This window comes from Amia ocellicauda, unplaced genomic scaffold, assembly GCF_036373705.1.
Source record: "Amia ocellicauda isolate fAmiCal2 unplaced genomic scaffold, fAmiCal2.hap1 HAP1_SCAFFOLD_30, whole genome shotgun sequence".
NCBI classification, from domain to species: Eukaryota; Metazoa; Chordata; class Actinopteri; order Amiiformes; family Amiidae; genus Amia; species Amia ocellicauda.
Genome location: NW_027102865.1, coordinates 335,302 through 404,092, shown reverse-complemented (window position 1 = coordinate 404,092; position 68,791 = coordinate 335,302). Strand labels below are relative to the sequence as shown.

General features: G+C 44.2%; 6 non-coding genes and 45 pseudogenes across 6 annotated transcripts; all 51 read left to right on the top strand.

Annotated features, from left to right (window-relative positions):
- Positions 1–27,554: 27,554 nt before the first annotated feature.
- Positions 27,555–27,673, top strand: LOC136729123 (uncharacterized; annotated as a pseudogene).
- A 214-nt stretch (positions 27,674–27,887) lies between these two features.
- Positions 27,888–28,006, top strand: LOC136729634 (uncharacterized; annotated as a pseudogene).
- Positions 28,007–28,222: 216 nt separating this feature from the next.
- On the top strand, positions 28,223–28,341 carry LOC136729684 (uncharacterized; annotated as a pseudogene).
- A 219-nt stretch (positions 28,342–28,560) lies between these two features.
- LOC136728863 (uncharacterized) lies at positions 28,561–28,678 on the top strand (annotated as a pseudogene).
- Positions 28,679–28,894: 216 nt separating this feature from the next.
- LOC136729367 (5S ribosomal RNA) lies at positions 28,895–29,013 on the top strand. Its single transcript, XR_010808971.1, has one exon. It is a non-coding gene; the product is annotated as a 5S ribosomal RNA (ribosomal RNA).
- Positions 29,014–29,223: 210 nt separating this feature from the next.
- LOC136729665 (uncharacterized) lies at positions 29,224–29,342 on the top strand (annotated as a pseudogene).
- A 545-nt stretch (positions 29,343–29,887) lies between these two features.
- Positions 29,888–30,006, top strand: LOC136729676 (uncharacterized; annotated as a pseudogene).
- A 221-nt stretch (positions 30,007–30,227) lies between these two features.
- Positions 30,228–30,346, top strand: LOC136729389 (5S ribosomal RNA). Its single transcript, XR_010808990.1, has one exon. It is a non-coding gene; the product is annotated as a 5S ribosomal RNA (ribosomal RNA).
- Positions 30,347–30,555: 209 nt separating this feature from the next.
- LOC136729549 (uncharacterized) lies at positions 30,556–30,674 on the top strand (annotated as a pseudogene).
- A 212-nt stretch (positions 30,675–30,886) lies between these two features.
- LOC136729694 (uncharacterized) lies at positions 30,887–31,006 on the top strand (annotated as a pseudogene).
- A 209-nt stretch (positions 31,007–31,215) lies between these two features.
- On the top strand, positions 31,216–31,334 carry LOC136729447 (uncharacterized; annotated as a pseudogene).
- Positions 31,335–31,547: 213 nt separating this feature from the next.
- Positions 31,548–31,666, top strand: LOC136729003 (5S ribosomal RNA). The gene has a single exon (XR_010808836.1). It is a non-coding gene; the product is annotated as a 5S ribosomal RNA (ribosomal RNA).
- Positions 31,667–31,882: 216 nt separating this feature from the next.
- Positions 31,883–32,001, top strand: LOC136728802 (uncharacterized; annotated as a pseudogene).
- Positions 32,002–32,219: 218 nt separating this feature from the next.
- On the top strand, positions 32,220–32,338 carry LOC136728855 (uncharacterized; annotated as a pseudogene).
- Positions 32,339–32,546: 208 nt separating this feature from the next.
- LOC136729698 (uncharacterized) lies at positions 32,547–32,665 on the top strand (annotated as a pseudogene).
- A 216-nt stretch (positions 32,666–32,881) lies between these two features.
- LOC136729220 (uncharacterized) lies at positions 32,882–33,000 on the top strand (annotated as a pseudogene).
- Positions 33,001–33,210: 210 nt separating this feature from the next.
- Positions 33,211–33,329, top strand: LOC136728841 (uncharacterized; annotated as a pseudogene).
- Positions 33,330–33,884: 555 nt separating this feature from the next.
- Positions 33,885–34,003, top strand: LOC136729724 (uncharacterized; annotated as a pseudogene).
- A 216-nt stretch (positions 34,004–34,219) lies between these two features.
- Positions 34,220–34,338, top strand: LOC136728801 (uncharacterized; annotated as a pseudogene).
- Positions 34,339–34,557: 219 nt separating this feature from the next.
- On the top strand, positions 34,558–34,676 carry LOC136729538 (uncharacterized; annotated as a pseudogene).
- Positions 34,677–34,886: 210 nt separating this feature from the next.
- LOC136729479 (uncharacterized) lies at positions 34,887–35,005 on the top strand (annotated as a pseudogene).
- Positions 35,006–35,213: 208 nt separating this feature from the next.
- On the top strand, positions 35,214–35,332 carry LOC136729716 (uncharacterized; annotated as a pseudogene).
- A 220-nt stretch (positions 35,333–35,552) lies between these two features.
- Positions 35,553–35,671, top strand: LOC136729640 (uncharacterized; annotated as a pseudogene).
- A 224-nt stretch (positions 35,672–35,895) lies between these two features.
- On the top strand, positions 35,896–36,014 carry LOC136728791 (uncharacterized; annotated as a pseudogene).
- A 218-nt stretch (positions 36,015–36,232) lies between these two features.
- Positions 36,233–36,351, top strand: LOC136729156 (uncharacterized; annotated as a pseudogene).
- Positions 36,352–36,567: 216 nt separating this feature from the next.
- Positions 36,568–36,686, top strand: LOC136729155 (uncharacterized; annotated as a pseudogene).
- Positions 36,687–36,902: 216 nt separating this feature from the next.
- LOC136729369 (5S ribosomal RNA) lies at positions 36,903–37,021 on the top strand. The gene has a single exon (XR_010808973.1). It is a non-coding gene; the product is annotated as a 5S ribosomal RNA (ribosomal RNA).
- A 216-nt stretch (positions 37,022–37,237) lies between these two features.
- Positions 37,238–37,356, top strand: LOC136729196 (uncharacterized; annotated as a pseudogene).
- A 218-nt stretch (positions 37,357–37,574) lies between these two features.
- Positions 37,575–37,693, top strand: LOC136729560 (uncharacterized; annotated as a pseudogene).
- A 216-nt stretch (positions 37,694–37,909) lies between these two features.
- Positions 37,910–38,028, top strand: LOC136728800 (uncharacterized; annotated as a pseudogene).
- A 219-nt stretch (positions 38,029–38,247) lies between these two features.
- On the top strand, positions 38,248–38,366 carry LOC136729537 (uncharacterized; annotated as a pseudogene).
- A 210-nt stretch (positions 38,367–38,576) lies between these two features.
- LOC136729478 (uncharacterized) lies at positions 38,577–38,695 on the top strand (annotated as a pseudogene).
- Positions 38,696–38,903: 208 nt separating this feature from the next.
- On the top strand, positions 38,904–39,022 carry LOC136729715 (uncharacterized; annotated as a pseudogene).
- A 220-nt stretch (positions 39,023–39,242) lies between these two features.
- Positions 39,243–39,361, top strand: LOC136729619 (uncharacterized; annotated as a pseudogene).
- A 224-nt stretch (positions 39,362–39,585) lies between these two features.
- On the top strand, positions 39,586–39,704 carry LOC136728790 (uncharacterized; annotated as a pseudogene).
- Positions 39,705–39,922: 218 nt separating this feature from the next.
- Positions 39,923–40,041, top strand: LOC136729154 (uncharacterized; annotated as a pseudogene).
- Positions 40,042–40,257: 216 nt separating this feature from the next.
- On the top strand, positions 40,258–40,376 carry LOC136729153 (uncharacterized; annotated as a pseudogene).
- A 216-nt stretch (positions 40,377–40,592) lies between these two features.
- LOC136729739 (uncharacterized) lies at positions 40,593–40,711 on the top strand (annotated as a pseudogene).
- A 210-nt stretch (positions 40,712–40,921) lies between these two features.
- LOC136729477 (uncharacterized) lies at positions 40,922–41,040 on the top strand (annotated as a pseudogene).
- A 208-nt stretch (positions 41,041–41,248) lies between these two features.
- LOC136729713 (uncharacterized) lies at positions 41,249–41,367 on the top strand (annotated as a pseudogene).
- A 220-nt stretch (positions 41,368–41,587) lies between these two features.
- LOC136729618 (uncharacterized) lies at positions 41,588–41,706 on the top strand (annotated as a pseudogene).
- A 224-nt stretch (positions 41,707–41,930) lies between these two features.
- LOC136728789 (uncharacterized) lies at positions 41,931–42,049 on the top strand (annotated as a pseudogene).
- Positions 42,050–42,267: 218 nt separating this feature from the next.
- Positions 42,268–42,386, top strand: LOC136729152 (uncharacterized; annotated as a pseudogene).
- A 216-nt stretch (positions 42,387–42,602) lies between these two features.
- LOC136729149 (uncharacterized) lies at positions 42,603–42,721 on the top strand (annotated as a pseudogene).
- Positions 42,722–42,937: 216 nt separating this feature from the next.
- On the top strand, positions 42,938–43,056 carry LOC136729368 (5S ribosomal RNA). The gene has a single exon (XR_010808972.1). It is a non-coding gene; the product is annotated as a 5S ribosomal RNA (ribosomal RNA).
- A 216-nt stretch (positions 43,057–43,272) lies between these two features.
- Positions 43,273–43,391, top strand: LOC136729195 (uncharacterized; annotated as a pseudogene).
- Positions 43,392–43,938: 547 nt separating this feature from the next.
- Positions 43,939–44,057, top strand: LOC136728869 (uncharacterized; annotated as a pseudogene).
- Positions 44,058–44,273: 216 nt separating this feature from the next.
- Positions 44,274–44,392, top strand: LOC136729466 (uncharacterized; annotated as a pseudogene).
- A 209-nt stretch (positions 44,393–44,601) lies between these two features.
- LOC136729004 (uncharacterized) lies at positions 44,602–44,720 on the top strand (annotated as a pseudogene).
- Positions 44,721–44,941: 221 nt separating this feature from the next.
- LOC136729580 (uncharacterized) lies at positions 44,942–45,060 on the top strand (annotated as a pseudogene).
- A 6,187-nt stretch (positions 45,061–51,247) lies between these two features.
- On the top strand, positions 51,248–51,362 carry LOC136729272 (U5 spliceosomal RNA). Its single transcript, XR_010808884.1, has one exon. It is a non-coding gene; the product is annotated as a U5 spliceosomal RNA (small nuclear RNA).
- Positions 51,363–68,791: the final 17,429 nt, after the last annotated feature.

Genomic DNA, 68,791 nt, shown 5'->3' with positions numbered 1-68,791 from the left:
CCATTATGTTGTTACAGAATTTGTCCCTTATTTTGGGCTAAAGCTTTCCGTGGAGGGGAACGTGGATCAGTTTGTACCATTTTTGGGAGAATCTGCCTTGTTGGGGCGGAGCTGTGATCCAGGTGAACAGCAGATCGGGCATAGGTGGGCATGTGGGCAGAGGAGTTGGATGGCCGGTCAAGCAAATAAGCTTGCTAAGGTACGCAGCAGCAGCAAGCATCCCCCACATCCAGCCAGCCAGCCAGTCTGGCTGGCGGTGACTGAGTGGTTGTCAGACGGCAAGCAACGGAATGTACGTGCTCTGTGATGTCATAGCAGTCAGCTGAGAGAGGCTCGTGATGTCATCGCTGAGCTGGCTGGCTGGCTGGCTCTGTGTGTGTGTGTGTATGTCTGTGTGTGTGTGTGTGTCTGTTTGTCTGTTTTTCAGTCTGTCTGTCTCTCTCTCTCTCTCTCTCTCTCTCTCTCTCCCTCTCAATTCAATTCATTTGTATTGTCAAAGCAATTGGACATACATACATGCATAAATGCTAGAAAGTCATTACTATGTTATCTTAAAGGCTAACTAAGCAGAACATATATCATTATAGAACAGAGTCCATAGGTCTACACATGGTTTTAGGGAACAGGCACGTAGGTCATACCGTTTGACATTGTTTCCAAGGTTCTCATCGTAAATAACAAACAGAAATCAAACTAGCTTCTGGCCTGACCTTCTAGCTTGACTCTATCTTTCCGCCTTATATACTTGGTGAATAATTGAGGAAGTAGCACCAAGTGACCACATTAGGCTGCCTGAGGGTTTCTGGGGAGTGTAGTTGTCTAGGGTCGGTTTTCTTCCCTAGAGTGCAGACCTTGCAGCAGACCTGGCCTGACATGTCTGCCATGTATGACCCTGCCCCTTGGTTTGTCCCACATCCTCCCCCCCAGCTGCGACCCCATAGGTCGAGCGACAGCCGCAAAAAAGCATGCACCCGGGACAGCCCATCAACATTCCCCATGGCCTTCCCTGGCCTGTGCTGCAGGGTGAAATGAAAATGTTGGAGACTCAAAAACCACCTCATCACACGGGCATTCCTGTCTTTCGAACGATGCATCCAAGTGAGGGGGGCATGGTCAGTGATCAGGGTGAAGTGCCTGCCCAACAAATAGTATCGAAGACTGTCCAAAGCCCACTTCACTGCCAAACATTCTTCTTCAACTACCAAATAATTTATTTCATTGGATTCCAACTTTCTGCTAAGGAACAACACCGGGTGTTCGTGATCACCCATTCTTTGGGACAAAACCACTCCGATCCCCACCTCAGAGGCGTCCGTCTGGACTATAAATTCTTTCTGAAAGTCAGGTACCATTAAAACGGGGTTGCGGCAGAGCGCCTCCTGTAGGCTCCGGAAAGCCCGGTTTGCTGTATCACCCCATCTAACCATATTGGGTTCTGTAGCCTTAGTCATATCAGTCAGAGGGGCCGCTAAGGTAGCATAGTTGGGAATAAACCTCCGGTAATACCCAGTTAACCCTAAAAATGCCCTAACCTGCTTTTTATTGACAGGCCTAGGCCAAGAGTTTATGGCTTCAACCTTGGATATTTGGGGTTTCACCATACCCCTCCCTACTGTATAGCCCAAGTATTTGGCCTCTTCCAACCCCAAATTGCATTTGGTTGGATTAGCCATCAGGCCTGCTGCATGTATTGAATCCAATACCGCTTGGAGCTGAGACAAATGTGATTCCCAATCTGGACTGTGAATGACCACATCATCTAAATATGCTGCCGCATACGTCCTGTGTGGTCTAAGTATGTGGTCCATCAACCTTTGAAAGGTGGCAGGAGCACCATGCAGGCCAAAGGGCATCACTGTGTAGTGAAACAGACCATCTGGGGTTGCAAAGGCTGTTTTTTCTTTGGCACCCGGGGTCAAGGGAATCTGCCAGTAGCCCTTGGCTAAGTCAATAGTTGAAATATAGCGAGCATTCCCAATATTCTCTAACAATTCATCTACTCGGGGCATTGGGTATGCATCAAACTTTGAAATTTCATTAACCTTTCTAAAATCATTACAGAATCTCCAGGAGCCATCAGGTTTGGAAACCATGACTATAGGGCTGGACCACTCACTGTGGGATTCTTCAATAACCCCTGCCTCCAGCATTTCCTTAACCTCATTTCTAATAGTGTTCCTGCGAGCTTCTGGTACCCTGTAAGGCCTCATATTTACCTTCTTTCCTGGGAGAGACACAATGTTGTGAGAGACTAAATGGGTACGCCCCGGTATGCCTGAGAAAACTTCCCTATTACGTATTATCAAGTCGTTCACCTCCTTCAACTGGTCAGGTGACAAGGCAGCTGCAATATTCACCTTCGGTGTCCCTAGTGGCTGAGGGGGGTAAGTCAACATCAACACTTCCCTGTCCTTCCAGGCTTTTATTAAGTTGACATGATATATTTGTTCTGGGGGTCGGCGGCCGGGTTGCTGAACCTTATAGTTCACTTCCCGTATTCGCTCTATAATCTCATAAGGTCCCATCCACGTAGCCAGAAATTTACATTCTACAGTGGGAACCAACACCAACACCCTATCACCAGGCTGGAACACCCTCAGTGTAGCCTGACGATTATAGGCGAATTGTTGGTGTTCCTGTGCCTGCCTTAGGTGCTCTCTCACAATGGGAGTGACTGTGGCTATTCTCTCTTGCATAGCATTGATGTGCTCGACTACACTCCGGAAAGGAGTGGACTCGTGTTCCCACGTTTCACGGGCTATGTCTAATATCCCCCTGGGGTGCCTCCCATATAACAGTTCAAAAGGCGAAAAGCCCAGGGAAGCCTGTGGGACTTCCCTAATGGCAGACATCAAGTAGGGCAGCATGAATTCCCAATTTTTCCCATCCTTATCGATTACCTTTCTTAGCATGGACTTCAGGGTCCTATTAAATCTCTCAACCAACCCATCTGTTTGTGGGTGGTAGACTGATGTTCTCAACTGCTTAACCTGCAACAATTTACACAGATCGGTCATAACCTTAGACATAAAGGGTGTGCCCTGATCTGTTAATATCTCCCTCGGTATCCCCACCCTACTACACATCAACATTAGCTCTTTTGCAATACCTTTTGAAGCCATGGTCCGCAGTGGAATGGCTTCTGGGTACCTGGTGGCATAATCCAAAATAACCAGTATATACTGATGCCCTCTGGCTGATTTCGGGAGAGGTCCCACCACATCCATAGCTATCCTAGCAAAGGGGGTCTCTATGATGGGCAAAGGGACCAGTGGGCTTCTGAAGGCTGGTTTAGGAGCATGTAGTTGACATTCAGGACATGAGCTACAATGTTCTGTCACGTCTGCATGTACGCCTGGCCAGTAAAACCTCCTCAGGAGTCTATCCTTGGTTTTGTCCATCCCCAGATGTCCCCCCAGGATATGCCCATGTGCCAGATTGAGAACTGTTCGTCTGAATGGGGTGGGAACTAGCAATTGCTCCACAATGTCCACCCCTATCTTATTTACACGGTACAATAGGTCATTTTTTACCATAAAATAAGGATAAGCTGTTGGCGGGTCTGCAGTAGTCATAGGGGTCCCATTTACTACCTTCACATTTTCTTTAGCATAGTGTAGAGTGAGATCTCGCACCTGTGCGCTGCCAAAATCAGTGGGGAGTCCCTCTAACACTGACACTTCTACATTGTCAGCTTCAGGGGTCTCTATGAATGGATTCTCACCCACCCTGCTAGTGCTGGGTTCCTCACCCTCCATAGGGTCATCTACGTCACTACATTCCACCCCTATGTTTTCAGTTTAATTTTCCCCAACCAAAACCTTCACTGTCGACTCAACTGGAACCAGGTCTACTTTTAGCTCTAGTTGTGGGATCGAGGCAACTTCTGGCTTACAGTTTTCAGTGTGCATTTCCAATTTACTATGTTTTCTATCTAGTTTTCCAAAATTAGGAAAATATCGTCCCAGTATCACATCATATGGCATGTTGGGTACCACACCGACTTCGTAATCTAGTTTCCCGGCCTCTGTCTGTATGTTTACAAGGGCTGTGGGATAGGGGCGTGTGTCACCATGTGTGCATGTGATACTGAGCTCCTGATGTCTATCCAGCTTGTTGGTCGCTACTAATTTTTCTGTGACCAGTGTAACCATACTGCCAGAGTCGAGTAGAGCAGCCACTTCTTTCTCATCGACTATCACTGTACACATGTGTTTTGGATTAGGTACTCCGCCTATGAAAACATCCGTCCCAACAGGGCAGGCATAAAATACCGGTTTCTCTTTCCCCATATCACACACATTACATTGCATTGGTTCCTCTCTACCTGGGCAGTGGGCCGCAATATGTCCTACTTTGTCACAATTGTAGCAGACAATTGGTTGTGATGGTGACCCCCTATAACCCTTAGTCTCGGCTTTAGGCCCCACCTTTGCCCCCCCCAGTCTTGCTCTTTTCTTCCAACCCAGCGCGTCATGTTTCCCAGAGTACTTTGGAACCATCTTACCCGGTCCGCTGGTTCGTCATGGCCTGGGGAACGAGTTTTTAACCTCCGGTACATGCTCTGCTGCTCCGGCTGTATAGAACCGCTCTACACTGGCCACCAAGGTGTCAGCGGACAGCACCTCATTCTGGCCAACCCAGCGTCGAACGTCCTTGGGCAAACAGCGTTGGTAGTTGTCAAGGACTATGGCCTCCACCACCTCGGCTGATGAATGGACCTCTGGCTGTAGCCATTTCCTGGCCAGATGGATCAGATCAAACATCTGCGTTCAGATTGGTTGTCCTGGTTGGTAGGCCCACTGCTGAAACCGATGTGCCCTCACTGCGGTGGTCACGCCCAATCGGGTCATTATCTCCGCTTTCAATTTATCATAGTCCTGGGCGTCCTTCAGCTCCAGATCAAAGTACGCTTTCTGTGCATCCCCTGCCAGATAAGGTGCCACAAGCCCTGCCCAGGAATCTTTTGGCCATCCCTCTCTCTGCTGTCCTCTCAAAGGTCATAAGGAAGGCCTCAACATCGTCCTGTTTTGTCATTTTCTGCAGAAAGTGATTGGTGCGGGGAGTGGAATGGGTTGCAGCCCCCTGTGGCCCAATCCTGGTTGCAAGTGCTTCAACACTCTCTTTCAGCTCTTTAGTCACCTTTTCCTGCTCTTCTCTAAACATTTTATTTGTATCATGCTGGACCTGCAGTGCTTCCTGATGCATCCGCATAGCATCCTGGTGAGCCACCTGCTGCACCCTGGTCGCTTCCTGTTGGGCTATTACAGCCTGTAGTTTTTTTTTTTTTGGATAAAAAAATTCACTCAGCCAGTCTGGGTTTCATGAGGTGCTGCCCGCATTCTACACCAAATGTGACAAAACGCCTTGGCTGTACACATGTGCGGGTCTTCTCTGTGATCTTCTTAGGAGTAAAAACCAGTCATGACCCAGGGAGGAGGTTGCAAATACAGGGCTGTGCCTGTATGTTTACTTCAAACAAAACAAATCTGAAAACAAAACCTAACTCACACTGGAGTTGTAACTAATCTTACATAATCATTCTATTTTAAACAAAGTCTGGAATAAATAAGTCTTGGCTTTCTCCTTATGAGCTACCTCTGTTTTCCAGATAACTCACCCTATTGTCTCTCACTTCTCTCTCTCTCAGGCCCGCCTTATATACCTGGTGAATAATTGAGGAAGTAACACCAAGTGACCACATTAGGTGCTAGAATGGCTGCCTGAGGGTTTCTGGGGAGTGTAGTTGCCTAGGGTCGGTATTCTACCCTAGAGTACACACCTTGCAGCAGACCTGGCCTGACATATCTGCCATGTATGACCCTGCCCCTTGGTTTGTCACAATACATACATACATACATATACACGGAAAATAAATAATAGAATTATGAATCACAATAAGATGTAATGACGTACAGAAAAAGAAAATGTAATAAAATGTGATCTTTAATACATACAAATAAAGAAAATAGGTATACCATTTCCAGATTCCTTTTTTGAAATACAATGACATGCATTACAAACGAGTATTTACATTATATTTACAGCCGGTGCTCGTGTGTCACTGTGTCCCTCAGGCTGTGGTTGGCGCTGACATATTGGGCAGAATGTGTCCCTTATTTTGGGCTAAAGCTTTCCGTGGAGGGGAACGTGGATCAGTTTGTACCATTTTTGGGAGGATCTGCCTTGTTGGGGCGGAGCTGTGATCCAGGTGAACAGCAGATCGGGCTTAGGTGGACATTTGGGCATAGGAGTAGGAAGGCCGGTCAGGCAAATTAGCTTGCTAAGATACGCAGCAGCAGCAAGCAGCCCCCCCATCCAGCCAGCCAGCCAGTCTGGCTGGCAGTGACTGAGTGGTTGACAGACGGCAAGCAACGGAATGTACGTGCTCTGTGATGTCATAGCAGTCAGCTGAGAGAGGCTCGTGATGTCATGGCTGAGCTGGCTGGCTGTCTGGCTGGCTGGCTCTGTGTGTGTGTGTGTGTGTGTGTGTGTGTGTGTGTGTGTGCGTGTGTCTGTCTGTCTGTCAATTCATTTCAATTCAATTCAAAGGTGCTTTATTGGCATGATCTATCACAATATTGCCAAAGCAGATACAAATGTTCTATCAATCAAGACAAAACATTGCAATACAAGATTCAGTGGAACAAATATAGTACACATTGAAATAAAATTAAGTAGGATATAAACCATATTTGTTGTTTGTATCAAAATTTGTGTCATGATATCAGAAAAATCACTGTTTTTATTTTGTTTTGCAAATGGAGTGCCACAGGCTGGTGTCTACACACTGTCTCGCAGGCTGTGGCAGGTGGATACATATTGCGCTGCTAAGAAGGCAGTGCGCTCCTCCTCTCCCAGCAGGACGGGGAGTTTGCAGCAATCGGGGATCATGCTGAACTCAGGGATATGCATTTTTAATATTTTAAAGTATGTCTCCCTGATTTTTGTGTATTTAGGGCAGGACAGCAGGAAATGCGCCTGTGTTTCGACCTCCCCTAGGTCACACTGGCTGCACAGCCGCTCTTCTCTGGCAACCCAGAATTTTCTGTAGCGGCCTTTTTCAATGGCGAGGCTGTGGTCACTGAGCCTGTATTTAGTTAGATTTTGTCTCTCTTTTATATTTTGGATTTTTAAGTATTCAGCCAATGTAATGTTTCTATTCAGGGCCCGGTAGCATTCCAATTTGTTTTGTAATTCTAATTCGTGTCTCTAATCTTTTGTGTATTTGCTTTTCAGGTACATGTCAATTTTCCCAATTGTTGTTGTTTTGGTCATTGTGTGTTCGGGCTCTGTGAGCCTCAGAGCCGTGGGGGCGTTTCTGTGTACGTGTAAGATGTTTTTATTAAATTCTAGGTGGAATATTTCCATGGGGCTTTTGTCCCAATTGTTGTTATTGAGGTTCATGAGGGGACCCCACACTTCGCTCCCATATAGCAGGATTGGTTGGATGATGGAGTTTAATATTTTAATCCAAATAGTTATTGGTATTGTTGTTTTCCCAAATTGTGTCTTTATGGCATAAAATGCCCGGCGTGCCTTGTCTTTTAATGCGTTTATAGCCAGGCTGAAGCTCCCTGACGCACTGATGGTCAGGCCAAGGTAGTTGTATCTGGTGCAGTGCTCTAATCCAGTGCTGCCCAGAGTGAAGCGGTACCTGTTTCCCTGAGATGGGGCTTTTTTCTGGAAAACCATAACTCTGGTCTTGTCCAGATTGACTGCCAGGGCCCATTTCTGACAGTACTGCTCTAGCAGCGCCAGGTTCTGCTGAAGCCCCTGCTCTGTGGGCGACAGCAGCACCAGGTCGTCTGCGTAGAGCAGGAACTTGATCTCTGTGTCATGGAGAGTTAGGCTGCGGGCGTCAGACTGCTCCAACACTGTGGCCAACTCGATGATGTAGATGTTGAACAGTGTTGGACTCAGACTGCAGCCCTGTCTCACTCCCCGCCCCTGAGTGAAGAACTCTGTTCTTGAGTTGCCAATTTGAACTCCGCATTTGTTTTCAGAATACATTGATTTAATGATGTCATAAACTTTACCCCCTACACCACTCTGTAGAAGTTTATAAAATAATCCCTTGTGCCAGATTGAGTCAAATGCCTTTCTAAAGTCTACAAAACAGGCAAATATTTTTCCTTTATTGTTTTGGGTATATTTATTTATGAGGGTGTGTAGAGTGTAAATATGATCGGTTGTGCTGTGTTTTGGTAGGAAGCCAATCTGACTCTTATTCAGGACACTGTGCTTGGTAAGGAAGGCCAGTATCTGGGCGTTGATGATACTGCAGAACACCTTCCCCAGGTTACTGCTCACACAGCTGCCCCAGTAGTTATTGGGGTCTAATTTGTCTCCACTTTTAAAAATCGGGGTGATCAATCCTTGATTCCCGACCTCAGGGAAACACCCGGCTCTCAGCACCAGGTTAAAGAGTTTGAGCAGAGCCTCCTGCAGCTGCGGGCTGCTGTGCTTCAGCATCTCAGGGCTGATGCTGTCGGGGCCGCTGGCTTTCCTGGGTTTGAGGATTTTGAGTTGATGTTTTAGTTCCTGTATTGTAAATGGGTTATCTAAGGGATTTTGGTTATTCTTAATGATTTCTTCCAATTTATTTAGGTTTTTTAATATTTTAACCTGTTCTGGCTTTGGATTGTTTTCAACATTTTGGTAAAGTTTTTCCAAGTGTGTTTTCCAGATTTCTCCATTTTGAATTGGTATTTCATTTTTTGTTTTTGGGGTATTTATTCTGCCCATATAGTGGTCTTTTTTCTTACTGAGGAGTTGCTTGTAGTGCCGCAGGGCCTGGCAGTAGCTGAGGCGAGCCTCCTGGTTGTCGGGCTCTCTGTGTTTAGTGTTGGAGAGATGTCTCAGGTGTTTCCTAGAAGTTTCACACTCCTGGTCACACCACTGTTCTTTTTTTCTTTTAGACGATTTCATATTTTGGTTTTTAATTGTTTTAATGTTTGATTTTAAAGCCAGTCTCTCAAATATTTCATTCAGTGTTTTGGTGGCTGAGTTTATTCCGTTTTGGTTTATTTGATAGTGTGAGGATTGATATCTGTCTAACATGTTTTCAATCTCATCACTATTCAGGGATCTTGTGTAGTTCTCTGTGCTGGGCTCTGACCATCTCTAACTGGGTGGCAGGGAGACCAGTTTTGTGGGAAGTTTGGCTCTGACTTGTGGCTGCGCTGATCTTTTTAGGTAAAGTGTTATTTGGCTGTGGTCTGATAGTGGAGATTGTTGTCTGACTATAAACGCATTGTTGGCTTGTGGGTCCAGGTCAGTTATGGCGTAGTCCACCACACTGCTGCCCAGAGCCGAGCAGTATGTGAATCTCCCCAGAGAGTACCCCCTGGTCCTGCCATTGATGATATATAGACCCAGGCTTTTACATAGGCGCACTACCTGCTTCCTGCTCTTGTTTACCACGCTGTCGTGGCTGTGTCAGTGTGGAGGTGTGTGTGTGGCACAGCGGGGAGTCTCCGAACAGGTGTGTGTTCCCCTCTGTATTGATGTAGTCCATCTCTCTGCCAGTCCTGGCATTGAGATCGCCACACAGCAGTACAGAGCCCAGGGTCTGGAAGTGGCAGATTTCGTTTTGAAGCTCATGAAAGCCTTCCTCATTATAGTAGGGGGAGTCTGCGGGTGGCATATAAATTGCACATAGGTATATATCTGTGTTATTTTGTAGGGTGTCTTTTCTGATTTTCATCCACAGGTGTGTGTCTCCTCTCTGTACTGGGCATAGGGCTGCTCGGAGCTCCTCCCTGTACCACACGATAATCCCCCACGAGGCCCTGCCACACCTGACTTTGGGTTTTTTATAGGAGGGCACAATCAGCTCCCTGTATCCATTGTATCCATCCAGTGTATAGACATATCTGCACAGCACCAAGTCTCTACAAGAATGAAAACATCTGAACTATTTACAGTGTTGATCAGTTCAGGGCCTGTGCTCTTCATTCCAAAAGTTGAGGAGCGTAAACCCTGCATATTCCAACTGCTTATTTTAAAGGACATGTTAATATATTTTATTATACTTGTCTCTTCTACATAAGAAAGTTTAATTTGTGGTCTACAACTGAAATTATATTACTATTAATAATTATATATGGATATACATAATAATCACTCAAAGATTTTATCTTTGCATCAAAATATCAGAATAATTAAATCACATTTTTTCTTACTCTCCATCTCCACAACCATATATATGTGTGTTGAGGCTCAGTTAACTCAGCAGTGTGGAACAGATGACACTGAGGAGTTGCCTTATCTGGGCCAGCTGGGCAGCATCGGGCCTCCAGGCTCTGGAAGCCGCTGCTGCGTGGCTGTGTGGCTGTGCTGGTCCCCGGCTGTCCGCTCTGCTGTGCTGGACGGGCCCTCTGGGGATGGGGGGGTGGGGAATGGGGCCGCGGGGTCTCAGGGGCTGGGGCTGGGGTGGAGCCGGTGGCTGGGGATGTGGCCGGGGGCTGGGGGGTTTGCTCCTGGTCTCGAGGTGGGGGTGTGTGGGGTTTCGGCCCAGGGTTGTGTCCTTGAGGACCTTTGAGATGATCCTCACACCCGTCTTGTTGAGGTGGACGTGGTCATACAGGTGATGTGGCTGGATGTCTCAGTGGTGTGCCAGGTGGACGTTGGGGAGGAGGGCACATCTTCGGGACACTTCTGCGTTGATGGCCTGGATGATGTGCAGGGGCACGTCTGTGCGGGGCAGCAGTGTGGAGATGGAAATTTTGGCAGTTGGGAATTCCTCTGTGGCTTTCGTTGCTACCTGTCTCAGGGCTGAGGCCACATCGCCCCTGCGGGCACTCAGGTCGTTAGTGCCGGTGTGGATGAGGATGTGTTTGACTTGGCAAAGCCTCCTCTTGGAGAGCAGCTCCAGGGTTCTCTGTGCTGTGGAGCACCAAAGCTTTTTCACTTTTCGCCCAGGGAAGAGGCGCCTCTCAACCAGGAACTTCCCATTGGATTCGCTCAGAATGACCACCTCTGCGTTGACCTGCCACTCCGGGTTTGCGTCGGGAGTGGTGGGGGCAGCGGGTGTGTTTTGGGGGAGTGGCGTTTCAGGGGGTTGTGTATTAGTGGCAGGTCTGGTGATAGTGGGTGTGTCAGGAGTGGTGGGGAGTGTGGGTGGATCAGTGGGTGCGTCAGGGGTTGGAGGTGTTGTGGGGTCAGTGCAGTGCAGTCTCTGTGCTCCAGTGATGTGTAGCTCCTCTCTTAGCTCCTCCAGCTGGCTCTGCAGGCTCCTCAGCTAGCTGTGCTGGGGTGTCCAGGTCAGCTCCTCCCTCGCTCTGCGCAGCTCCGTCCTCAGGGTTTGGCTCTGCTCCTCCAGGTCTCTCACTGCTGCTCTCAGCTCATGCATCTCATCCCGGAGCTGATCACACAAGGAGGTCTGGGCCAGGGTGCTCAAGGTCTGCTCCCTGAACTCCGCAAACTCCAGCTCCAGCACTGATAGGCATTCCTTTAGTGTTTTAATGTTGCTGGAGAGTTTTGGGGAGACAGGGGGGCAGTCTGTGGGAGATGGGGCACTGTCTGGCTCCGTGTGGCTGGGGGCAGACTGCAGGGTGGCCGGCTCTGGCTCTTGTTTCTCTACCTCAGTCTGCTGCTTTGAGGTGTGGAAGCCGAGAGCTAATTGGTCCAAGCTGCTCTCGCTGCCCTGCACCATGATGGTCCCGTTGTGGTATACATTAAAAGTGAGCATCACACTGTCTGTGTCTTTCTCTACCAGCACTGAGATCTGCCTGCCTCTGCTAATGCCCCTCTTGTTGTTATTGGGGTATGTCTGGCACAGGGTTTTGTGAAAGGCGGTGTAGAACAGTAGATTGTTCTTGACCCTGTTTTCTCCTTTACCGGTGTAGTCTAGGATGAGGGTCTCAGGAGATGCTCTCATCACAGCTTGTTTGTAGTCCTTCTTAGCCTGTGCAGAGCGAATGTCTTCAGGGTATCGGATTTCAAAAGGCAGCTCTGCAGTCAGACTGCTGTTCGATAGATTTCTATCAGTCTCAGTGGCAGTTGGGCTCTCTCCTACTGTCACTCTATTCAAATCGGAGCTCTGCATTTTCATTGGCTGAGTCAACTACTGAGAATGCTTATTTATTTTATTAATACATATTTTTATGTTTAATTATTTGTCTCTTACCTCCAATTCTTGTCTTCAGCTTTTCTTTTCTGACTTTTCTTCCTGAACTGTCTCTCTGCTTTCTTCTTTTTGTGTTTCTCTTAAAATTATTATTTTTTGAATACTTTTTCTTCTGAATTTCTATTCCATGTCTTCTGTGTATGTTTATAGTGCTATATATTCATTTGTAAATGACAAATTAAATCCGCTTATGTATAAAAACAAATGTTTTTTAGGAGCTCATATTCCTCTCTCTCTCTCTCTCTCTCTCTCTCTCTCTCTTTCTCTCTCTCCCTCTCAATTCAATTCATTTGTATTGTCAAAGCAATTGGACATACATACATATACATACATACATACATACATACATACATCTACACGGAAAATAAATAATAGAATTATGAATCACAATAAGATGTAATGAAGTACAGAAAATGAAAATGTAAAAAAATGTGATCTTTAATACATACAAATAAAGAAAATAGGATTACTATTTCCAGATTCCTTTTTTGAAATACAATGACATGCATAACAAACAAGTATTTACATTATATTTACAGCCGGTGCTCGTGTGTCACTGTGTCCCTCAGGCTGTGGTAGGCGCTGACATATTGGGCAGCCAGGGTGGCTGTGTGTCCCTCCCCCAGGAGGACTGGCGTTTTTCTTTTTTCTCAGTTTTGTCACAGGTTGGGTGGGCATCCATTATGTTGTTACAGAATTTGTCCCTTATTTTGGGCTAAAGCTTTCCGTGGAGGGGAACGTGGATCAGTTTGTACCATTTTTGCGAGAATCTGCCTTGTTGGGGCGGAGCTGTGACCAGGTGAACAGTAGATCGGGCATAGGTGGGCATGTGGGCAGAGGAGTTGGAAGGCCGGTCAAGCAAATAAGCTTGCTAAGCTACGCAGCAGCAGCAAGCATCCCCCACATCCAGCCAGCCAGCCAGTCTGGCTGGCAGTGACTGAGTGGTTGTAAGACGGCAAGCAACGGAATGTACGTGCTCTGTGATGTCATAGCAGTCAGCTGAGAGAGGCTCGTGATGTCATCGCTGAGCTGGCTGGCTGGCTGGCTCTGTGTGTGTGTGTGTATGTCTGTGTGTGTGTGTGTGTGTGTCTGTTTGTCTGTTTTTCAGTCTGTCTGTCTCTCTCTCTCTCTCTCTCTCTCTCTCTCTCTCTCTCTCTCTCCCTCTCAATTCAATTCATTTGTATTGTCAAAGCAATTGGACATACATACATTCATACATATATATATATATATATATATATATATATATATACATACATACATACATGCATACATGCTAGAAAGTCATTACTATGTTATCTTAAAGGCTAACTAAGCAGAACATATATCATTATAGAACAGAGTCCATAGGTCTACACATGGTTTTAGGGAACAGGCACGTAGGTCATACCGTTTGACATTGTTTCCAAGGTTCTCATCGTAAATAACAAACAGAAATCAAACTAGCTTCTGGCCTGACCTTCTAGCTTGACTCTATCTTTCCGCCTTATATACTTGGTGAATAATTGAGGAAGTAGCACCAAGTGACCACATTAGGCTGCCTGAGGGTTTCTGGGGAGTGTAGTTGTCTAGGGTCGGTTTTCTTCCCTAGAGTGCAGACCTTGCAGCAGACCTGGCCTGACATGTCTGCCATGTATGACCCTGCCCCTTGGTTTGTCCCACATCCTCCCCCCCAGCTGCGACCCCATAGGTCGAGCGACAGCCGCAAAAAAGCATGCACCCGGGACAGCCCATCAACATTCCCCATGGCCTTCCCTGGCCTGTGCTGCAGGGTGAAATGAAAATGTTGGAGACTCAAAAACCACCTCATCACACGGGCATTCCTGTCTTTCGAACGATGCATCCAAGTGAGGGGGGCATGGTCAGTGATCAGGGTGAAGTGCCTGCCCAACAAATAGTATCGAAGACTGTCCAAAGCCCACTTCACTGCCAAACATTCTTCTTCAACTACCAAATAATTTATTTCATTGGATTCCAACTTTCTGCTAAGGAACAACACCGGGTGTTCGTGATCACCCATTCTTTGGGACAAAACCACTCCGATCCCCACCTCAGAGGCGTCCGTCTGGACTATAAATTCTTTCTGAAAGTCTGGTACCATTAAAACGGGGTTGCGGCAGAGCGCCTCCTGTAGGCTCCGGAAAGCCGGTTTGCTGTATCACCCCATCTAACCATATTGGGTTCTGTAGCCTTAGTCATATCAGTCAGAGGTGCCGCTAAGGTAGCATAGTTGGGAATAAACCTCCGGTAATACCCAGTTAACCCTAAAAATGCCCTAACCTGCTTTTTATTGACAGGCCTAGGCCAAGAGTTTATGGCTTCAACCTTGGATATTTGGGGTTTCACCATACCCCTCCCTACTGTATAGCCCAAGTATTTGGCCTCTTCCAACCCCAAATTGCATTTGGTTGGATTAGTCATCAGGCCTGCTGCATGTATTGAATCCAATACCGCTTGGAGCTGAGACAAATGTGATTCCCAATCTGGACTGTGAATGACCACATCATCTAAATATGCTGCCGCATACGTCCTGTGTGGTCTAAGTATGTGGTCCATCAACCTTTGAAAGGTGGCAGGAGCACCATGCAGGCCAAAGGGCATCACTGTGTAGTGAAACAGACCATCTGGGGTTGCAAAGGCTGTTTTTTCTTTGGCACCCGGGGTCAAGGGAATCTGCCAGTAGCCCTTGGCTAAGTCAATAGTTGAAATATAGTGAGCATTCCCAATATTCTCTAACAATTCATCTACTCGGGGCATTGGGTATGCATCAAACTTTGAAATTTCATTAACCTTTCTAAAATCATTACAGAATCTCCAGGAGCCATCAGGTTTGGAAACCATGACTATAGGGCTGGACCACTCACTGTGGGATTCTTCAATAACCCCTGCCTCCAGCATTTCCTTAACCTCATTTCTAATAGTGTTCCTGCGAGCTTCTGGTACCCTGTAAGGCCTCATATTTACCTTCTTTCCTGGGAGAGACACAATGTTGTGAGAGACTAAATGGGTACGCCCCGGTATGCCTGAGAAAACTTCCCTATTACGTATTATCAAGTCGTTCACCTCCTTCAACTGGTCAGGTGACAAGGCAGCTGCAATATTCGCCTTCGGTGTCCCTAGTGGCTGAGGGGGGTAAGTCAACATCAACACTTCCCTGTCCTTCCAGGCTTTTATTAAGTTGACATGATATATTTGTTCTGGGGGTCGGCGGCCGGGTTGCTGAACCTTATAGTTCACTTCCCGTATTCGCTCTATAATCTCATAAGGTCCCATCCACGTAGCCAGAAATTTACATTCTACAGTGGGAACCAACACCAACACCCTATCACCAGGCTGGAACACCCTCAGTGTAGCCTGACGATTATAGGCGAATTGTTGGTGTTCCTGTGCCTGCCTTAGGTGCTCTCTCACAATGGGAGTGACTGTGGCTATTCTCTCTTGCATAGCATTGATGTGCTCGACTACACTCCGGAAAGGAGTGGACTCGTGTTCCCACATTTCACGGGCTATGTCTAATATCCCCCTGGGGTGCCTCCCATATAACAGTTCAAAAGGCGAAAAGCCCAGGGAAGCCTGTGGGACTTCCCTAATGGCAGACATCAAGTAGGGCAGCATGAATTCCCAATTTTTCCCATCCTTATCGATTACCTTTCTTAGCATGGACTTCAGGGTCCTATTAAATCCCTCAACCAACCCATCTGTTTGTGGGTGGTAGACTGATGTTCTCAACTGCTTAACCTGCAACAATTTACACAGATCGGTCATAACCTTAGACATAAAGGGTGTGCCCTGATCTGTTAATATCTCCCTCGGTATCCCCACCCTACTACACATCAACATTAGCTCTTTTGCAATACCTTTTGAAGCCATGGTCCGCAGTGGAATGGCTTCTGGGTACCTGGTGGCATAATCCAAAATAACCAGTATATACTGATGCCCTCTGGCTGATTTCGGGAGAGGTCCCACCACATCCATAGCTATCCTAGCAAAGGGGGTCTCTATGATGGGCAAAGCCGTTGGCGGGTCTGCAGTAGTCATAGGGGTCCCATTTACTACCTTCACATTTTCTTTAGCATAGTGTAGAGTGAGATCTCGCACCTGTGCGCTGCCAAAATCAGTGGGGAGTCCCTCTAACACTGACACTTCTACATTGTCAGCTTCAGGGGTCTCTATGAATGGATTCTCACCCACCCTGCTAGTGCTGGGTTCCTCACCCTCCATAGGGTCATCTACGTCACTACATTCCACCCCTATGTTTTCAGTTTAATTTTCCCCAACCAAAACCTTCACTGTCGACTCAACTGGAACCAGGTCTACTTTTAGCTCTAGTTGTGGGATCGAGGCAACTTCTGGCTTACAGTTTTCAGTGTGCATTTCCAATTTACTATGTTTTCTATCTAGTTTTCCAAAATTAGGAAAATATCGTCCCAGTATCACATCATATGGCATGTTGGGTACCACACCGACTTCGTAATCTAGTTTCCCGGCCTCTGTCTGTATGTTTACAAGGGCTGTGGGATAGGGGCGTGTGTCACCATGTGTGCATGTGATACTGAGCTCCTGATGTCTATCCAGCTTGTTGGTCGCTACTAATTTTTCTGTGACCAGTGTAACCATACTGCCAGAGTCGAGTAGAGCAGCCACTTCTTTCTCATCGACTATCACTGTACACATGTGTTTTGGATTAGGTACTCCGCCTATGAAAACATCCGTCCCAACAGGGCAGGCATAAAATACCGGTTTCTCTTTCCCCATATCACACACATTACATTGCATTGGTTCCTCTCTACTTGGGCAGTGGGCCGCAATATGTCCTACTTTGTCACAATTGTAGCAGACAATTGGTTGTGATGGTGACCCCCTATAACCCTTAGTCTCGGCTTTAGGCCCCACCTTTGCCCCCCCCAGTCTTGCTCTTTTCTTCCAATCCAGCGCGTCATGTTTCCCAGAGTACTTTGGAACCATCTTACCCGGTCCGCTGGTTCGTCATGGCCTGGGGAACGAGTTTTTAACCTCCGGTACATGCTCTGCTGCTCCGGCTGTATAGAACCGCTCTACAATGGCCACCAAGGTGTCAGCGGACAGCACCTCATTCTGGCCAACCCAGCGTCGAACGTCCTTGGGCAAACAGCGTTGGTAGTTGTCAAGGACTATGGCCTCCACCACCTCGGCTGATGAATGGACCTCTGGCTGTAGCCATTTCCTGGCCAGATGGATCAGATCAAACATCTGCGTTCGGATTGGTTGTCCTGGTTGGTAGGCCCACTGCTGAAACCGATGTGCCCTCACTGCGGTGGTCACGCCCAATCGGGTCATTATCTCCGCTTTCAATTTATCATAGTCCTGGGCGTCCTTCAGCTCCAGATCAAAGTACGCTTTCTGTGCATCCCCTGCCAGATAAGGTGCCACAAGCCCTGCCCAGGAATCTTTTGGCCATCCCTCTCTCCGCTGTCCTCTCAAAGGTCATAAGGAAGGCCTCAACATCGTCCTGTTTTGTCATTTTCTGCAGAAAGTGATTGGTGCGGGGAGTGGAATGGGTTGCAGCCCCCTGTGGCCCAATCCTGGTTGCAAGTGCTTCAACACTCTCTTTCAGCTCTTTAGTCACCTTTTCCTGCTCTTCTCTAAACATTTTATTTGTATCATGCTGGACCTGCAGTGCTTCCTGATGCATCCGCATAGCATCCTGGTGAGCCACCTGCTGCACCCTGGTCGCTTCCTGTTGGGCTATTACAGCCTGTAGTTTTTTTTTTTTTGGATAAAAAAATTCACTCAGCCAGTCTGGGTTTCATGAGGTGCTGCCCGCATTCTACACCAAATGTGACAAAACGCCTTGGCTGTACACATGTGTGGGTCTTCTCTGTGATCTTCTTAGGAGTAAAAACCAGTCATGACCCAGGGAGGAGGTTGCAAATACAGGGCTGTGCCTGTATGTTTACTTCAAACAAAACAAATCTGAAAACAAAACCTAACTCACACTGGAGTTGTAACTAATCTTACATAATCATTCTATTTTAAACAAAGTCTGGAATAAATAAGTCTTGGCTTTCTCCTTATGAGCTACCTCTGTTTTCCAGATAACTCACCCTATTGTCTCTCACTTCTCTCTCTCTCAGGCCCGCCTTATATACCTGGTGAATAATTGAGGAAGTAACACCAAGTGACCACATTAGGTGCTAGAATGGCTGCCTGAGGGTTTCTGGGGAGTGTAGTTGCCTAGGGTCGGTATTCTACCCTAGAGTACACACCTTGCAGCAGACCTGGCCTGACATATCTGCCATGTATGACCCTGCCCCTTGGTTTGTCACAATACATACATACATACATATACACGGAAAATAAATAATAGAATTATGAATCACAATAAGATGTAATGAAGTACAGAAAAAGAAAATGTAATAAAATGTGATCTTTAATACATACAAATAAAGAAAATAGGTATACCATTTCCAGATTCCTTTTTTGAAATACAATGACATGCATTACAAACGAGTATTTACATTATATTTACAGCCGGTGCTCGTGTGTCACTGTGTCCCTCAGGCTGTGGTTGGCGCTGACATATTGGGCAGAATGTGTCCCTTATTTTGGGCTAAAGCTTTCTGTGGAGGGGAACGTGGATCAGTTTGTACCATTTTTGGGAGGATCTGCCTTGTTGGGGCGGAGCTGTGATCCAGGTGAACAGCAGATCGGGCATAGGTGGGCATGTGGGCAGAGGAGTAGGAAGGCCGGTCAAGCAAATAAGCTTGCTAAGGTACACAGCAGCAGCAAGCAGCCCCCCCATCCAGCCAGCCAGCCAGTCTGGCTGGCAGTGACTGAGTGGTTGACAGACGGCAAGCAACGGAATGTTCATGCTCTGTGATGTCATAGCAGTCAGCTGAGAGAGGCTTGTGATGTAATCGCTGAGCTGGCTGGCTGGCTGGCTGGCTGGCTGTGTGTGTGTCTGTGTGTGTGTGTCTGTTTGTGTTTGTCAGTCTGTCTGTCTGTCTGTCTCTCTCTCTCTCTCTCTCTCTCTCTCTCTCTCTCTCTCTCTCTCCCTCTCAATTCAATTCATTTGTATTGTCAAAGCAATTGGACATACATACATACATACATACATGCTAGAAAATCATTACTATGTTATCTTAAAGGCTAGCTAAGCAGAACATATTTCATTATAGAACAGAGTTCATAGATCTACACATGGTTTTAAGGAACAGGCACGTAGGTCATACCGTTTGACATTGTCTCCAAGGTTCTCATCGTAAATAACAAACAGAAATCAAACTACCTTATGGCCTCCTGACCTTCTAGCTTGACCTTATCTTTCTTAAGTATACAAGAGAGAAAAACAGGTTTGAGAAAATAATTTCTAACTTTCCTTCCATACAATAATACATACATACATACAAACGGAAAATAGATAATAGAATTATGAATCTCAATATAATGTAATGAAGTACAGAAAAAGAAAATGTAATAAAATGTGATCTTTAATACATTCAAATAAAGAAAATAGGTTTACTATTTCCAGATTCCTTTTTGAAATACAATGACATGCATTACAAACGAGTATTTACATTATATTTACAGCCGGTGCTCGTGTGTCACTGTGTCCCTCAGGCTGTTGTAGGCGCTGACATATTGGGCAGCCAGGGTGGCTGTGTGTCCCTCCCCCAGGAGGACTGAGCGTTTTTCTTTTTTCTCAGTTTTGTCACAGGTTGGGTGGGCATTCGTTATGTTGTTACAGAATGTGTCCCTTATTTTGGGCTAAAGCTTTCCGTGGAGGGGAACGTGGATCAGTTTGTACCATTTTTGGGAGGATCTGCCTTGTTGGGGCGGAGCTGTGATCCAGGTGCACAGCAGATCGGGCTTAGGTGGGCATTTGGGCATAGGAGTAGGAAGGCCGGTCAGGCAAATTAGCTTGCTAAGATACGCAGCAGCAGCAAGCAGCCCCCCCATCCAGCCAGCCAGCCAGTCTGGCTGGCAGTGACTGAGTGGTTGACAGACGGCAAGCAACGGAATGTACGTGCTCTGTGATGTCATAGCAGTCAGCTGAGAGAGGCTCGTGATGTCATGGCTGAGCTGGCTGGCTGTCTGGCTGGCTGGCTCTGTGTGTGTGTGTGTGTGTGTGCGTGTGTCTGTCTGTCTGTCAATTCATTTCAATTCAATTCAAAGGTGCTTTATTGGCATGATCTATCACAATATTGCCAAAGCAGATACAAATGTTCTATCAATCAAGACAAAACATTGCAATACAAGATTCAGTGGAACAAATATAGTACACATTGAAATAAAATTAAGTAGGATATAAACCATATTTGTTGTTTGTATCAAAATTTGTGTCATGACATCAGAAAAATCACTGTTTTTATTTTGTTTTGCAAATGGAGTGCCACAGGCTGGTGTCTACACACTGTCTCGCAGGCTGTGGCAGGTGGATACATATTGCGCTGCTAAGAAGGCAGTGCGCTCCTCCTCTCCCAGCAGGACGGGGAGTTTGCAGCAATCGGGGATCATGCTGAACTCAGGGATATGCATTTTTAATATTTTAAAGTATGTCTCCCTGATTTTTGTGTATTTAGGGCAGGACAGCAGGAAATGCGCCTGTGTTTCGACCTCCCCTAGGTCACACTGGCTGCACAGCCGCTCTTCTCTGGCAACCCAGAATTTTCTGTAGCGGCCTTTTTCAATGGCGAGGCTGTGGTCACTGAGCCTGTATTTAGTTAGATTTTGTCTCTCTTTTATATTTTGGATTTTTAAGTATTCAGCCAATGTAATGTTTCTATTCAGGGCCCGGTAGCATTCCAATTTGTTTTGTAATTCTAATTCGTGTCTCTAATCTTTTGTGTATTTGCTTTTCAGGTACATGTCAATTTTCCCAATTGTTGTTGTTTTGGTCATTGTGTGTTCGGGCTCTGTGAGCCTCAGAGCCGTGGGGGCGTTTCTGTGTACGTGTAAGATGTTTTTATTAAATTCTAGGTGGAATATTTCCATGGGGCTTTTGTCCCAATTGTTGTTATTGAGGTTCATGAGGGGACCCCACACTTCGCTCCCATATAGCAGGATTGGTTGGATGATGGAGTTTAATATTTTAATCCAAATAGTTATTGGTATTGTTGTTTTCCCAAATTGTGTCTTTATGGCATAAAATGCCCGGCGTGCCTTGTCTTTTAATGCGTTTATAGCCAGGCTGAAGCTCCCTGACGCACTGATGGTCAGGCCAAGGTAGTTGTATCTGGTGCAGTGCTCTAATCCAGTGCTGCCCAGAGTGAAGCGGTACCTGTTTCCCTGAGATGGGGCTTTTTTCTGGAAAACCATAACTCTGGTCTTGTCCAGATTGACTGCCAGGGCCCATTTCTGACAGTACTGCTCTAGCAGCGCCAGGTTCTGCTGAAGCCCCTGCTCTGTGGGCGACAGCAGCACCAGGTCGTCTGCGTAGAGCAGGAACTTGATCTCTGTGTCATGGAGAGTTAGGCTGCGGGCGTCAGACTGCTCCAACACTGTGGCCAACTCGATGATGTAGATGTTGAACAGTGTTGGACTCAGACTGCAGCCCTGTCTCACTCCCCGCCCCTGAGTGAAGAACTCTGTTCTTGAGTTGCCAATTTGAACTCCGCATTTGTTTTCAGAATACATTGATTTAATGATGTCATAAACTTTACCCCCTACACCACTCTGTAGAAGTTTATAAAATAATCCCTTGTGCCAGATTGAGTCAAATGCCTTTCTAAAGTCTACAAAACAGGCAAATATTTTTCCTTTATTGTTTTGGGTATATTTATTTATGAGGGTGTGTAGAGTGTAAATATGATCGGTTGTGCGGTGTTTTGGTAGGAAGCCAATCTGACTCTTATTCAGGACACTGTGCTTGGTAAGGAAGGCCAGTATCTGGGCGTTGATGATACTGCAGAACACCTTCCCCAGGTTACTGCTCACACAGCTGCCCCAGTAGTTATTGGGGTCTAATTTGTCTCCACTTTTAAAAATCGGGGTGATCAATCCTTGATTCCCGACCTCAGGGAAACACCCGGCTCTCAGCACCAGGTTAAAGAGTTTGAGCAGAGCCTCCTGCAGCTGCGGGCTGCTGTGCTTCAGCATCTCAGGGCTGATGCTGTCGGGGCCGCTGGCTTTCCTGGGTTTGAGGATTTTGAGTTGATGTTTTAGTTCCTGTATTGTAAATGGGTTATCTAAGGGATTTTGGTTATTCTTAATGATTTCTTCCAATTTATTTAGGTTTTTTAATATTTTAACCTGTTCTGGCTTTGGATTGTTTTCAACATTTTGGTAAAGTTTTTCAAAGTGTGTTTTCCAGATTTCTCCATTTTGAATTGGTATTTCATTTTTTGTTTTTGGGGTATTTATTCTGCCCATATAGTGGTCTTTTTTCTTACTGAGGAGTTGCTTGTAGTGCCGCAGGGCCTGGCAGTAGCTGAGGCGAGCCTCCTGGTTGTCGGGCTCTCTGTGTTTAGTGTTGGAGAGATGTCTCAGGTGTTTCCTAGAAGTTTCACACTCCTGGTCACACCACTGTTCTTTTTTTCTTTTAGACGATTTCATATTTTGGTTTTTAATTGTTTTAATGTTTGATTTTAAAGCCAGTCTCTCAAATATTTCATTCAGTGTTTTGGTGGCTGAGTTTATTCCGTTTTGGTTTATTTGATAGTGTGAGGATTGATATCTGTCTAACATGTTTTCAATCTCATCACTATTCAGGGCTCTTGTGTAGTTCTCTGTGCTGGGCTCTGACCATCTCTAACTGGGTGGCAGGGAGACCAGTTTTGTGGGAAGTTTGGCTCTGACTTGTGGCTGCGCTGATCTTTTTAGGTAAAGTGTTATTTGGCTGTGGTCTGATAGTGGAGATTGTTGTCTGACTATAAACGCATTGTTGGCTTGTGGGTCCAGGTCAGTTATGGCGTAGTCCACCACACTGCTGCCCAGAGCCGAGCAGTATGTGAATCTCCCCAGAGAGTACCCCCTGGTCCTGCCATTGATGATATATAGACCCAGGCTTTTACATAGGCGCACTACCTGCTTCCTGCTCTTGTTTACCACGCTGTCGTGGCTGTGTCAGTGTGGAGGTGTGTGTGTGGCACAGCGGGGAGTCTCCGAACAGGTGTGTGTTCCCCTCTGTATTGATGTAGTCCATCTCTCTGCCAGTCCTGGCATTGAGATCGCCACACAGCAGTACAGAGCCCAGGGTCTGGAAGTGGCAGATTTCGTTTTGAAGCTCATGAAAGCCTTCCTCATTATAGTAGGGGGAGTCTGCGGGTGGCATATAAATTGCACATAGGTATATATCTGTGTTATTTTGTAGGGTGTCTTTTCTGATTTTCATCCACAGGTGTGTGTCTCCTCTCTGTACTGGGCATAGGGCTGCTCGGAGCTCCTCCCTGTACCACACGATAATCCCCCACGAGGCCCTGCCACACCTGACTTTGGGTTTTTTATAGGAGGGCACAATCAGCTCCCTGTATCCATTGTATCCATCCAGTGTATAGACATATCTGCACAGCACCAAGTCTCTACAAGAATGAAAACATCTGAACTATTTACAGTGTTGATCAGTTCAGGGCCTGTGCTCTTCATTCCAAAAGTTGAGGAGCGTAAACCCTGCATATTCCAACTGCTTATTTTAAAGGACATGTTAATATATTTTATTATACTTGTCTCTTCTACATAAGAAAGTTTAATTTGTGGTCTACAACTGATATTATATTACTATTAATAATTATATATGGATATACATAATAATCACTCAAAGATTTTATCTTTGCATCAAAATATCAGAATAATTAAATCACATTTTTTCTTACTCTCCATCTCCACAACCATATATATGTGTGTTGAGGCTCAGTTAACTCAGCAGTGTGGAACAGATGACACTGAGGAGTTGCCTTATCTGGGCCAGCTGGGCAGCATCGGGCCTCCAGGCTCTGGAAGCCGCTGCTGCGTGGCTGTGTGGCTGTGCTGGTCCCCGGCTGTCCGCTCTGCTGTGCTGGACGGGCCCTCTGGGGATGGGGGGGTGGGGAATGGGGCCGCGGGGTCTCAGGGGCTGGGGCTGGGGTGGAGCCGGTGGCTGGGGATGTGGCCGGGGGCTGGGGGGTTTGCTCCTGGTCTCGAGGTGGGGGTGTGTGGGGTTTCGGCCCAGGGTTGTGTCCTTGAGGACCTTTGAGATGATCCTCACACCCGTCTTGTTGAGGTGGACGTGGTCATACAGGTGATGTGGCTGGATGTCTCAGTGGTGTGCCAGGTGGACGTTGGGGAGGAGGGCACATCTTCGGGACACTTCTGCGTTGATGGCCTGGATGATGTGCAGGGGCACGTCTGTGCGGGGCAGCAGTGTGGAGATGGAAATTTTGGCAGTTGGGAATTCCTCTGTGGCTTTCGTTGCTACCTGTCTCAGGGCTGAGGCCACATCGCCCCTGCGGGCACTCAGGTCGTTAGTGCCGGTGTGGATGAGGATGTGTTTGACTTGGCAAAGCCTCCTCTTGGAGAGCAGCTCCAGGGCTCTCTGTGCTGTGGAGCACCAAAGCTTTTTCACTTTTCGCCCAGGGAAGAGGCGCCTCTCAACCAGGATCTTCCCATTGGATTCGCTCAGAATGACCACCTCTGCGTTGACCTGCCACTCCGGGTTTGCGTCGGGAGTGGTGGGGGCAGCGGGTGTGTTTTGGGGGAGTGGCGTTTCAGGGGGTTGTGTATTAGTGGCAGGTCTGGTGATAGTGGGTGTGTCAGGAGTGGTGGGGAGTGTGGGTGGATCAGTGGGTGCGTCAGGGGTTGGAGGTGTTGTGGGGTCAGTGCAGTGCAGTCTCTGTGCTCCAGTGATGTGTAGCTCCTCTCTTAGCTCCTCCAGCTGGCTCTGCAGGCTCCTCAGCTAGCTGTGCTGGGGTGTCCAGGTCAGCTCCTCCCTCGCTCTGCGCAGCTCCGTCCTCAGGGTTTGGCTCTGCTCCTCCAGGTCTCTCACTGCTGCTCTCAGCTCATGGATCTCAGCCTTGTGCTGCATCTTTAGTCTGTGCATCTCATCCCGGAGCTGATCACACAAGGAGGTCTGGGCCAGGGTGCTCAAGGTCTGCTCCCTGAACTCCGCAAACTCCAGCTCCAGCACTGATAGGCATTCCTTTAGTGTTTTAATGTTGCTGGAGAGTTTTGGGGAGACAGGGGGGCAGTCTGTGGGAGATGGGGCACTGTCTGGCTCCGTGTGGCTGGGGGCAGACTGCAGGGTGGCCGGCTCTGGCTCTTGTTTCTCTACCTCAGTCTGCTGCTTTGAGGTGTGGAAGCCGAGAGCTAATTGGTCCAGGCTGCTCTCGCTGCCCTGCACCATGATGGTCCCGTTGTGGTATACATTAAAAGTGAGCATCACACTGTCTGTGTCTTTCTCTACCAGCACTGAGATCTGCCTGCCTCTGCTAATGCCCCTCTTGTTGTTATTGGGGTATGTCTGGCACAGGGTTTTGTGAAAGGCGGTGTAGAACAGTAGATTGTTCTTGACCCTGTTTTCTCCTTTACCGGTGTAGTCTAGGATGAGGGTCTCAGGAGATGCTCTCATCACAGCTTGTTTGTAGTCCTTCTTAGCCTGTGCAGAGCGAATGTCTTCAGGGTATCGGATTTCAAAAGGCAGCTCTGCAGTCAGACTGCTGTTCGATAGATTTCTATCAGTCTCAGTGGCAGTTGGGCTCTCTCCTACTGTCACTCTATTCAAATCGGAGCTCTGCATTTTCATTGGCTGAGTCAACTACTGAGAATGCTTATTTATTTTATTAATACATATTTTTTTGTTTATTTATTTGTCTCTTACCTCCAATTCTTGTCTTCAGCTTTTCTTTTCTGACTTTTCTTCCTGAACTGTCTCTCTGCTTTCTTCTTTTTGTGTTTCTCTTAAAATTATTATTTTTTGAATACTTTTTCTTCTGAATTTCTATTCCATGTCTTCTGTGTATGTTTATAGTGCTATATATTCATTTGTAAATCACAAATTAAATCCGCTTATGTATAAAAACAAATGTTTTTTAGGAGCTCATATTCCTCTCTCTCTCTCTCTCTCTCTCTCTCTCTCTCTCAATTCATTTCATTTGTATTGTCAAAGCAATTGGACATACATACACATACATACATATACACTCACCTAAAGGATTATTAGGAACACCTGTTCAATTTCTCATTAATGCAATTATCTAATCAACCAATCACATGGCAGTTGCTTCAATGCATTTAGGGGTGTGGTCCTGGTCAAGACAATCTCCTGAACTCCAAACTGAATGTCTGAATGGGAATGAAAGGTGATTTAAGCAATTTTGAGCGTGGCATGGTTGTTGGTGCCAGACGGGCCGGTCTGAGTATTTCACAATCTGCTCAGTTACTGGGATTTTCACGCACAACCATTTCTAGGGTTTACAAAGAATGGTGTGAAAAGGGAAAAACATCCAGTATGCGGCAGTCCTGTGGGCGAAAATGCCTTGTTGATGCTAGAGGTCAGAGGAGAATGGGCCGACTGATTCAAGCTGATAGAAGAGCAACTTTGACTGAAATAACCACTCGTTACAAACGAGGTATGCAGCAAAGCATTTGTGAAGCCACAACACGTACAACCTTGAGGCGGATGGGCTACAACAGCAGAAGACCCCACCGGGTACCACTCATCTCCACTACAAATAGGAAAAAGAGGTGAGACATTCAGATGGTAGAGTCAGAATTTGGCGTAAACAGAATGAGAACATGGATCCATCATGTCTTGTTACCACTGTGCAGGCTGGTGGTGGTGGTGTAATGGTGTGGGGGATGTCTTCTTGGCACACTTTAGGCCCCTTAGTACCAATTGGGCATCGTTTAAATGCTACGGCCTACCTGAGCATTGTTTCTGACCATGTCCATCCCTTTTTGACCACCATGTACCCATCCTCTGATGGCTACTTCCAGCAGGATAATGCACCATGTCACAAAGGTCGAATCATTTCAAATTGGTTTCATGAACATGACAATGAGTTCACTGTACTAAACTGGCCCCCACAGTCACCAGATCTCAACCTAATAGAGCATCTTTGGGATGTGGTGGAACGGGAGCTTCGTGCCCTGGATGTGCATCCCTCAAATCTCCATCAACTGCAAGATGCTATCCTATCAATATGGGCCAACATTTCTAAAGAATGCTTTCAGCACCTTGTTGAAGCAATGCCACGTAGAATTAAAGCAGTTCTGAAGGCAAAAGGGGGTCAAACACAGTATTAGTATGGTGTTCCTAATAATCCTTTAGGTGAGTTCATCGTAGCTCTTAATACTCTCTTTCTGTCTGGAGGAGATATAATTGAAGTATTGTACACGTACCCGGCTACTTTCAACACCCATTGCTGCACTGATATTTTTCCCTCCATTTTTCTTTATCCATTTTTTTTTTGCTGGAAGTTCCGTCAATACCCGTCAGCCTTTAAGAGACATCATGCAGCCAGGCCTCTTGGCTTGCGGCCACACCGTCCTGAACGCGCCCAATCTCATCAGATCTCGGAAGCTAAACGGGGCAAGGGCTCGTCAGTACTTGGATGGGTGACCTCCTGGAGATATCAGGTGCTGCAAGTTATTTCGTCTCCTGGGTAACTTTATCGTAGCTCTAAATACTCTCTTTCAGTCTGGAGGAGATATTATTGAAGAATTCTCACGTACCCGGCTACTTTCAACACCCTTTGCTGCACTGATATTTTTCCCTCCATTTTTCTTTTTTCTTTTTTATTTTGCTGGAAGTTCCGTCAATACCCTCCAGCCTTTAAGAGACATCATGCAGCCAGGCCTCTTGGCTTGAGGCCACACCGTCCTGAACGCGCCCGATCTCGTCAGATCTCGGAAGCAAAACGGGGCAGGGCCTGGTCAGTACTTGGATGGGAGACCTCCGAGAAATACCAGGTGCTGCAAGCTTTTTACGTCTCCTGGGTAACTTCATCGTAGCTCTTAATACTCTCTTTATGTCTCCAGGAGATATAATTGAAGAATTGTACACGTACCCGGCTACCTTCAACACGCTTTGCTGCACTGATATTTTTCCCTCCATTTTTCTTTTTTCTTTTGTTTCTTGCTGGAAGTTCCATCAATACCCTCCAGCCTTTAAGAGACATCATGCAGCCAGGCCTCTTGGCTTGAGGCCACACCGTCCTGAAGACGCCCGATCTCGTCAGATCTCGGAAGCTAAACGGGGCAGGGCCTCGTCAGTACTTGGATGGGAGACCTCCTGGAAATACCTGGTGCTGCAAGCTTTTTACGTCTCCTGGGAAACTTCATCGTAGCTCTTAATACTCTCTATCTGTCTGGAGGAGATATAATTGAAGTATTGTACACGTACCCGGCTACTTTCAACAGCCTTTGCTGCACTGATATTTTTCCCTCCATTTTCCATTTTTTTTTTTTTTTTTTTTGCTGGAAGTTCCGTCAATACCCGCCAGCCTTTAAGAGACATCATGCAGCCAGGCCTCTTGGCTTGCGGCCTCACCGTCCTGAACGCGCCCTATCTCATCAGATTTCGGAAGCTAACGGGGCAGGGCCTGGTCAGTACTTGGATGGGTGACCTCCTGGAAATACCAGGTGCTGCAAGCTTTTTACGTCTCCTGGGTAACTTCATCGTAGCTCTTAATACTCTCTTTCTGTCTGTAGGAGATATTATTGAAGAATTGTACACGTACCCGGCTACTTTCAAAACCCTTTGCTGCACTGATATTTTTCCCTCCATTTTTCTTTTTTTTTTTTTTTTTTGCTGGAAGTTCCGTCAATACCCGCCAACCTTTAAGAGACATCATGCAGCAAGGCCTTTCGGCTTGTGGCCACACCGTCCTGAATGCGCCCGATCTCGTCAGATCTCGGAAGCTAAACGGGGCAGGGCCTGGTCAGTACTTGGATGGGAGACCTCCTAGAAATACCAGGTGCTGCAAACTTTTTACGTCTCCTGGGTAACTTCATCGTAGCTCTTAATACCCTCTTTCTGTCTCCAGGAGATATAATTGAAGAATTGTACACGTACTAGGCTACTTTCAACACCCTTTGCTGCACTGGTATATTTCCCTCTATTTTTCTTTTTTTTTTTTGCTGGCAGTTCCGTCAATACCCGCCAGCCTTTAAGAGACATCATGCAGCCAGGCGTCTCGGCTTGCGGCCACACCATCCTGAACGCGCCCGATCTCGTCAGATCTCGGAAGCTAAACGGGGCAGGACCTGGTCAGTACATGAATGTGAGACCTCCTGGAAATACCTGGTGCTGCAAGCTTTTACGTCTCCTGGGTAACTTTATCGTAGCTCTTAATACTCTCTATCTGTCTGGAGGAGATATAATTGAAGTATTGTACACGTACCCAGCTACTGTCAACATCCTTTGCTGCACTGATATTTTTCCATCCATTTTTCTTTTTTTTTTTTTGCTGGAAGTTCCGTCAAAACCCGCCAGCCTTTAAGAGACATCATGCAACCAGGCCTCTCAGTTTGCGGACACACAGTCCTGAACGCGCCCGATCTCGGAAGATCTCGGAAACTAAATGGGGCAGGACCTGGTCAGTACTTGGATGGGAGATCTTCTGGAAATACCAGGTGCTGCCAGCTTTTTACGTCTCCTGGGGAACTTCATCGTAGCTCTTAATACTCTCTTTCTGTCTGGAGAATATATAATTGAAGAATTGTACACGTACCCGGCTACTTTCAACACCCTTTGCTGCACTGATATTTTTCCCTCCATTTTTCTTTTTTTTTTTTTTTTTTGCTGGAAATTCCGTCAATACTTGCCAGCCTTTAAGAGACGTCATGCAGCCAGGTCTCTTGGCTTGCGGCCACACCGTCCTGAACGCGCCTGATCTCATCATATCTCGGAAGCTAAACGGGGCAGGGTCTGGTCAGTACTTCGTTGGGTGACCTCCTGGAAATACCAGGTGCTGCAAGCTTTTTACGTCTCCTGGGTAACTTCATCGTAGCTCTTAATACTCTCTTTCAGTCTGGAGGAGATATTATTGAAGAATTGTACACGTACCCGGCTACTTTCAACAGCCTTTGCTGCACTGATATTTTTCCCTCCATTTTTCTTTTTTTTTTTTTTTTTTTTTTTGCTGGAAGTTCCGTCAATACCCGCCAACCTTTAAGACACATTATGCAGCCAGGCCTCTCGGCTTGTGGCCACACCGTCCTGAATGCGCCCGATCTCGTAAGATCTCGGAAGCTAAACGGGGCAGGGCCTGGTCAGTACTTGGATGGGAGACCTCCTAGAAATATCAGGTGCTGCAAGCTTTTTACGTCTCCTGGGTAACTTCATCGTAGCTCTTAATACTCTCTTTCTGTCTGCAAGAGATATAATTGAAGAATTGTACACGTACCTGGCTACTTTCAACACCCTTTGCTGCACTGGTATTTCTCCCTCCATTTCTCTTTTTTTTTTTGCTGGATGTTCCGTCAAAACCCGCCAACCATTAAGAGACATCATGCAGCCAGGCCTCTCGGCTTCCGGCCACACCGTCCTGAACGCGCCCGATCTCGTCAGATCTCGGAAGCCAAACGGGGCAGGGCCTGGTCAGTACTTGGATGGGTTTCCTCCTGGAAATACCTGGTGCTGCAAGCTTTTCACGTCTCCTGGGTAACTTCATCGTAGCTCTTAATACTCTCTTTCTGTCTCCAGGAGATATAATTGAAGAATTGTACACGTACCCGGCTACTTTCAACACCCTGTGCTGCACTGGTATATTTCCCTCCATTTTTCTATTTTTTTTTTTTGCTGGAAATTCCGTCAATACCCGCCAGCCTTTAAGAGACATCATGCAGCCAGGCCTCTTGGCTTGCGGCCACACCGTCCTGAACGCGCCCGATCTCGTCAGATCTCGGAAGGTAAAAAGGGGCAGGGCCTGGTCAGTACTTGGATGGGTGACCTCCTAGAAATATCAGGTGCTGCAAGCTTTTTACGTCTCCTGGGTAACTTCATCGTAGCTCTTAATACTCTCTTTCTGTCTGCAGGAGATATAATTGAAGAATTGTACACGTACCTGGCTACTTTCAACACCCTTTGCTGCACTGGTATTTCTCCCTCCATTTCTCTTTTTTTTTTTGCTGGATGTTCCGTCAAAACCCGCCAACCATTAAGAGACATCATGCAGCCCGGCCTCTTGGCTTGCAGCCACACCGTCCTGAACGCCCCCGATCTCATCAGATCTTGGAATTTAAACGGGGCAGGGCCTGGTCAGTACTTGGATGGGTGACCTCCTGGAAATGCCAGGTGCTGCAAGCTTTTTACGTCTCCTGGGTAACTTCATCGTAGCTCATAGTACTCTCTATCTGTCTGGAGGAGATATAATTGAAGAATTGTACACGTACCCGGCTACTGTCAACACCCTTTGCTGCACTGATATTTTTCCATCCATTTTTCTTTTTTTTTTTTTTTGCTGGAAGTTCCGTCAATACCCGCCAACCTTTAAGAGACATCATGCAGCCAGGCCTCTCGGCTTGTGGCCACACCGTCCTGAATGCGCCCGATCTCGTCAGATCTCGGAAGCTAAACGGGGCAGGGCCTGGTCAGTACTTGGATGGGAGACCTCCTAGAAATACCAGGTGCTGCAAGCTTTTTACGTCTGCTGGGTAAGTTTATCGTAGCTCTTAATACTCTCTTTCTGTCTGGAGGAGATATAATTGAAGTATTGTACACGTACCCGGCTACTTTCAACACCCATTGCTGCACTGATATTTTTCCCTCCATTTTTCTTTTTCTTTATTAATTTTTCTGGAAGTTCCGTCAATATCCGCCAGCCTTTAAGAGACATCATGCAGCAAGGCCTCTTGGCTTGCGGCCACACCGTCCTGAACGCGCCCGATCTCGTCAGATCTCGGAATTTAAACGGGGCAGGGCCTGGTCAGTACTTTTATGGGTGACCTTCTGGAAATACGAGGTGCTGCAAACTTTTAACGTCTCCTGGGTATCTTCATCGTAGCTCTTAATTCTCTCTTTCTGTCTGGAGGAGATATAATTGAAGAATTGTACACGTACCCGGCTACTTTCAACAGCCTTTGCTGCACTGATATTTTTCCCTCCATTTTTCTTTTTTTTTTTTTTTTTTTTGATGGAAGTTCCATCAATACCCGCCAGCCTTTAAGAGACATCATGCAGCCAGGCCTCTTGGCTTGCGGCCACACAATCCTGAACGCGCCCGATCTCGTCAGATCTCGGAAGCTAAACGGGGCAGGACCTGGTCAGTACTTGACTGTGAGACCTCCTGGAAATACCTGGTGCTGCAAGCTTTTACGTCTCCTGGGTAACTTTATCGTAGCTCTTAATACTCTCTTTCTGTCTGGAGGAGATATAATTGAAGTATTGTACACGTACCCGGCTACTTTCAACACCCTTTGCTGCACTGGTATTTCTCCCTCCATTTCTCTTTTTTTTTTTTGCTGGCAGTTCCGTCAATACCCGCCAGCCTTTAAGAGACATCATGCAGCCAGGATCTCGGCTTGCGGCCACACCATCCTGAACGCGCCCGATCTCGTCAGATCTCGGAAACTGAATGGGGCAGGGCCTGGTCAGTACTTGCATGGGAGACCTCCTGGAAATACCAGGTGCTGCAAGCTTTTTACGTCTGCTGGGTAAGTTTATCGTAGCTCTTAATACTCTCTTTCTGTCTGGAGGAGATGTAATTGAAGTATTGTACACATACCCGGTTACTTTCAACACCCATTGCTGCACTGATATTTTTCCCTCCATTTTTCTTTTTCTTTATTATTATTTCTGGAAGTTCCGTCAATATCCGCCAGCCTTTAAGAGACATCATGCAACCAGGCCTCTCGGCTTGCGGACACACAGTCCTGAACGCGCCCGATCTCGGAAGATCTCGGAAACTAAACGGGACAGGACCTGGTCAGTACTTGGATGGGAGATCGTCTGGAAATACCAGGTGCTGCCAGCTTTTTACGTGTCCTGGGGAACTTCATCGTAGCTCTTAATACTCTCTTTCTGTCTCCAGGAGATATAATTGAAGAATTGTACACGTACCCGGCTACTTACAACACCCTTTGCTGCACTGGTATTTTTCCCTTTATTTTTCTTTTTTTTTTTTGCTGGCAGTTCCGTCAATACCCGCCAGCCTTTAAGAGACATCATGCAGCCAGGCATCTCGGCTTGCGGCCACACCATCCTGAACGCGCCCGATCTCGTCAGATCTCGGAAGCTAAACGGGGCAGGACCTGGTCAGTACTTGATTGCGAGACCTCCTGGAAATACCTAGTGCTGCAAGCATTTACGTCTCCTGGGTAACTTTATCGTTGCTCTTTATACTCTCTATCTGTCTGGAGGAGATATAATTGAAGTATTGTACACGTACCCGTCTACTTTCAACACCCTTTGCTGCACTGATATTTTTCCCTCCATTTTTCTTTTTCATTTTATTTTTTTATTTTTTTTTGCTGGAAGTTCCGTCAATACCCGCCAGCCATTAAGAGACATCATGCAGCCAGGCCTCTTGGCTTGCGAGCACACAGTCCTGAACGCGCCCGATCTCGGAAGATCTCAGAAACTAAACGGGGCAGGACCTGGTCAGTACTTGGATGGGAGATCTTCTGGAAATACCAGGTGCTGCCAGCTTTTTACGTCTCCTGGGGAACTTCATCGTAGCTCTTAATACTCTCTTTCTGTCTGGAGAATATATAATTGAAGAATTGTACACGTACCCAGCTACTTTCTACACCCTTTGCTGCACTGGTATTTTTCCCTCTATTTTTCTTTTTTTTTTTTGCTGGCAGTTCCGTCGATACCCGCCAGCCTTTAAGAGACATCATGCAGCCAGGCATCTCGGCATGCGGCCACACCATCCTGAACGCGCCCGATCTCGTCAGATCTCGGAAACTGAATGGGGCAGGGCCTGGTCAGTACTTGGATGGGAGACCTCCTGGAAATACCAGGTGCTGCAAGCTTTTTACGTCTGCTGGGTAAGTTTATCGTAGCTCTTAATACTCTCTTTCTGTCTGGAGGAGATATAATTGAAGTATTGTACACGTACCCGGCTACTTTCAACACCCATTGCTGCACTGATATTTTTCCCTCCATTTTTCTTTTTCTTTATAAATTTTTCTGGAAGTTCCGTCAATATCCGCCAGCCTTTAAGAGACATCATGCAGCAAGGCCTCTTGGCTTGCGGCCACACCGTCCTGAACGCGCCCGATCTCGTCAGATCTCGGAATTTAAACGGGGCAGGGCCTGGTCAGTACTTTTATGGGTGACCTTCTGGAAATACGAGGTGCTGCAAACTTTTAACGTCTCCTGGGTATCTTCATCGTAGCTCTTAATTCTCTCTTTCTGTCTGGAGGAGATATAATTGAAGAATTGTACACGTACCCGGCTACTTTCAACAGCCTTTGCTGCACTGATATTTTTCCCTCCATTTTTCTTTTTTTTTTTTTTTTTTTTTGATGGAAGTTCCATCAATACCCGCCAGCCTTTAAGAGACATCATGCAGCCAGGCCTCTTGGCTTGCGGCCACATTGTCCTGAACGCGCCTGATCTCGTCAGATCTCGGAAGCTAAACGGGGCAGGGCCTGATCAGTACTTGGATGGGAGACCTCCAGGAAATACCTGGTGCTGCAAGCTTTTTACGTCTCCTGGGTAACTTCATCGTAGCTCTTAATACTCTCTATCTGTCTGGAGGTGTTATAATTGAGGAATTGTACACGTACCCGGCTACATTCAACAGCCTTTGCTGCACTGGTATTTTTCCCTCTATTTTTCTTTTATTTATTTGCTGGCAGTTCCGTCAATACCCGCCAGCCTTTAAGAGACATCATGCAGCCAGGCGTCTTGGCTTGCGGCCACACCATCCTGAACGCGCCCGATCTCGTCAGATCTCGGAAGCTAAACGGGGCAGGACCTGGTCAGTACTTGAATGTGAGACCTCCTGGAAATACCTGGTGCTGCAAGCTTTTACGTCTCCTGGGTAACTTTATAGTAGCTCTTAATACTCTCTTTCTGTCTGGAGGAGATATAATTGAAGTATTGTACACGTACCCGGCTACTTTCAACACCCTTTGCTGCACTGGTATTTCTCCCTCCATTTCTCTTTTTTTTTTTTGCTGGCAGTTCCGTCAATACCCGACAGCCTTTAAGAGACATCATGCAGCCAGGATCTCGGCTTGCGGCCACACCATCCTGAACGCGCCCGATCTCGTCAGATCTCGGAAACTGAATGGGGCAGGGCCTGGTCAGTACTTGGATGGAAGACCTCCTGGAAATACCAGGTGCTGCAAGCTTTTTACGTCTGCTGGGTAAGTTTATCGTAGCTCTTAATACTCTCTCTCTGTCTGGAGGAGATATAATTGAAGAATTGTACATGTACCCGGCTACTTTCAACACCCTTTGCTGCACTGATATTTTTCCCTCCCTTTTTCTATTTTTTTTTTTTTTTTTTTTGCTGGAAGTTCCGTCAATACTTGCCAGCCTTTAAGAGACATCATGCAGCCAGGTCTCTTGGCTTGCGGCCACACCGTCCTGAACGCGCCTGATCTCATCATATCTCGGAAGCAAAACGGGGCAGGGCCTGGTCAGTACTTGGTTGGGTGACCTCCTGGAAATGCCAGGTGCTGCAAGCTTTTTACGTCTCCTGGGTAACTTCATCGTAGCTCTTAATACTCTCTTTCTGTCTGGAGGAGATATAATTGAAGAATTGTACACGTATCCGGCTACTTTCAAAACCCATTACTGCACTGATATTTTTCCCTCCATTTTTCTTTTTCTTTTTTTTTTTTTTTTTTTTGCTGGAAGTTCCGTCAATACCCGCCAGCCATTAAGAGACATCATGCAGCCAGGCCTCTCGGCTTGCGGCCACACCATCCTGAACGCGCCCGATCTCGTCAGATCTCGGAATTTAAACGGGGCAGGGCCTGGTCAGTACTTTTATGGGTGACCTTCTGGAAATACGAGGTGCTGCAAACTTTTTACGTCTCCTGGGTAACTTCATCGTAGCTCTTAATACTCGCTTTCTGTCTGGAGGAGATATAATTGAAGTATTGTACACGTACCCGGCTACATTCAACACCCTTTCCTGCACTGATATTTTTCCCTCCATTTTTCTATTTTTTTTTTTTTTTTTTGCTGGAAGTTCCGTCAATACCCTCCAGCCTTTTAGAGACATTATGCAGCCAGGCCTCTTGGCTTGCGGCCACACCGTCCTGAACGCGCCCGATCTCGTCAGACCTTGGAAACTAAACGAGCCAGGGCCTGGTTGGTACTTGGATGGGTGACCTCCTGGAAATACCATGTAATGCAAGCTTTTTACGTATCCTGTGTAACTTCATCGTAGCTCTTAATACTCTCTTTCAGTCTGGAGGAGATATAATTGAAGAATTGTACACGTACCCGGCTACTTTCAACACCCTTTGCTGCACTGATATTTTTCCCTCCATTTTTCTTTTTTCTATTGATTTTTGCAGGAAGTTCCATCAATACCCTCCAGCCTTTAAGAGACATCATGCAGCCAGGCATCTTGGCTTGCGGCCACACCGTCCTGAACGCGCCCGATCTCGTCAGACCTTGGAAACTAAACGAGCCAGGGCCTGGTTGGTACTTGGATGGGTGACCTCCTGGAAATACCATGTAATGCAAGCTTTTTACGTATCCTGTGTAACTTCATCGTAGCTCTTAATACTCTCTTTCAGTCTGGAGGAGATATAATTGAAGAATTGTACACGTACCCGGCTACTTTCAACACCCTTTGCTGCACTGATATTTTTCCCTCCATTTTTCTTTTTTCTATTGATTTTTGCAGGAAGTTCCATCAATACCCTCCAGCCTTTAAGAGACATCATGCAGCCAGGCCTCTTGGCTTGCGGCCACACCGTCCTGAACGCACCTGATCTCGTCAGATCTTGGAAGCTAAATGGGGCAGGGCCTGGTCAGTACTTGGATGGGAGACCTCCTGGAAATACCAGGTGCTGCAAGCTTTTTTCGTCTGCTGGGTAACTTTATCTTAGCTCTTAATACACTCTTTCTGTCTGGAGGAGATATAATTGAAATATTGTCCACGTACCCGGCTACTTTTAACACCCTTTGCTGCACTGATATTTTTCCCTCCATTTTTCTTTTTCTTTTTTCTTTTTTCTGGAAGTTCCGTCAATATCCGCCAGCCTTTAAGAGACATCATGCAGCAGGGCCTCTTGGCTTGCGGCCACACCGTCCTGAACGCGCCCCATCTCGTCAGCTCTCGGAAGCTAAACTGGGCAGGGCCTGGTCATTACTTGAATGTGAGACCTTCTGGAAATTCCAGGCGCTGCAAGCTTTTTTCGTCACCTGGGGAACTTCGTCGTAGCTTTTAATACTCTCTTTCTGTCTGGAGGAGATTTAATTGAAGAATTGTACACGTACCTGGCTACTTTCAACACCCTTTGCGGCAGTGATATTTTTCCCTCCATTTTTCTATTTTTTTTTTTTTTTTTTGCTGGAAGTTCCGTCAATACCCGCCAGCCTTTAAGAGACATCATGCAGCCAGGCATCTCGGCTTGCGGCCACACCATCCTGAACGCGCCCGATCTCGTCAGATCTCGGAAACTGAATGGGGCAGGGCCTGGTCAGTACTTGGATGGGAGACCTCCTGGAAATACCAGGTGCTGCAAGCTTTTTACGTCTGCTGGGTAAGTTTATCGTAGCTCTTAATACTCTCTTTCTGTCTGGAGGAGATATAATTGAAGTATTGTACACGTACCCGGCTACTTTCAACACCCATTGCTGCACTGATATTTTTCCCTCCATTTTTCTTTTTCTTTATAAATTTTTCTGGAAGTTCCGTCAATATCCGCCAGCCTTTAAGAGACATCATGCAGCAAGGCCTCTTGGCTTGCGGCCACACCGTCCTGAACGCGCCCGATCTCGTCAGATCTCGGAATTTAAACGGGGCAGGGCCTGGTCAGTACTTTTATGGGTGACCTTCTGGAAATACGAGGTGCTGCAAACTTTTAACGTCTCCTGGGTATCTTCATCGTAGCTCTTAATTCTCTCTTTCTGTCTGGAGGAGATATAATTGAAGAATTGTACACGTACCCGGCTACTTTCAACAGCCTTTGCTGCACTGATATTTTTCCCTCCATTTTTCTTTTTTTTTTTTTTTTTTTTTGATGGAAGTTCCATCAATACCCGCCAGCCTTTAAGAGACATCATGCAGCCAGGCCTCTTGGCTTGCGGCCACATTGTCCTGAACGCGCCTGATCTCGTCAGATCTCGGAAGCTAAACGGGGCAGGGCCTGATCAGTACTTGGATGGGAGACCTCCAGGAAATACCTGGTGCTGCAAGCTTTTTACGTCTCCTGGGTAACTTCATCGTAGCTCTTAATACTCTCTATCTGTCTGGAGGTGTTATAATTGAGGAATTGTACACGTACCCGGCTACATTCAACAGCCTTTGCTGCACTGGTATTTTTCCCTCTATTTTTCTTTTATTTATTTGCTGGCAGTTCCGTCAATACCCGCCAGCCTTTAAGAGACATCATGCAGCCAGGCGTCTTGGCTTGCGGCCACACCATCCTGAACGCGCCCGATCTCGTCAGATCTCGGAAGCTAAACGGGGCAGGACCTGGTCAGTACTTGAATGTGAGACCTCCTGGAAATACCTGGTGCTGCAAGCTTTTACGTCTCCTGGGTAACTTTATAGTAGCTCTTAATACTCTCTTTCTGTCTGGAGGAGATATAATTGAAGTATTGTACACGTACCCGGCTACTTTCAACACCCTTTGCTGCACTGGTATTTCTCCCTCCATTTCTCTTTTTTTTTTTTGCTGGCAGTTCCGTCAATACCCGACAGCCTTTAAGAGACATCATGCAGCCAGGATCTCGGCTTGCGGCCACACCATCCTGAACGCGCCCGATCTCGTCAGATCTCGGAAACTGAATGGGGCAGGGCCTGGTCAGTACTTGGATGGAAGACCTCCTGGAAATACCAGGTGCTGCAAGCTTTTTACGTCTGCTGGGTAAGTTTATCGTAGCTCTTAATACTCTCTCTCTGTCTGGAGGAGATATAATTGAAGAATTGTACATGTACCCGGCTACTTTCAACACCCTTTGCTGCACTGATATTTTTCCCTCCCTTTTTCTATTTTTTTTTTTTTTTTTTTTGCTGGAAGTTCCGTCAATACTTGCCAGCCTTTAAGAGACATCATGCAGCCAGGTCTCTTGGCTTGCGGCCACACCGTCCTGAACGCGCCTGATTTCATCATATCTCGGAAGCAAAACGGGGCAGGGCCTGGTCAGTACTTGGTTGGGTGACCTCCTGGAAATGCCAGGTGCTGCAAGCTTTTTACGTCTCCTGGGTAACTTCATCGTAGCTCTTAATACTCTCTTTCTGTCTGGAGGAGATATAATTGAAGAATTGTACACGTATCCGGCTACTTTCAAAACCCATTACTGCACTGATATTTTTCCCTCCATTTTTCTTTTTCTTTTTTTTTTTTTTTTTTTTGCTGGAAGTTCCGTCAATACCCGCCAGCCATTAAGAGACATCATGCAGCCAGGCCTCTCGGCTTGCGGCCACACCATCCTGAACGCGCCCGATCTCGTCAGATCTCGGAATTTAAACGGGGCAGGGCCTGGTCAGTACTTTTATGGGTGACCTTCTGGAAATACGAGGTGCTGCAAACTTTTTACGTCTCCTGGGTAACTTCATCGTAGCTCTTAATACTCGCTTTCTGTCTGGAGGAGATATAATTGAAGTATTGTACACGTACCCGGCTACATTCAACACCCTTTCCTGCACTGATATTTTTCCCTCCATTTTTCTATTTTTTTTTTTTTTTTTTGCTGGAAGTTCCGTCAATACCCTCCAGCCTTTTAGAGACATTATGCAGCCAGGCCTCTTGGCTTGCGGCCACACCGTCCTGAACGCGCCCGATCTCGTCAGACCTTGGAAACTAAACGAGCCAGGGCCTGGTTGGTACTTGGATGGGTGACCTCCTGGAAATACCATGTAATGCAAGCTTTTTACGTATCCTGTGTAACTTCATCGTAGCTCTTAATACTCTCTTTCAGTCTGGAGGAGATATAATTGAAGAATTGTACACGTACCCGGCTACTTTCAACACCCTTTGCTGCACTGATATTTTTCCCTCCATTTTTCTTTTTTCTATTGATTTTTGCAGGAAGTTCCATCAATACCCTCCAGCCTTTAAGAGACATCATGCAGCCAGGCATCTTGGCTTGCGGCCACACCGTCCTGAACGCGCCCGATCTCGTCAGACCTTGGAAACTAAACGAGCCAGGGCCTGGTTGGTACTTGGATGGGTGACCTCCTGGAAATACCATGTAATGCAAGCTTTTTACGTATCCTGTGTAACTTCATCGTAGCTCTTAATACTCTCTTTCAGTCTGGAGGAGATATAATTGAAGAATTGTACACGTACCCGGCTACTTTCAACACCCTTTGCTGCACTGATATTTTTCCCTCCATTTTTCTTTTTTCTATTGATTTTTGCAGGAAGTTCCATCAATACCCTCCAGCCTTTAAGAGACATCATGCAGCCAGGCCTCTTGGCTTGCGGCCACATTGTCCTGAACGCGCCTGATCTCGTCAGATCTCGGAAGCTAAACGGGGCAGGGCCTGATCACTACTTGGATGGGAGACCTCCAGGAAATACCTGGTGCTGCAAGCTTTTTACGTCTCCTGGGTAACTTCATCGTAGCTCTTAATACTCTCTATCTGTCTGGAGGTGTTATAATTGAGGAATTGTACACGTACCCGGCTACATTCAACAGCCTTTGCTGCACTGGTATTTTTCCCTCTATTTTTCTTTTATTTATTTGCTGGCAGTTCCGTCAATACCCGCCAGCCTTTAAGAGACATCATGCAGCCAGGCGTCTTGGCTTGCGGCCACACCATCCTGAACGCGCCCGATCTCGTCAGATCTCGGAAGCTAAACGGGGCAGGACCTGGTCAGTACTTGAATGTGAGACCTCCTGGAAATACCTGGTGCTGCAAGCTTTTACGTCTCCTGGGTAACTTTATAGTAGCTCTTAATACTCTCTTTCTGTCTGGAGGAGATATAATTGAAGTATTGTACACGTACCCGGCTACTTTCAACACCCTTTGCTGCACTGGTATTTCTCCCTCCATTTCTCTTTTTTTTTTTTGCTGGCAGTTCCGTCAATACCCGACAGCCTTTAAGAGACATCATGCAGCCAGGATCTCGGCTTGCGGCCACACCATCCTGAACGCGCCCGATCTCGTCAGATCTCGGAAACTGAATGGGGCAGGGCCTGGTCAGTACTTGGATGGAAGACCTCCTGGAAATACCAGGTGCTGCAAGCTTTTTACGTCTGCTGGGTAAGTTTATCGTAGCTCTTAATACTCTCTCTCTGTCTGGAGGAGATATAATTGAAGAATTGTACATGTACCCGGCTACTTTCAACACCCTTTGCTGCACTGATATTTTTCCCTCCCTTTTTCTATTTTTTTTTTTTTTTTTTTTGCTGGAAGTTCCGTCAATACTTGCCAGCCTTTAAGAGACATCATGCAGCCAGGTCTCTTGGCTTGCGGCCACACCGTCCTGAACGCGCCTGATTTCATCATATCTCGGAAGCAAAACGGGGCAGGGCCTGGTCAGTACTTGGTTGGGTGACCTCCTGGAAATGCCAGGTGCTGCAAGCTTTTTACGTCTCCTGGGTAACTTCATCGTAGCTCTTAATACTCTCTTTCTGTCTGGAGGAGATATAATTGAAGAATTGTACACGTATCCGGCTACTTTCAAAACCCATTACTGCACTGATATTTTTCCCTCCATTTTTCTTTTTCTTTTTTTTTTTTTTTTTTTTGCTGGAAGTTCCGTCAATACCCGCCAGCCATTAAGAGACATCATGCAGCCAGGCCTCTCGGCTTGCGGCCACACCATCCTGAACGCGCCCGATCTCGTCAGATCTCGGAATTTAAACGGGGCAGGGCCTGGTCAGTACTTTTATGGGTGACCTTCTGGAAATACGAGGTGCTGCAAACTTTTTACGTCTCCTGGGTAACTTCATCGTAGCTCTTAATACTCGCTTTCTGTCTGGAGGAGATATAATTGAAGTATTGTACACGTACCCGGCTACATTCAACACCCTTTCCTGCACTGATATTTTTCCCTCCATTTTTCTATTTTTTTTTTTTTTTTTTGCTGGAAGTTCCGTCAATACCCTCCAGCCTTTTAGAGACATTATGCAGCCAGGCCTCTTGGCTTGCGGCCACACCGTCCTGAACGCGCCCGATCTCGTCAGACCTTGGAAACTAAACGAGCCAGGGCCTGGTTGGTACTTGGATGGGTGACCTCCTGGAAATACCATGTAATGCAAGCTTTTTACGTATCCTGTGTAACTTCATCGTAGCTCTTAATACTCTCTTTCAGTCTGGAGGAGATATAATTGAAGAATTGTACACGTACCCGGCTACTTTCAACACCCTTTGCTGCACTGATATTTTTCCCTCCATTTTTCTTTTTTCTATTGATTTTTGCAGGAAGTTCCATCAATACCCTCCAGCCTTTAAGAGACATCATGCAGCCAGGCATCTTGGCTTGCGGCCACACCGTCCTGAACGCGCCCGATCTCGTCAGACCTTGGAAACTAAACGAGCCAGGGCCTGGTTGGTACTTGGATGGGTGACCTCCTGGAAATACCATGTAATGCAAGCTTTTTACGTATCCTGTGTAACTTCATCGTAGCTCTTAATACTCTCTTTCAGTCTGGAGGAGATATAATTGAAGAATTGTACACGTACCCGGCTACTTTCAACACCCTTTGCTGCACTGATATTTTTCCCTCCATTTTTCTTTTTTCTATTGATTTTTGCAGGAAGTTCCATCAATACCCTCCAGCCTTTAAGAGACATCATGCAGCCAGGCCTCTTGGCTTGCGGCCACACCGTCCTGAACGCACCTGATCTCGTCAGATCTTGGAAGCTAAATGGGGCAGGGCCTGGTCAGTACTTGGATGGGAGACCTCCTGGAAATACCAGGTGCTGCAAGCTTTTTTCGTCTGCTGGGTAACTTTATCTTAGCTCTTAATACACTCTTTCTGTCTGGAGGAGATATAATTGAAATATTGTCCACGTACCCGGCTACTTTTAACACCCTTTGCTGCACTGATATTTTTCCCTCCATTTTTCTTTTTCTTTTTTCTTTTTTCTGGAAGTTCCGTCAATATCCGCCAGCCTTTAAGAGACATCATGCAGCAGGGCCTCTTGGCTTGCGGCCACACCGTCCTGAACGCGCCCCATCTCGTCAGCTCTCGGAAGCTAAACTGGGCAGGGCCTGGTCATTACTTGAATGTGAGACCTTCTGGAAATTCCAGGCGCTGCAAGCTTTTTTCGTGACCTGGGGAACTTCGTCGTAGCTTTTAATACTCTCTTTCTGTCTGGAGGAGATTTAATTGAAGAATTGTACACGTACCTGGCTACTTTCAACACCCTTTGCGGCAGTGATATTTTTCCCTCCATTTTTCTTATTTCTTTTTTTTTTTTTATTTGCTGGAAGTTCCGTCAATACCCGCCAGCCTTTAAAAGACATCATGCAGCCAGGTCTCTCGACTTGCGGCCACACCGTCCTGAACGCGTCAGATCTCGGAAGCTGAACGGGGCAGGGTCCTGGTCAGTACTTGGATGGGTGACCTCCTGGAAATACCAGGTGCTGCAAGCTTTTATCGTCACTTGGGTAACTTCATCGTAGCTCTTAATACTCTCTTTCTGTCTGAAGGAGATATAATTGAAGTATTGTAAACGTACCCGGCTACTTTCAACACCCTTTGCTGCACTGATATTTTTCCCTCCATTTTTCTTTTTTCATTTTTTTTTGCTGGAAGTTCCGTCAATACCCTCCAGCCATTTAGAGACATCATGGAGCCAGGCCTCTTGGCTTGCGGCCACACTGTCCTGAACGTGCCCGATCTCGTCAGACCTTGGAAAGTAAACGGGCCAGGGCCTGGTTAGTACTTGGATGGGTGACCTCCTAGAAATACCAGGTGATGCAAGCTTTTTACTTATCCTGTGTAACTTCATCGTAGCTCTTAATACTCTCTTTCAGTCTGGAGGAGATATAATTGAAGAATTGTACACGTACCCGGCTACTTTCAACATCCTTTGCTGCACTGATATTTTTCCCTCCATTTTTCTTTTTTCTTTTTTTTTTTGCTGGAAGGTCCGTCAAAACCCGCCCGCCTTTAAGAGACATCATGCTGCCAGGCCTCTCGGCTTGCGGCCACGCCGTCCTGAACGCGACCGATCTCATCAGATCTCAGAAGCTAACCAGGGCAGGGCCTGGTCAGTACTTGGATGGGTGACCTCCTGGAAATACCAGGTGCTGCAAGCTTTATACGTCTCCTGGGTAACATCATCGTAGATCTTAATACTCTCTTTCTGTCTGGAGGAGATATAATTGAAGAAATGTACACGTACCCGGCTACTTTCAACACCCTTTGCTGAACTGATATTTTTCCCTCCATTTTTCTTTTTTTATTTGCTGGAAGTTCCGTCAACACCCGTCAGCCTTTAAGAGACATCATGCAGCCAGGCCTCTCGGCTTGCGGCTACACCGTCCTGGACGCACCCCGTCTCGTCAGATCTCGGAAGCTAAACGGGGCATGGCCTGGTCAGTACTTGGATGGGAGATCTCCTAGAAATACCAGGTGCTGCAAGCTTCTTACGTCTCCTGGGTAACTTCATCGTAGCTCTTAGTACTCTCTTTCTGTCTGGAGGAGATATAATTGAAGAATTGTACACGTTCCCGGCTACTTTCAACACCCTTTCCTGCACTGTTATTTTTCCCTCCATTTTTTTATTTTTTTATTTTTTATTTTTTGCTGGAAATTCCGTCAATACCCGCCAGCCTTTAAGAGACATCATGCAGCCAGGCATCTCGGCTTGCGGCCACACCGTCCTGAACGTGCCCGATCTCGTCAGACCTTGGAAACTAAACGGGCCAGGGCCTGGTTAGTACTTGGATGGGTGACCTCCAGGAAATACCAGGTGATGCAAGCTTTTTACGTCTCCTGGGTAACTTCATCGTAGCTCTTAATACTCTTTATCTGTCTGGAGGAGATATAATTGAAGTATTGTACACTTTGTCTTAGGGACAGTCTGGCTAGCAGTGACTGAGTGGTTGACAGACGACAAGCAACGGAATGTACATGCTCTGTGATGTCATAACAGTCAGCTGAGAGAGGCTCGTGATGTCATCGCTGAGCTGTCTGTCTGTCTGTCTGTCTCTCTCTCTCTCTTTCTCTCTCTCTCTCTCTCTCTCTTCCTCTCAATTCAATTCATTTGTATTGTCAAAGCAATTGGACATACATACATACATATATATATATATATATATATACATACATACATACATCCATACATGCTAGAAAGTCATTACTATGTTATCTTAAAGGCTAACTAAGCAGAACATATATCATTATAGAACAGAGTTCATAGGTCAACACATGGTTTTAGGGAACAGGCACGTAGGTCATACCGTTTGACAATGTCTCCAAGGTTCTCATCGTAAATAACAAACAGAAATCAAACTATCTTCTGGGCTGACCTTCTAGCTTGACCGTATCTTTCTTAAGTATACAAGAGAGAAAAACAGGTGTAAGAAAATAATTTCTAATTTTCCTTCTACACATATATACATACATACATACATATGTAGCGTTATGTTGGGTGTATTTGGATAAGAGCATTTGGGCTCTGAGCTGAAGCACTGATCTAAAGAAGACCTCTCCCCCCCCAAAGTTATCAGATTTCCTTAGCTCATCAGCTTGGAACTGGTTTGCATCAAAGTGACAGTTTTGGGGAGGATGGCACCGAGAAGAGGCCAAATAGTTTGGAATTCTGCTATGAGATGTCTGGAGAAAGGGGCCTGTAGGTGATAAAAACTCTTTGAAGTGGATGAGAGCCGAAATCCCGACATAGAGCTACGAACCCGGGCCAACCGGCATTTCCAAAAGATGGCATGGATTGACATCAGTCATAAATCAAGCCCCCCTCCAATAGGACACTGGGGGCTGAAACCGAAATCCAATCTCAAGAACTCAGGGACCAATCACCTACTGATCTGACAGACTTTAAGGAACAGCGGACAGTCTTTCTCTCTCTCTTTCTCTCACCTGAACCAGAAACTCGCTGCCACAGCTCAACCTGTAGCTCTGTTGCCAGAACCGGAATCAGAAACCAACCAAGTCTTAGCCGGCAACAGAAGAGTTAAACTGGGAGAAGGAGATTGAGCGAAGAATTATTTTAAAGGACTTTATTAAATAAATAACTTTACAGACCCACCTGATCAGTGGAGTTTTACAGCTGGACAATTGACTAAGTCGACTGAATACGAAAGTGTCAGTCACTTAAATAGCTATTTGAGTCTTAAGAAACTTGACCCTTGGAACAAACAGGGCCCTGCTTTCCTCAAAGACTTTGTCTTCAAGTAACTACGGTGGAACCCTGCTTACAAAGAAGATTTTGTGCACAACCTTGGAGCCTTCAAACCAATGGAAAATCTGTTTGGAAAAGACTCTACATTCGCGAAACCCCAACTTCCAGGTGCATCGACTGAGTGGAAGTTCTTGGACAAAGCCGAACCGGACTGCCTTTGTTCCAAACCACACGGACCTCGTGCCGTGTGCTGTTATCTGAGCCCGAAGCCAGAGAGGCCTCTCTGCGACGAAGTTCACATAAGTTTAACAGTTTGGAGTTTGTGATTCATGACATTTGAGAAATCAATTAGAAATGTTAATCTGTGATTCATAACTCTAGAATGTGTAATATCATTTAGTTTTCTTAAATATAAATGTGAGTTGCATTAAACTGTTTTGTTGATAATTTTAGAAATAAAATCTGTCAACGCCGAGAAATATCTTCTCATTCCTGTTTAACTGTTTAGTCTGAAATTGACACAAGTTAATAGACATTAGATTATTGGTGGCCCTGCCTATCCTTAATCATTGAATAATAATCAGTTAAGGGAAATTGTGGTAACAAATAGGATCTTTCTCGGCACCTAAACGTAAATGAGACTGATATATATATAACGAGAAGTTACCTGACATAAATACTAACCTGCGTAGTTATTTAATGTCTTACTAATAATACTAACGAGAGACTCACCTTCGTCTTACTAACCGGTATTGTAGTCAATGTGTTTATAACCTTTTTTGTTTAACGATTTGTTAAACGGAATGTACGTGCTCTGTGATGTCATAGCAGTAAGCTGAGAGAGGCTCGTCATGTCATCGCTGAGCTGGCTGGCTGGCTCTCTGTGTGTGTGTGTGTGTGTGTGTGTGTGTCTCTCTGTCTGTCTGTCTGTCTGTCTCTCTCTCTCTCTCTTACTCTCTCTCTCTCCCTCTCAATTCAATTCATTTGTATTGTCAAAGCAATTGGACATGCATACATACATACATACATATATATGGAAAATAAACAATATGTGTACATCTCTTTCTGCATTAGTGGTGCCCTCACAGATGTGCAAGTTACATGACAGACAGACAGACAGACACTCACACACACTTTCACACACACACACACACACACACTTTCACAGACAGACAGACAGACAGACACACACACACACACACACACACACTTGTATACCTGACACGTATAGAAGACTGGATAGGGAGATATAAATAGCAATGGGGAGACTCTTGTACTTGGTGTGGCTCTATCCATATAGTGGGGCCAGCAGCCACTTAGCAGGTGCAGAAATAGAAGCTCAGCCTGGGGAGACTGGATTTAGCATTTCCTCTCCATTTTGATAACTATCCATAATCATTTCTGCAAAATACTTCTATGATACCTATGTATGTTTTTTACTTGTACTATATTATACTATCAAGTATCAGTGTACACATACAATGTGACCTGTTACATTAATACAGAGGCCACGGAAGGCCAGATCACTAATAGCCACTGTCCCCTGATATTACACTTTTTTACAATCACTTTGGCACTCATTTCAGAACCTTGATGTCATTTTTCAAAACTCTAGACACCCGATGATCAAAATGCACATTTTTCAAAACTCTAACACTTTTTTACAATTGATTGGATACAATACACATCAACCTCAGATCATTTGTTCATTGAACTAAAATGACACAACTTAACATCAAAGTATTACCATTTCAAAATGCAATTCACACATTACATCTGAGATCACTGTCTATTCATTTCATTACAAAGATCTAACTATCAATTGATACAGCTGCTCAAAATGATAAGTGACTGTTGCATTACTCTTAATGCATAATTTTATGGAAACTGACAAACAATATTCCATGTTTCGATCATGAAAGTTTCAGGATAATGAGATCCATTGACATCAATAAACGAGGAGCATGAACCAGTTGGACTACATTATCTATGGATGTAATATTTCATCATCATTCATCATCATGTAGCACTTTTCCACACCATGTTTGCAGTGTGGAAGGAAAGTTAGAATTTTTTTCTCTAATACCTGTTTTTCTCTCTTGTATACTTAAGAAAGATAAGGTCAAGCTAGAAGGTCAGGCCAGAAGGTAGTTTGATTTCTGTTTGTTATTTACGATGAGAATCTTGGAGACAATGTCAAACAGTATGATTGAAGTGCCTGCTCCCTAATCCATGTGTTGATCTATGAACTCTGTCCTATAATGATATAAATTCTGCTTAGCTAACTTTTAAGATAACATAGTAATGACTTTCTGATTATAACCAGCTCTTTGATTTTTGTGTATAAAAGCTCTGACTGTTAAAATGAAGGCAGAGCGACTTTGGGATCTACTTGAGTCACTGTTCCTCTCCACGCTGCGTGTATTAAAGGCATTGCAACTAACGCTCCAACCTGGTTGAAGATGATTGTTCTTCCACATCAGATTTGACATTACTGTATGTATGCAGGCCCTTGTAATTGCTTTTCCAATACTGCCAACTGGTTATTGATGATTGATTTCACATTGTGGTACGAGTATCGAGTGAAATGAGTGCTATCCACCCCAGCAACACAGTGATAACATGGAGCCGGCAAGTCATCCAGGTCACAATAGAGGTCAAGCAGTGGGAGGAGGAAGACGTGGTGGTCAAAGGAATGGAAGGGGACATGCACCCCTTCTGAGAGGTGGTCGTGGGCCTCGTCATAGAGGAGGGCTTAGGCCTCACCAGAGAGGCAGCCATGGGCCTCATTTGAGAGGTGTTGGGGGAACGTGGTAGAGGACAAGGCCACGGACCAGACAGCGGCAGCAACAGCAAATAGTGTCCAGTGAAATCCGAGAAATAGTTGTAGAGCATGTTGTAAATCATGGCATGACCATGACTGAGGCAGCTACAATGATTCAATCAAACCTCAGAATCAACTCAGGATCAACTGTGGCCTCAATCATCAGAAATGTCCGTACTGAGAAGCGTCAAGTCTTCAGCATGCACTAAACATTAGGCTACTCTCAATTGTCAAATGACTGTATACTGCATACCAATGTGTAGCACAGAGTATAGTGTGCCTTTTGAAAGAAATGCAGACAGAGTGAAGCAGCTGATGACTGAGTATGTTCAGGTATGTTCAGTTTCAAGATGCCTCTTGTGAAAAATGGTTGTGAGAACCTGAACCTGAACACAGGGCTGATGGAAATTCAGAAGTACAGTAATCAATCCTTTGTTTTACACTAAGCCAGGTGAGGAACACTGCAGTTGACATTTTACTGTAGTTTTGTTCTTTTTTGTAGCTAATTATTGTTGCATGGCTTCAAAGAAACCTATGGTGTGATTTGATTGTATTGCATCAATACATTTCAGATTTTGTTCAATGATTCCACTGTGTCTGTAGTATTCTCTCTACTAGTCCTTTTACAGTGATGTATTTATGTGTAGTACCATAATGAAACATGTATCACATATTTTGTACTACAATATTTAATGATTGTACGAACAACTACACAGTGAAACTATCGGTATCTTCTGTGTGGGTGATCTAAATAAATGTTACTATGGTATTTCATGATAAATGAATTATTTGAACCAACAAGTCTGCAAGTGCAAGGTTTCTTTAAAGATATGAATGCACAATGCAATGTTTTGAACATTGGACAGCCTGTGTTACAAGTGATGACCGTTTTGAGTTTTGTGTCTAGAGTTTTGAAAAATGACATCAAGGTTCTGAAATTAGTGACAAAGTGATTGTAAAAAACTGTATATTCATCCTATTTAATGTGCTCTTTTAAAATGTACTTTTCTTTTTTATGTTGCCATTTTTGTTCTACCAATGTTTCAGTTGTTAGCCAAAGATTGACAGAGTACATCTCATACACACAGGCCAGACAGCAAGGATTTCTTTTTGAAATTCAATTACAAATGCTGCATGAACTCATCAATACGATTAGAGCTCCTGAAAGCAATATAACTAACTCACTCTACAGCATCTCATTAGCAGTGAAAAGAAACCAAGAAAGTTGGGACAGTCGACTGTTTACCACTATGTAACATCACCTTTTCTTTTAATAACACTTATTAAGCACTTGGGCACTGAAGACACCACTTGGTTAAGTTTAGCAAGTGGGATTTCCCCCCATTCATCCATTATGCATTTCCTCAGCTGCGCAACTGCACAGGGCCTTCGTTGTCTTAATTTGCACTTCATAGTGCGCCACACATTCTCAATTCGGAGACAGGTCAGGACTGCAGGCAGGCCATGCTAGCACCCGCACTCTCTGCCTACGCAACCATGCGCTTGTAATCTGGGCAGAATGTGGTTTGGCGTTATCCTGCTGAAAAATGCAGGGATGTCCCTGGAAAAGACGATGTCTGGATGGCAGCATATGTTGCTCCAAAATGTGTACATCTCTTTCTGCAAAAATGGTGCCCTCACAGATGTGCGAGTTACATGACAGACAGACACTCATACACACTGTCACACCCACACACACACACACACTTTCACAGACAGACACACGCACACACACTCACTTTCACACAGAGACAGACACACAAACACAGAGACAGACACACACACACTCACTTTCACACAGAGACACACAAACACATACACTTTCACACAGACACACACACACATACATACATACATACATATATAAGGAAAAGAAACAATACATTTAAAAATCACAAAAAGATGTAATAAAGTACAGAAAATCTAAATGTAATAAAATGTGATCTTTAATACACACAAATATGTATGGCTGGTCGGATGCGTCTTGGACTCGGGTTCCTCTTCATTACGTATAATGCTTTTGCCTTTTGCTATAGCTTTCCGTGGAGGGGATCGTGGGTGAGTTTGTACCATTCTTGGGAGGCTCTGCCTTGTTGGGGCGGAGCTGTGATCCAGGTGAACAGCAGATCGGACATAGGTGGGCATGTGGGCGGAGGAGGAAGGCCGGTCAAGCAAATAAGCTTGCTAAGGTACGCAGCAGCAGCAAGCAGCCCCACCATCCAGTCAGCCAGCCAGTCTGGCTGGCAGTGACTGAGTGGTTGACAGACGGCAAGCAACGGAATGTACGTGCTCTGTGATGTCATAGGAGTCACCTGAGAGAGATGTTTGTGATGTCATCGCTGAGCTGGCTGGCTCTGTGTGTCTTGCTGGCTGTGTGTGTGTGTGTGAGAGAGAGAGAGACTTTTTGACTTTTATCAGACTTCATTGCCTGTTTGCAACACGCAATAATTCATACAAAAGAAAATAAATAAATAAATAAAAAATAGTGTTCCCCTTTGTTTGTCTCCCCCCAACAAGCATTAACTCCGCCACTGATCTGTACACTTTTAAAGAAAGCAACCCAATACACACAACAAAACAACCATCAAATACTAAACCCTATAAATGAATTACATAATAAAAACCAACTCCCCGTCATACAATTCACAAAGGGCATCATTAATACACCAGACCTGTTCAAAACTCTCCAAATCATTCATCAGCCTGTAATAGTTAAACTCTAGTCTGACTCTGCACTTGACCAGCATGGCAAACACTCTCACTGCATCCTCACTGCCCTCCCCACACACTCTGTTCTTCCTAGTCTTATAGACGGCCATTTTAGCCTGGCCCAGCAAGAAGTTTACCAGCTGGTCCACATGTTTGGTCTTTCTGGTGTATCGCGCCCCTAAAATAAAAACCTTTGTGTTAAAAATCAGGTTAAGATCAGTAAAAAGACGAGTTAAAAGACTAAAAATGGGTGACAACCGAGAGCAAGTGCTGAAACAGTGAAACACGGTCTCTCTCTGAGCACAGAATGGGCAGGCGTCGGACACAGCAGGGTTAAGAACAGTAATAAAAGAATTGACAGCAATAATGGTGTGTAACACCCTCCACTGCAGATTGCCAGCTCTCTTATTGAGGGGGGCTTGTACAGGCTTCTCCAGGCGGGCGCAGTGTCTTCCCCCAGCCCCAGCCTGTAAAGTAATTTTAGGAATCACAAAGAAACAGTTGAAAGTGCTAAATAAGTATTTTGATGCACCATATTAATTTAGGAAATTTACATGTTGTTTTTCATCAGCTTCTGTATCTGATGGCTCCACATCACTGGCTGGATTGACAGCAACGACACTCTAAAAAAAGAAGTGTTAAGTTTGAGCATTCAGGACTTGTTTTGAAGATCCTGAATATCACTGGTCCACAATTTATCTGTGAAACTATGGGTTAATCTCCATATACAAAATACTTTTCACACACACTTTAAATTTACAACTAAATTTACATGTTGATGTCTTTCGTCAGCTTCTGTATTTGATGGCTCAATATAACTGGTTGCATTAACAGCAACGGCACACTACAAGAAAATAACATTATATTTAAACATTCAGGACTGGTTTAGCATCACCTCGAATATCCCTAGCCCTTGAGGTCGATTGTTATTGTGGTCTTCAAGACCAGTGCTTCTCAACCTTAGTCCTGGAGGAGGCCCACTGTCTGCTGATTTTCATTACAACAACATTGTAGGTTATATCAGTGACTGTGGTCCTAAAGTACCCCTATGCCTGCTGTTTTTTTTCCAGTTGAGCTCTTAATTACCTAATTGGCTTAACTGAAGCCATTTAACCCTTTTCCCAGGTCTTTGGTTGTTGATGAGTTACAAAGAGCTGGATTGTGGCCCGCCATGACTGGAAGTGAAGAACACTCACTCTAGGCCTTTAACTTAATGTTCATATGTAGGGGCCTATCCATCTGATTTGTTTTTGCACATTTATTAACAGAAAAATTGATGGTACGTGAAATCATCTGAGCTGAAAAATATAATGTTCCACCAATAATAAAATAAATGTATTAATTAAAATTATAGAGATAATAGAATGTTCACAGATTATTAGTTCAGAAAACAAAATATTTTTTTATATCTTAAATAGAATTAACACTCAAATCAGTTGTAGGGTAAACAAGGTCTATTTTTTGGATTGATTTTATAATTATACATGTATGGCTGCATGAAGCTTACCTGAGAATCTGATATTTTAGTAACTTTGTTGCTTCTTGTTGGGTAGTCCACATTTGCCGCCGTTCTTTTTCTGTAAATGTAAATCAAAAGGCAATAATTACATACTGTAATTAAAATACAAAAAGTATAAACATTGTATTATTATTTTTGTATCCTGTTTCTCCATCTCGATGCTGTTCTTTTTGGAATTGCATATCTAGGTTTACTTAAATACTGTTTATAAGATTGTAAACTCATCATCCAAATTTCTTCATTTGCCAAACTTTATGTAGTGCGCTTGCAGTTTCAGAAGAAGAAAAAAAACTGTAACAGATGGGATATGTAGTACTTTATACTCGAGTGGTCTATGCGATTACACCCTGTTGGTGTTATTAAGAACGCCAAGTACCAGAATGCAGAGCGGGACTGTTTTTTGTGCCGTGACTTGTCGGGGGAAAAAGGCGCAGAAAAAACGGACGAGAAGGTGAAGGTAGTATGGCGGTGATGCACGCGTTGGTGAAGTGGGAAAGCGGGGTCGACAAAGACTCTTACAGCGTGATTCCCACTGCTTGCTTTCGCAATTTTGATTTATTCAGCATTGCTGATGATGACGAAGAGACGACTCGAAACTTCAGAGCAGAGTGGAGAGACACGAACAAACCTCCAAAAGGTGGATGGCCTGTCCATGAAGCGCAGATCATTATGACTGGTAACAATGTTTATTTAAAAAAAAAAAACATTAAAGTCTTTACATGCTATTTGATATATACAATCACAGTATATTTGAAATGAATGTTTAAGTTATTAATGTGTTGTACTTCTAACATACTCTTATAACATGGTAGGTGGTGGTGAGGGCGCTAAAAACTCGTCATACTTGACTGGCATTTGTAAGAACGATTTATTGTGTGTTGTGCTTTACAATAAAATCCCCCAAATCACAAAATAAATTAAACCAGATATAATTTAACTTCAGTTTTGATTCAGTGTTGGCTGTTCATCTTAATTTGTGTGGTCAAAGCACAGTATTTTTATGACAAATAAATATAATCCCCAAATATCTGTGGACATAATGCAGGGTTTTATTTATTTTATTTTTATTTTAGGAAAAGAAGGCGAACTAAGAAGAAAACTTAATGACCTAACAAAAATGCCCTGTCCTAAAATGAAGAGAGTACCTAAACCAAACAAAAAACTTCAAATTTCAGATGATAGTGACCTTGATGAACCACAGTTACCGGTGAGATAATTACTGCAAATATTAAATAAATGTATTGCAGGATTGTTTTTTTTTAATCATATTCATATATATATATATATATATATATTCATTTTAAACTCTTTTCCTCTCTGAATACAGCACAAAATAAGAAAGAAAACCGATGGAGCTTCAAGAATTAGATCCCGTCATATTCTAAAGACATTTAAAGAGTCCAGTGAAGTTGAGCTACAGCAAAACGTTAAGCAGCTCGAAAAGGAAAACACAAGACTTAAAAATGAAAACCAATGTCTTCGAAACCGTATGATTGATGGTAAGTTTTTTTATTTATAGCAAATAATTCCTTACCTTGATAAATGTTATTCTTCAGTAATTTAGATTCCAGAGTAATGTATTATAGTTGATCATACTGAAGTAATCTAGAACCACAATACAGACTCTTAATGTGCACTGTCTAATAGTTTAATAATACTGATTATTAAATAAAGTTTTTCAACATAACTTCATAATCCTACATTAATGACTATATGCATTACATTAGACCTGGTAATTCTTGTATTTTATCTTTTTTATTTTTTTCGTAGCTAATGTTAATGACCCACAAAAAGGTCAGTTTGCCAATAACATAGAGCAAGTCTCTCAAGTATAATTGCAGGCATTGATGGTTTTGTTTTCACTTTGTATTAAATATATTACTAGAAATGATTATCATTTAATACTAAGGTTTTTTTCTCCAGAGATTCCAGACCTTTTGGACAATCTGAAAAAAATTGTAACAAAAGCCACATTTATCAGCAATGAAGACAAAAGTGTGTCACCATCAAGTGGTTCTGACAGCCCCACAGCAAATTGTTCTGAATCTGACAAAGAATCACCAAAACAGGTATAACACTCTTGGTCTACAATATTACAAAGACAAGGTAAAAATATATATATTGAAAACAAATATTGGTTGTAAACAATCTAATGATGCTACATTATCAGTTATATTCATAGTTATAGTTGATAATAAGAATGTAATTGAATTATGGGTGACACAGATTCACTGACTTAATTATGTCTGTAAATTAATAAACTTAGAATTGAGACATACTGTGGTCTTTAATAACACATTTCTGTAACAAAATCACAGCCTTACTGATAATGTATTCCACTTAACATAATATAAGAATAGTTTGGGGATAAACTTGTTTTTTATTTACCATTGTCTTTTAGGTGGAAATATTCCCAGGCACTGGAGTTTACATTGACAAACTGTCCTGGATCCTTGCAGAGAGGTGCAGCACGAATACGTCATATGCAAGAACCCTGACGGTTGCTGTCTTTGACTTTCCAACATTACTAAAGAGCAATCTTCGTGGTGGTGGCAGCAAGAGAGATCCAACTTCGGAGACATTAAGATCCTCATTGATGTTATTGAGGATCATATACAGCTGCCTTCGGAAGGACACGACGTGTTTCAGTTGCGGGGCTTTGCAGCCCAGCGGGACCCTCTTAATGCCGGACATCAGCTGCCCGAGCCGGTGCGGATGAACGGAGGGACGTTAGACAGCGTTACCTTCCGGGCAGGAGCAGCGAGCGGCAACACCGGGGTGAAAGTGTCGTCTAACACTGTGCCATTAGCCACTAGCTGATTGAGCAGATCAGTGGTTTTTAAGAAGATAACAATGGCAGCAGACTTGATATTTTCACACCCTGCTACCTCCCCAACCGCTAACACACACTGCTCTAGGGGGCAGAACTGCACCGGAGCGATCTTGACTCCATGGCGTCGGGTCAGTTTTTCAAAAGACGCATTCAGGGGGTCCGACCCCCCGACCCGGGAAGAACTACCGGTACTCCCCCCTCCCCTCCCCTGTTCCCCCACAATAAGAAAAGCACTGAAAACAGAAGACAAAATAAACAAACTGAAAAAAGTAAAGCAACAAAAAAACGCAGCCAAAGGACAGAGCTCTCAGCAGCACTCCCGCTCACTGCAGACCCCTCCCACACACTCCCAGCTGAGAGAGAGAGAGAGAGTTAGTGTCTGTCTGTCTCTCTCTCTCTGTAGATGCATCATAGGGAACATATGTAACAATCTCTCTTTTTGTTTACCAAAAATGAGAATGAACGTATTTCAAGTGGGTGTTGCCTTGGTTGGAAACGTTTTAAGATTATTTATGAAGTGTAAAGTGGATTTGTCTCAGTTCTCCGTAGTTTTCAATGTATGTGCCATTCAGTAGCGTTCATGTTACAGATGTGCCCTATGCAGTGGTAGGGTCAATAAAATGTCAGTAAAACTTTATTTTAGCAATTATGGAGGGGAAGAACTGCAAATAGCGGGTCCCCACTAATTATCTAACTTACCAACAACGTTTCAAATTAGGTCTTGCGAAGCTGCCAAATAATGCTGTATAATCGTATGTGTCTTCATACACCGGCTGCTATAGTCTGATAGCTTTGATTATATATACATATTTTCTCGTGAACCACAAATGCTATTTGCTTGATTTTTACAGAGTATGTTATAAATACCATTGTTATGAAGCCTGACAAATTGTATGCTGTAATTATGAATATTTTCAAATCATTTGTTTGTTTTTCCTAACATGTTACAAATGTTCCCTATGTGAAAGATGCATTATATCTTAATAACGTCTAAACAATTAAAGATATACAGATTTTTATTTTTGGTAAAGTTATAACACATTGCTATTAACTATGTGTGTCAGTAAAAGTTTAAAAAATCCTAATAATTTTTTATTGATCCTGCAAAATAGGTGTTTAGGGAACATTTGTAACATTAGGGTTACGATTTGCCATAGACGCGGAATGAGTTTGATTGTGATGTTAAATGGGGTTTAAAGACGCAGTCGCCTCGGTGCTGATTACTATTGCTGTGTTTCTCCACTTCTACTCCATGCTTGGGAACGCCCACATCCAGTGACGTCAAAACCGGTGGAAAAGCGGGCCGGTTCAAAAAAGATCAGCTGGATCCCAGGCCGAGCAGCAGCTCCGGCTCCAGCAATGGCACCATGTCGCTGGAAAAGCGCTAAGTGAGCTCACAGTGAGCTCAGTGTAATGTCTGCTCTGGTGAGCTCACAGTGTGACCTAGTCGTGAGTTCACGTCTTCACTGGGTAGTCCATGACAACTTAATTGACTCAATTCTTGGGCTTAATTGGTCAAAATGACCATTGGTTGAAGGTACTCAGGGACTGATGTGTAGAGAGACTTATTAAACCTGCAGGATTGTGGTTTTCCCAGAACAGAATTAACCAGTGTAGCGTTATGTTGGTGTATTCTGATAAGAGCATTTTAGCTCTGAGCTGAAGCACTGATCTAAAGAAGACCTCTCCCCCCCAAATTTATCAGATTTCCTTAACTCATCAGCATGTGAACTGGTTTACATCAAAGTGACAGTCTTGGGAGGATGGCACCGAGAATGGGCCAAATAGCTTGGAATCCCTGCTGTGAGATGTCTGGGGAAGGGGGCCTGTAGGAAATAAAAACTCTTTGAAATGGACGAGAGCCGAAATCCCGACACAGAGCTACGAACCCGTGCCAACCGGCATTTCCAAAAGATGGCATGGATTGACATCAGTCATAAATCAAGCCCCCCTCCAATAGGACACTGGGGGCTGAAGCCGAAATCCAATCTCACAAACTAAAGAACCAATCACCTATTGATCTGACAGGCGTATAAAGGGTAACGCACGGCATCTCTCTCTCTCTCTCACCTAAACCAGTAACTCGCTGCCACAGCTCAACTTGTATCTCTGTTGCCAGAACCGGAACCAGAAACCAACTAAGTCTTTACCAGCAACAGAAGGGTTAAACTGGGAGAAGGAGATTGAGCCGTACGAAGAATTCTTTTAAAGGACTTTATTAAATAAAGAACTTTACAGACTGCGCTGCCCGCCTGTGCCCAGCCATCCAGCTGGACAATTGACTAAGTCGACTGAATACGAAAGTCATTTAAATAGCTATTTGAGTCTTAAGAAACTTGACCCTTGGAACGAACAGGGCCCTGCTTTCCTCAAAGACTTTGTCTTCAAGTAACTACGGTGGAACCCTGCTTACAAAGAAGATTTTGTGCACAACCTTGGAGCCTTCAAACCAGTGGAAAATCTGTTTGGAAAAGACTCTACATTCGCGAAACCCCAACTTCCAGGTGCATCGACTGAGTGGAAGTTCTTGGACAAAGCCGAACCGGACTGCCTTTGTTCCAAACCACACGGACCTCGTGCCGTGTGCTGTTATCTGAGCCCGAAGCCAGAGAGGCCTCTCTGTGACGAAGTTCACATAAGTTTAACAGTTTGGAGTTTGTGATTCATGACATTTGAGAAATCAATTAGAAATGTTAATCTGTGATTCATAACTCTAGAATGTGTTATATCATTTAGTTTTCTTAAATATAAATGTGTGTTGCATTCAACTGTTTTGTTGATAATTTTAGAAATAAAATCTGTCAACGCCGAGAAATATCTTCTCATTCCTGTTTAACTGTTTAGTCTGAAATTGACACAAGTTAATAGACACCAGATTATAGGTGGCCCTGCCTATCCTTAATCATTGAATAATAATCAGTTAAGGGAAATTGTGGTAACAAGTAATGATAGGATCTTTCTCTCCACCTAAACGTTAATGAGACTGATATATATATAACGAGAAGTTACCTGACATAAATACTAACCTGCATAGTTATTGAATGTCTGACTAACAATACTAATGAGAGACTCACCTTCGTCTTACTAACCGGTATTGTAGTCAATGTGTTTATAACCTTTTTTGTTTAATGATTTGTGTGTTATCATATGCGATCCCATGGTCTTTGATTTGGTCACGGAAGTGATTTGTCTTTGATTTGTTGATCTAGAGTTGAATTTTAATTAGTTTTTCCCTTTTGTATAATTAGTGTAGTGCTACATTTAGTCTTTGTTTTTGAATAAATTTGACAATTTATATCTTTGGAATTGGTGTCTGCGTCCAATTATTACAGAAATTGAGTTCTACAAGATTCCAGGATTCGTGATATGGTGATACTATAAATTCACTTCTTTAATTGAATTTTATAAGTGTACCTTACGCTACACCTTTGACCACCACGTCTTCCTCCTCCCACTGCTTGACCTCTATTGTGACCTGGATCACCTGCCGGCTCCATGTTATCGCTGTGTTGTTGAGGTGGATAGCACTCATTTCACTCGATACTCGTACCACAATGTGAAATCAATCATCAATAACCAGTTGGCAGTATTGGAAAAGCAATTACAAGGGCCTGCATACATACAGTAATGTCAAATCTGATGTGGAAGAACAATTCCTTTATCCCTCTGTTCTCCACCAGGGTTGTGCTGATCGCCTCGATTGGCAAGTTTGCAGTGTGAGGAGTGGATCCATGTCGTCGTTCCTAGGCACTTCACAGCTGTGTGGGTGGTCAGGAGCACCTGGTAGGGCCCTGTCCACCTGGGCTGTTGGGAGGACTTTCTCTTGTGTGCTTTGATATACACAGTCACCTTGCTGGAAGGGGTGGTAAACCTGCTGGGATGGTTCAGTCTGGGCGGCTTTCATCTGTGAATGGACAGCTTCGAAAGCACGTGTTAGTCCCATACAAAAAGACAACATAGCATCATCCATCAAGTGGATGTCCATTTCCCTTACAGACAATGGAGGAGTGATGGAGAGTCTCATAAGTCATCCCATAATAATCTCACACGGAGAAAGACCTGTTTTTCTCAATTTGCTGACGATTTCATTGTCATTAGGACTATAGGAAGGGGATCTGGACGTTTGAGTCCTGTTTGTTTGCATATATTAGACAGCTTATTCTTTAATATCCCATTTTGTTTCTCCACTGCTCCAGCTGACTGAGCCTGATGGGGCAGTGAAAATGTTGTTTACCTCGCAGGGCTTTGCATAGTTCCTGCACTATTGTCCCAGTGAAGTGAGTGTTCCTATCACTGGAAATTTCCCTGGAATGCGAAATCTACATATAACATCCCTTAACTGTATTTTTGCTACTTTTACTACTTCAGCCTTCCTACGGGATAGGCTTCAACCCATTTAGAACACCTATATATTATTACAAGTCTATATTCATATCCACAACATTTAAGCTTTTGAACACAATCTATTTGCATATTGCAGGATTATGAGCTTGACAAATGTGGCAAGTTCTACAATATTGCTAAGCTGTTACTATAAAACCTGGGGCAAACCAATTTAAAAGACTGATGCACACATCCCCCCTTTGCCCGTGTGGCCAACACCATGCGCCACATGGGCAAACCAGGGAAAGAGTGCCTGTGAGGCAACCAATGCATTAGCAAATGTTTGAGCTCTCTTATGGAAGGTGCAGTGGCCAGTTGCAATTTCCTGGAGCTTTTACAGTGCATCTCAAATTAAATTTCATCCAGCCCCAGGTCATAAAAGTCAAACCCTAGTTACGACATACATAACACATACATTTTGTTGCTTCAAAGAGAATACAAAAGTCAGCAAAACATTCTTTTTTACAAATTCAGTTTGTAAACTGTATTGTACATATATTTGTTGCGTTTTGATTTATAAACATTATACATTGTACAAATCTTAAGTGAAGGGCAATGGACTGATTCTGACTTCATGGCTGTCATTCTATTCATTTGAATAATGTGACATCTCCACTAATAGTACATTATAAATTAAACTATCAATAGAAGAATATGTGCTACTGCGGACGTCATCTGAGCAGTTTCACAATATATTGTAGATTCCTATAATCTGGAAAACCTTTAATTATAGTATTTTAACTTATTTCTCCACTGAGTCAAGCATCACTTCAGCGTAGTGGACCTCAGCATTGGTCTGTTCAAGTTGCTGTGAGGCTGTCTTTAAAGCCGCGCCCTCGGCCTACTGTGTCTCAACAAGAACACCAGCATCTTCTCCATATGGGTCAGACATCGGTTCCTTCAGGACACGATTCATAATATGCATATCTGCCATGTGGAATAAATCAGTCTGAAGACACAATGTGTGGTTCACACAACATCAGAGATCGTCCTTATAAAAGGCATCTCTATCACATTAGTTGACATTCGCACAATCTATAAGGTTTCTAGTAAAGGGACAATTCAAAATAATAATAATCTTGATTCCAATTTATCTCATTTATCAAATTATTTCAGTACAGCACTCAGCTGTCGTCAGCAGCATCATATCTCCTGTGTTTATTGAATCAGCTTTACTTCCTAGTGTAGATACTCTTTTTGTGTGGAGTTGTCAAAGTTTCAAAACAATGTGCTTATCTTTGTCCTTTTATCTAACTTAAATACCTGAGAACATTACAATAACTATTACAGCAGCTCCTTCAACACCATAGTTAATAGTAGTTGGGTAAATGATGGCAGTTATTAATCTTTGTTTCTCAATTCATTTTTTACCAATAAACCATAATTTGAAATTATTTCCATACTCCTATTATTCCTATTTTCATTATTATTAGTTTTATGCGGTTGTCATCTAGTATGTGATGTATTCGTCTGTATCAACATCAATATTATTATCATTATTAATACAAGCAGTGTAAATTACCATTCATTACACTCTTGCTCTGTTTGTAATAAGTTATGAACCCTTACACGTACTTACAGTCTCTGCCTTGTCTCTGACTTCTCTCTCTCTCTCTCTCTCTCATCTCAGGCTGCTTGTCTGCTCAGGCGAACAGGGGGAGCAGAGGAGCACATACGGCCCTTGCCCCCTGCCCCCCTCTTCCTAATTGATAGGGTATTTCTGTTTGTGAAAGGACTATTTCCAAACAGTTTTATAACTTGCCATGACTATGTTTCATTAAATTAGTTATGTTACACCTTTAGTTATACCTGTAGTAACTTCATTATTTTCCCTCATATTCCAGTCAATCACCATCAGAGTCTCTCGTGGCAGTACATTTGTCTCACACAGAACAAACTCTCCTTTCTCAACCGCTTTCAATTTTGGATAACATCGCACTGCATCCCAACAGCTGTTCTTTCTCCTATTCCTAATTTCTTACAAGAAAATGCAAGTTATATTTGATCGATTTGTATTATTACTATTTATATACATTTCACTACATTATTGTAGTTAATGAATGTATTTAATCTTTGGAAAATAAGCCTTTTCATTGATCTGAATAATGATGTCCAGGTACTTCAGGAAAGCACATTTTCAAAAAATGTGTCCAGTCAATGATTTCCCCAACTAAGAACCTGCGTGGGCACTAAGACTGTCCTCCTGCGCGGCTCATGTCTTTATTGTGTCACTTCCTCCTATTGAAGTCCAATCTACACCAGTACAGGTTCAGAAGAACTGTTCCCGAATCCAGATTGAACTGATCAATAGTTAATTTCTTACCTACACATTGTATTTAGGGATCTATTTCTAGGGATTTAAAAACTCTTCATTGTGGAACTCATAGCTTCCAAATGAGCACATCGTTAATTTCCTGGAGTATCTGGTTATCTATTTATCAATATGTAAGAAACCTTCACCGAATGTTTGTGGTTGCCTCGGATTCCTATTTCTAAATTTGGCTCTAATTCCATTTCTAACATGTTACTTTTAACTTCTGTATTCGTAAGACCTATTTAAATAACTTAATTTTGTATTATTATTTCTGTTTGCAATAGCATTCTGTGTACAGTTAAATGCTGACTTTCTTGTAGGTCTGTTATTACAACATATTTAACTGGCGTTTTTTAGCTATCATTCTGTAACTATTTGTGACTTATGACTCTCTTAGTCATATTCTGGACTATACAGTACATGAAAAAGTCAAAATATGGACATTTACCTTGCGCAAACTGAAAACGTACAAACATACAAAGAGACACATATTAATTTATATCCATAGTAAATTCAGATACCATGGTTTTGGTTGGCATGTTATATTGACCTGCAGTGTCTCAAACTACCCTTATTTATTACTTATCTAGTAATTTTCCTTCAGTATCTTGAGGACTATCATTTATACTGAAAAACATATATATATATTTTTAATTTGTCTTCGGGGCATTCAGATTGAATTATGCCTGTTGTCTTTTCTTTCTTTTCTCTAACAAATGTTTTAAGATAGCTAGCTTTGGTTTCTCATTTCTTAATGCTTTGTATTCCTATTTTGCAAAACCGTTTTTAGGTGCTCAAGTCTATCTGAATCAAAAGTCCCATCTTCTGGAAACCTTAATTTTCTGTCACCTATTGTCCAGTCAAACGCACCGCTTCACTCCATAGTTATCATACATGTACCTTACATGTGTACCTTTAAGTGGCGGGTCGCCCGTCTTACTAGAGCTGTTCCCACACAGTAACACGTTTTCCCATTTTCTATGTATCGTTTTGTACACAACAACCAAGGCGTGCAAGCCCGCAAAATAACAATAAACGACAGGGGAGAAAACATAGCAAAAAACAAGAAAACACAAATAATACTAAATCCTATATAGGAATAACAACAAACATGCTTTTCAATGTTTGCATTTATAGAACTTGTATATAACTTAATGACTTTTCTTCATTTACCATAAACACTATAAACTTCTATAAACTATAAACACGTTATTTTATATTATCACCGGCGTATCAGATATTTAACAATTAATTAGCGCTCCTTTTTTTTTTTTTTTCTAATAGTAGGTCAAACCCACTTAAGCCTGCGGGAACCCAGACAGGAAAACACAGTCCTGTTCCTTCACAAACAAGAAGACACAGTCAAGTCTATGGTAACCCTAAGAAACCATGCTCCTCGGTTATTGGTGTCAATGGATCTCATTATCCTGAAACTTTCATGATCGAAACATGGAATACTGTTTGTCAGTTTCCATAAAACTATGCATTAAGAGTAATGCAACAGTCACTTATCATTTTGAGCAGCTGTATCAATTGATAGTTAGATCTTTGTAATGAAATGAATAGACAGTGATCTCAGATGTAATGTGTGAATTGCATTTTGAAATGGTAATACTTTGATGTTAAGTTGTGTCATTTTAGTTCAATGAACAAATGATCTGAGGTTGAAGTGTATTGTATCCAAGCAATTGAAAAATGTGCATTTTGATCATCGGGTGTGAGTTTAGTGTCTAGAGTTTTGAAAAATGACATCAAGGTTCTGAAATGAGTGCCAAAGTGATTGTAAAAAAGTGTAATATCAGGGGACAGTGGCTATTAGTGATCTGGCCTTCCGTGGCCTCTGTATTAATGTAACAGGTCACATTGTATGTGTACACTGATACTTGATAGTATAATATAGTACAAGTAAAAAACATACATAGGTATCATAGAAGTATTTTGCAGAAATGATTATGAATAGTTATCAAAATGGAGAGGAAATGCTAAATCCAGTCTCCCCAGGCTGAGCTTCTATTGCTGCACCTGCTGGCCCCACTATATGGATAGAGCCACACCAAGTACAAGAGTCTCCCCATTGCTATTTATATCTCCCTATCCAGTCTTCTATAGGTGTCAGGGTGGGGTGCCTATTCCCCTGCATGCTTTGAAACCTATAGCACCTGGGACGCACACTTGGGATCCGGTTCCTCTGCCCCTCACATACACATGAGGAATCCCAGGTGCTCAATACGTCATACTGTCTCTTTCATCTCATGTGTAAACTATGGACAAATACATGACTAAACGTGTTTATTTGCTTTTCCCAGAACGATATGCAAATAACGGGGACTATGATTGGCTCCCTGACATTACCCACACTGCGACTGATGCTACCCATTTCACTACCCAACAAAGACCCATAATATGCGTGTGTCTGTCTGTCTGTCTGTCAAAGTATGTGTGTGTGTGTCTGTGTGTGTCTGTGTCTGTCTGTCTGTCTGTGTGTGAAAGTGTGTGTGTGTGTGTGTGTCTGTCTGTCTGTCATGTAACTTGCACATCTGTGAGGGCACCACTAATGCCGAAAGAGATGTACACATATTGTTTATTTTCCATATATATGTATGTATGTATGTATGCATGTCCAATTGCTTTGACAATACAAATGAATTGAATTGAGAGGGGGAGAGAGAGAGAGAGAGACAGACAGACAGACAGACAGAGAGACACACATACACACACACACACACACACACACACACACACACAGAGAGCCAGCCAGCCAGCTCAGCGATGACATGACGAGCCTCTCTCAGCTTACTGCTATGACATCACAGAGCACATACATTCCGTTTAACAAATCGTTAAACAAAAAATGTTATAAACACATTGACTACAATACCGGTTAGTAAGATGAAGGTGAGTCTCTCGTTAGTATTATTAGTCAGAAATTAAATAACTACGCAGGTTAGTATTTATGTCAGGTAACTTCTCGTTATATATATATCAGTCTCATTTACGTTTAGGTGCCGAGAAAGATCCTATTTGTTACCACAATTTCCCTTAACTGATTATTATTCAATGATTAAGGATAGGCAGGGCCACCAATAATCTAATGTCTATTAACTTGTGTCAATTTCAGACTAAACAGTTAAACAGGAATGAGAAGATATTTCTCGGCGTTGACAGATTTTATTTCTAAAATTATCAACAAAACAGTTTAATGCAACACACATTTATATTTAAGAAAACTAAATGATATTACACATTCTAGAGTTATGAATCACAGATTAACATTTCTAATTGATTTCTCAAATGTCATGAATCACAAACTCCAAACTGTTAAACTTATGTGAACTTCGTCGCAGAGAGGCCTCTCTGGCTTCGGGCTCAGATAACAGCACTCGGCACGAGGTCCGTGTGGTTTGGAACAAAGGCAGTCCGGTTCGGCTTTGTCCAAGAACTTCCACTCAGTCGATGCACCTGGAAGTTGGGGTTTCGGGAATGTAGAGTCTTTTCCAAACAGATTTTCCACTGGTTTGAAGGCTCCAAGGTTGTGCACAAAATCTTCTTTGTAAGCAGGGTTCCACCGTAGTTACTTGAAGACGAAGTCTTTGAGGAAAGCAGGGCCCTGTTTGTTCCAAGGGTCAAGTTTCTTAAGACTCAAATAGCTATTTAAGTGACTGACACTTTCGTATTCAGTCGACTTAGTCAATTGTCCAGCTGTAAAACTCCACTGATCAGGTGGGTCTGTAAAGTTATTTATTTAATAAAGTCCTTTAAAAGAATTCTTCGTACGGCTCAATCTCCTTCTCCCAGTTTAACTCTTCTGTTGCCGGCAAAGACTTGGTTGGTTTCTGATTCCGGTTCTGGCAACAGAGCTACAGGTTGAGCTGTGGCAGCGAGTTTCTGGTTCAGGTGAGAGAAAGAGAGAGAGAAAGACTGTCCGCTGTTCCTTAAAGTCTGTCAGATCAGTAGGTGATTGGTCCCTGAGTTCTTGAGATTGGATTTCGGTTTCAGCCCCCAGTGTCCTATTGGAGGGGGGCTTGATTTATGACTGATGTCAATCCATGCCATCTTTTGGAAATGCCGGTTGGCCCGGGTTCGTAGCTCTATGTCGGGATTTCGGCTCTCATCCACTTCAAAGAGTTTTTATCACCTACAGGCCCCTTTCTCCAGACATCTCATAGCAGAATTCCAAACTATTTGGCCTCTTCTCGGTGCCATCCTCCCCAAAACTGTCACTTTGATGCAAACCAGTTCCAAGCTGATGAGCTAAGGAAATCTGATAACTTTGGGGGGGGAGAGGTCTTCTTTAGATCCGTGCTTCAGCTCAGAGCCCAAATGCTCTTATCCAAATACACCCAACATAACGCTACATATGTATGTATGTATGTATATATGTGTAGAAGGAAAATTAGAAATTATTTTCTTACACCTGTTTTTCTCTCTTGTATACTTAAGAAAGATACGGTCAAACTAGAAGGTCAGCCCAGAAGATAGTTTGATTTCTGTTTGTTATTTACGATGAGAACCTTGGAGACAATGTCAAACGGTTTGACCTACGAGCCTGTTCCCTAAAACCATGTGTTGACCTATGAACTCTGTTCTATAATGATATATGTTCTGCTTAGTTAGCCTTTAAGATAACATAGTAATGACTTTCTAGCATGTATGGATGTATGTATGTATGTCCAATTGCTTTGACAATACAAATGAATTGAATTGAGAGGAAGAGAGAGAGAGAGAGAGAGAGAGAGAGAGAGACAGACAGACAGACAGACAGACAGCTCAGCGATGACATCACGAGCCTCTCTCAGCTGACTGCTATGACATCACAGAGCACGTACATTCCGTTGCTTGCCGTCTGTCAACCACTCAGTCACTGCTAGCCAGACTGGCTGGCTGGCTGGATGGGGGGGCTGCTTGCTGCTGCTGCGTACCTTAGCAAGCTTATTTGCTTGACCGGCCTTCCTACTCCTCTGCCCACATGCCCACCTATGCCCGATCTGCTGTTCACCTGGATCACAGCTCCGCCCCAACAAGGCAGATCTTCCCAAAAATGGTACAAACTGATCCACGTTCCCCTCCACGGAAAGCTTTAGCCCAAAATAAGGGACACATTCTGTAACAACATAATGGATGCCCACCCAACCTGTGACAAAACTTAGAAAAAAGAAAAACGGTCAGTCCTCCTGGGGGAGGGACACACAGCCACCCTGGCTGCCCAATATTTCAGCGCCTACCACAGCCTGAGGGACACAGTGACACACGAGCACCGGCTGTAAATATAATGTAAATACTCATTTGTAATGCATGTCATTGTATTTCAAAAAAGGAATCTGGAAATAGTAAACCAATTTTCTTTATTTGTATGTATTTAAGATCACATTTTATTACATTTTCTTTTTCTGTACTTGATAACATCTTATTGTGATTCAAAATTCTATTATTTATTTTCCGTATGTATGTATGTATGTATGTATGTATGTATGTATGTATGTATGTGTGGAAGGAAAGTTAGAAATTCTTTTCTCACACCTGTTAATCTCTCTTGTATACTTAAGAAAGATAAGGTCAAGCTAGAAGGTCAGGCCAGAAGGTAGTTTGATTTCTGTTTGTTATTTACGATGAGAACCTTGGAGACTGTCACGGTCTCCCCTGCTTCTACCTTAGTTCACCAGCAGAGGTCTCCCTCTCCCAAATACTAGTTTAGTGCTTCTCTTTTCCTTTGTCCAGTCAAACCAGTCTTTCCACATTCTTCCCTACCAGGTGCACCTGTTCTGTCCTCCTCTC